This window comes from Prosopis cineraria, unplaced genomic scaffold (assembly GCF_029017545.1).
Source record: "Prosopis cineraria cultivar Desert tree isolate PC_DT_omini unplaced genomic scaffold, ASM2901754v1 PC1, whole genome shotgun sequence".
NCBI classification, from domain to species: domain Eukaryota; kingdom Viridiplantae; phylum Streptophyta; class Magnoliopsida; order Fabales; family Fabaceae; genus Prosopis; species Prosopis cineraria.
Window position 1 is genome coordinate 51,408,011 of NW_026555332.1, and position 72,089 is coordinate 51,480,099.

The following is a 72,089-nucleotide window of genomic DNA, read 5'->3' on the forward strand; positions in this document are numbered from 1 at the left end:
CGTACTTTACATCTCTTTATACGCACACACACTCCTCTAGTCTGTTAATAACACATCCTTCAACATTTTTTTTTCTGCATTTGGGGAAGGGGGATTCAAATGCATTAACCCTCTTTGCAGCATAATAAAGTTTTTAAGTTTACCCATATTAAATGTGCCGTGAAAAACCAATGAGACATCTTAGAAAACATGTCAAACAAATACCCCATCTGTTTATTGTTATAAGACATTTTTTTAAAATATTATGTTAGAAAATATATAGCACTTTAAATACAATATACCCTCAATTAGGAGGTGATAATTAATAAATTTAATTCTAACACTTGTTAAATAAAAGTAGATATGAAAAGAATGTGTGATTTTGAATGTTATTAACTAACTTATTAAAAATATAGATTAATTACCAATGCTTTATAATTTTAAATGGAAAGAGTATATTAATAAACAGTCTATTCTATGCTTTATAAAAACTATCAAAAATTCTCCCTTAAGTAGTTTGTATATACTCTCCTAATTTTAATGAATTTATTTATAAGTCATTTTTAGTATCTTCATCAGAATTAAGAAAAATCTTAAATTTTTTAATGCAGTCTAAATAGTTAATAAATTTTTAATTTTATTCATATTAAATATACATGTTTTAAAAATGAAAAAACTTTAACATTTAATAACTTTTTCAATAATATTTGATAAGGATAAAAGGGAGAAAATAAACAGATGCCCTTGTCCCTACCCTATCAAGAGGACTATAACGGAAATAAGATCAAAGGAAGGGTACATACCCAGTGTCAGCAGCAGCACCACAACTCCAAATGGCACCGATTGCTTCTTCATCTTTGTTCCTCCCTCTCACAATCACTGAATCGCCCCTTTGATCTCCTCGCTTCCTTTTTCTCAACCTCCAGTCTCCTATTTATAGTTGCACTATTTTGCCCTCATCGAAGGAAAAGCAATACTTCCTCCATTTTTATATGTAAAAAATCTTTCAAAATTTTTTTAATCTTTAAATATAAAAAGTTGTTGGTATTTTTTAAATAAACAGATCATTACATCCTTATTAAATTAGAAAGACAAAAAAAATAAGTACTCTTATTAATTTATTTAAAAAAAAAGATTCATTTTTTATTTATAATAAGTAGAGATAAAATTAAAATGTTGTTGTACTTTTAATTAGATAACAAACTTTTATTGACTTTCGTAATTTGATTAAAAAAATCTTATATATAAGGATGGAGAAAGTATTTACATTTAAGAGCAATAAATGCTAATAAATACTCTATTTAGTAAGATCCATGAAACTGTTCCACTCATTAATTCATTAACCATGTGCTACTCCTTCCACTTAATCCTCGAGCGAAGCAATCGATTGCTTTTAAAACTATGAACTTTTGATATGTTTGTTCGTATTTAATAAGGAATTTCAATTAAAAAAATTATTAATTATACCCCTATTCAAGGGTATTTTTGATAAAATTTTATTAATTCTACCTTGAAAAACTTGAAATATTTGATACTTTTGAACATTTTATTTTTAAAAAGTCTTATATATTTTTAAACGGAGAAATTATCAGTTATGCAGCTCTTTATTATCCATTAAATTATTAGTTCACCTTTCATTCACTGATTTACGTTTCAACGATGCGTGTCCAATTCTATAGGCCCCGCTTAATTTGCAAACCCAACCTTCACAAGAAGAAAAATCTTTAAACGCAAACATGTGTGTGTTTTGGAGGTTGCAAATATGATCATACTTATTAAATATATATAAATTACATGAATACGAATACGAATACAAATGATCGAGTTTAAAAAAAATAGAAAAAAGGATTTGTTCTTGTCCTAATTTTCAAATACCAGTATTGTTTTTTTGGGCTATAAAATGACCGCTTAGATCCTAAACATTATTCAAATCCCACTCCCTCACCATTTGACTTAATTCCAAGTGGCTGGAGTTCTATTCATTTTAAAACGATCATATTTCATTTAATGAATTAAACTTACAATTTAAAAATATGATAAAAATACTCTTATAAATTTTTGGCTCAAATAAAATGTTTACTATCAAGTAGAAATAACCATAAAGATTTTGTAATTTAGATTCATAAGTGACAACAATTGATTTTGTTCAATACTGAACTTGCAGAAATTTTTTTATAGTTTAAAAAATTTTTAGTTCTCCATTTTAATTATTTAAGCCATGGATTCGCTGAGGGGGGGGGGGGAAGAGAGAGAGAGTGAGATCAGCTAAAATTAGCTTGAGTGGCACTATCATTTAAATAAGTGGTTCTCCCAATTTAGTTTGTAGATTTATTCTCACCATTCTCAGTACCCCAGGTAAGATATTCTTCACTGTCAAGGAAACCTGCCCTTTATTCTTTTTTTTTTTGGAAAAAAAAGAGAGGGAGCCAGGGACAGAGGCACAGAGCCCTATTTTGAGTAAAAAGAGGCCAGATGCCACATGTAATTCGACGAAAGCCCAAGATCAACCTTTGAATGGGCCCACTAAATCTTTAACTTCTGCCCTGTCATTCATGTCTCTCGACTCTCGAACCGAACTGACATTGACTCAAATGTATTTAGCCTATATCGAGATTCCTCCAAAAAAAGAAAGAAAGAAAGAAAAAAAGAAAAAGGAAAAAAGCATCCATGATGATCTCCCGTCTGTCTGCGGAAAGACAAGGACTCAGGAGAATGAATCTTCTATTCCATTCTCTTTTTTTTTAGATACTTTATCAAAAAAAAATAATAAAAAATGACAATTTTATGTTTGATCTTATTTCATTAATAAGTGTTCATTTCTTTTAAATTAAATAAATTATTTTTATTCAGGATTTATGGGAACAAAAAAGGCTCGGGTGGATTAGTACCTAGCAGGGCTGAAATTTTTTTTATTCCTTATTCTATAATCTGTAAATAGAATATAGAATATTATTCTATTATAATTTTAATAATAATAATAATACTTAATAATATTCTATTATAATAAAAATTATAATTAGAATTAATTATATTAAATGTATGAGCGAGCGATTGATTAATCAGTGATCCACTGGAGCGATAGCCCAATTATTTCGACTAAGGCCCAACATCAAGCCTTTAAATGGGCCCACTCACTTACGTGCGGCTTCTGCTCCAGCCGAGGCTTCATTGACTCAATTTCGTCATTGTTTCTTTTAATTTAACTTATCCGCCTCATGATCTCATCCCCGCCCCCCTCAGCTCCCGCACTCCGTCACCTTCCTATCTCATCTATCCTTTCTAAATTTTATACTCCTGCCTCGTGTGATCCGAATTTCTGGTTTTGTTTCAAGGATCAAAACCCCCATTGTTTGCTGGCTTGTGGCTTTTCCTTGTGTTCCAGTTAGGTCCTTCTTTATTGTCATCAAGGACTTGCTGAATTTCATTTATTTCTTCTAGCCGGAGTTGGTTGGTTTTCAATTTATATAAGTTCAGCGGCTAACTCGAAATTTCTTGAAGTGATCCAATGTTCGCAAACATGCGTATGCATAAGATTTTGCAAAGGGGACTGTTCTTTAATCGCCTCCAGCTTTGGACGATGCCGAGCTTGGACGATTCTCCTCGTTTAATGACTCCGGTCTCAAGAGCTGGCATTAACAAAATCTGGAATCATACCGCTTGTGCTAGTGTTATTGGAGTCAATGGACTGGAGGCTGTCAGTTTTTGGAACAGCGGCAAGTAAGCCATTTCTTTTCCAGGTCATATCAGAAAGTTATCAATATTGTTACTTTGACTGAACGATCAATTTCGAGGTTTTGTGCCCATCTCCTTTTGTTATATTGCCAGTTGCTTGACCTATGAGACTAGATGTTTATCACTTTTAGCTAGTTATTAAATATTTCATTGCATCATTTCTTAATTCTGTTCCTCTTCTTCCCCTGCGAGGTCACATTAATGTTGCAAATTTTGTTTTATATTTATATCTATGGAAGTATTCTTATAATGTTCATTGTCCCTGCTGCAGGGGAATTCGTCATTCCTCGTCTGATAGCAATGGTCGATGTACTGCAAAGGAGTTCTCTAGTAAAGTACGTCTGGTTTATGTACAGAGTTTTCCTTTTGGTATTCCGATGTATATTAACTTGAAATTTGCAGCTAAGCAAGGAATATATCCCGAGTGACCTGGTAGATAATCATGGTATCCATTTTAAACAATCTTTCACATATAAATAATGACAGCGAGTCTTTTTCTATATTGAATTTTATATTTTGAACGTTTAATACCAAAGTAGAACAGTGTTCTGATAAATTTGTCGAAATGACTATTTCTTCTCTGCATTAACTCATTTATTATTGTTGTTGAATTTCTTACTTATCACTAATACTCCGTGGTACATGCACTGGTTCAGTTACTTAAGAGTATTCCAGACCATGTGAAGATAGTGGAGGTTGGTCCAAGGGATGGATTGCAGAATGAGAAGAATATAGTTCCTACTGCCGTGAAAGTTGAATTGATAAACCTGCTAGTTTCTTCTGGGTTGCCTGTTGTCGAGGCTACAAGTTTTGTGTCACCAAAATGGGTACCACAGGTAAGAGTGGAGTTGATTCTGAAAGACAATCAACAGTTTTGCAATTCTGCCCCTGGTATTATATTGTTTGCTATGATTTTTTTCAACATTTCACTTAGTTCTTGATCAAGTGATATAAAGATTGTTGTTTATCAATTAAGTATAAACTGGAGTTCTCTTTATTGCCATTCTCTTTTTCCCTTCTCATTTTTCATGCTTATTTGGAATGGAATTATGAAAGTGTTCTGTTTGTTTGTCCATCAGTTTACCAGCCTTATTTTTTGTTTGAATCGATCTCTAACTTGATGTATGTTACTTGAAGCTATAGGACTGATTTAAATATGGAAGCCTATATGCATCAGTAACTTTATCAACTTATCCAGAAACAATAAGTAATCCATTAGGTCTGTTGCATAGCTCAATCTGTAGCTTATGCCAGATAAGAGAGAAATGTTATTGAGCAGTAGGCAGACAGTGGATGTTTTTCAATGAGTGAACTTGTTATTCCTGTGCATAAATTTCTGGAGTGATGGTTACTGACTGAATTTTACATGCTTGATTGGATCTTAAAAATGCATCTCCTCTCACATTGGTAATTTCTCAAAATCTCAGTTATTTTCCCCTATGGTATGAGCTATAAACTAGCTGATCATGGACTAGGGAAATGTACTTATTTTTCAATATTTGATGTGGGATTTTGCAAAAACTTAATTCAGTGTAGAAACAAAAGCTTGGTAGGTATGAGGTTTGTTGTTGATCTATACTAGCCACTATGCTTGTTTATGCGCATGGTTGAGTAATTGCAGACTTTTCCATTAAGAATCAAAGAGGAATTATTATTAACAATATAATAGTTGACCGTGAATTTCATCGGAGTTTTTAGTTAATTTGTACAATTGTCTGACCAGGGAAAATGCATAATTTAAGTTTTGTTTTAATTGGACTCTTTTATTTTTCCAATGTAAACTACAAATTCCTCTTTCTAGTATTTGTTTTATTGCACGTGTAAAAAAATATTCAATATATATCTCATGCATCGTGTTTTGTGTGATGGATGATAAAACATTCCCTCATTTGTGTTTTAATCTAATTCAAAATCTTTATGGCTGAATTTCAGCTGGCAGATGCAAAGGATGTAATGGCAGCAATTCAGAATGTCGAAGGTGCTAGATTTCCAGTCTTAACTCCAAATCTTAAAGTAAGAATTATTTATGGTAACAACAACAATAACAACAGCAAGTCTTATCTCATTAGGTGAGGTCAACTATATAGATTGCACGATGCTATTATGCTTTATCATCAACTAAGTTTTTAAGAATATTGTTAATTAAAAGGTTCTGTTCAACAACTTCTGTAAGTGTTTTCTTTAGTCTTCCTCTACCTCTCTTTACAGGGTGCAAAATTATCCATTCCTCTCTTCTCACTAGTACCTTCCACGGCTTTCTCTGTACATATCCAAATCATCTCGAACAATTCTCTACCAATGTCCCCTCAATATCACACCCACTTTTCCTCATATATGTTCATTTCAGATTTTTTCTTTTCGTGTATGCTTACACATTCATTTCAACGTTTTCATTTCTAATACTTTAACTTTATGCTTTTGCTCTCCCTTTAAAATTCAACATTTACTATCATATAACATAATTAGTTTTATAGCAGTTCGATAAAACTTCTCTTTAAGTTTATTAGGCACCTTTTGATCACAAATAAATCCTTTAGCCTTTCTCCAATTAAATCCCTCACCTTGTATCTTATGTGCAACATCCCCATTAATTTCCCTGTCATGTTGAATTATTTATTGCCCATGGATAAAAATATATTATATGATTGAGTCAAAATTTATGTATGGGATTAATAGTGATCATTTATTTTAGGGTTTTGAGGCAGCTGTTGCTGCTGGTGCAAAGGAAGTGGCTGTGTTTCCTGCAGCTTCAGAATCATTCTCTAAAGCAAATCTAAACTGTAGCATTGAGGATAATCTTGCTCGATGCCGTGACATTGCTTCAGCTGCTAGCAAGCTCTCAATCCCTGTTCGTGGGTATTTGACTATACTTTTTACTGGATGAGATGAAGGATAAATTATGGAAGTACATCCTGATGTTGCTTACTAATTGAAAAGAATGCTTGACTTGTATACATTGATTGCTATTTTTTGTGAGATGTAGTACTTTTTAACAGAGACTTGGAGCTTATCTAATGAGTAACAAGTAATAACCTTGGAAGATAATTTAAATTATAAATCTGACCTGCATTATCTCTTGTAATGATTGAACTGCTGCCTGTTGTGCTTGGGCATGGCTTGAAAGATAGTTTGAATTGTAGGATTGGTTTGCTGGTTGATATTTGCATTTTAGACTTCGATTTGTCTCTATCACAATCTGCTGTTTTTTCCTTCTGAATTTTGAACAAGCTTAAAACAGCAGCCTGTTTCTCATCTCTTGACTTTAGATTTCAGGTTTGTCATTAGCATTTTATATGATTTTTCGTGTAACAAAATTCCCTTTGCTTCAGATATATATCTTGTGTTGCGGGATGTCCTCTTGAAGGATTTGTTGCTCCAGCTAAAGTAGCCTACGTGGCAAAAGCACTCTATGATATGGGTTGCTCAGAGATTTCACTAGGCGATACCATTGGTGTTGGCACACCTGGTATTTGTTTAAAGCTGCCTTCCTTGTTATGCGAGTTGCTTTAATTGCAGTTTTTCTGTATCCATCTTCCAACTTACTGGATTTTGATATGGGCTATGGATTTTATCTATGTTGGCCTGACTTCTTTAGGTGATCGTATTTTGCTTGGTTGCGGTTGATCTTGAAGTCAAAAGACTATTAAGTAAATTGTCTTTACTGTTTGCATGATGAATGATGGTCCCTTTCTTTCGCCTTAATAAGGAGTTTAATGTTTTGGTGCCATGTTATCCGGAGCATATGATGAGATAGTTGAGGTTTGGGATGTGTCAACTGAAGAACAGGGCATATTACTGTCTGATATAGCCATAATGTTCTTTAAATGTTTCCTATCAGCTCATTACTTGCGTAAACATTTTCTAAAACTGCCTGATGTCAAGTTGTATTCAATGAGCTATATGATCTAATATAAGCATTTTATTTCACTTTTATGGTTATCCTGGCTGTTTTGATTTATCACGAGGCCTGCTTTGACTTGTCCTGCCTGATGTCTAAACCTCGACATCTGATATACTGTCAAGTTGTATTCAATGAGCTCTGATATAATATAAGCATTTTATCTAACTTTTATGTTTATCCTGGCTGTTTTGATTTATCATGAGGCCTGCTTTGACTTATTCTTCCTCTTCTTTCCAGGTACTGTCATTCCAATGCTTGAAGCTGTTCTTGATGTTGTCCCTGTTGACAAGCTTGCTGTTCATTTTCATGATACTTATGGGCAGGCTCTTTCAAATACTCTTGTCTCACTTCAGGTAAAATCATCATCATCATCATCATTTTGGAAAAATGATTTGGGTGCTGATTTTGATTAAACGTGTGCTATTTTTTAGCCAAAAGTAAAAAGATTAAACGTGCCCTATTTGTGTCGAAATTTAATTTTTTTATCTTGGACTTAATATTTTAACAACCACCACCTGTGGAAGGTTTTCTACATCTGCTCTTACACACGTGTCCACGTAAATACGTATAACTTAGAGATATCATATATATTTATGTATAAACTCATAGAATTCTACTGTTTGAAGAATGAAATGTGTGATTTCATATGTTTAAACAGTTTCTAATTAATTGGTAATGTGATGAATTGTTGATAGATGGGGATCAGCACGGTGGATTCGTCGGTGTCTGGTCTTGGGGGTTGCCCATATGCGAAGGGTGCAACGGGGAATGTTGCCACAGAGGATGTTGTGTACTTGTTGAATGGACTGGGAGTGAAAACCAACGTTGACCTCAGAAAGCTTATGGCGGCTGGGGAGTACATCTGCAAGCATTTAGGACGTGTTTCTGGTTCTAAAGCTGCAACTGCCTTGACTAAACTTACAGCTAATGCCTCCAAACTGTGAGTTATCCACTTCACAACTTGTATCCTTATGTTGTCACGATTCATTCATACAGACTATGTGCCATTGGCTTAGCTAGCTAACCCATAATGAAACGGGGATGACCTGCTGGGGTACGGATTATCAACAGCATCTGGTGTATACAATTTAATTTATTTAATTTAATTTTCAATAACAGCATGCTGCTATATCGAGAGGGACTAGTGCCTCAACCCTTGATACAGTTTTACGGAGTGAGCGCATCAGTAACGCGTTTTTGTCATGACTAATGCTGTTTATTTCGCGAAAGAAGAGTGCGCAGGGTGGTTCTTTGACTGGGAACATAGGATCAATAATGGCCAACCACCCCTTAAGAGAGAGGCAGATGGAGGATGGTAGGCTTTGGCCGAGCAATTAATTACTACTATAGACTATGATAGCGCTGTGGGTTGTTGTCTGATAAATCTCATGTATATCGTCCTCTTGGCTCTTGCTTTTAAATAATTCTGACGCAATAACAGCCTTTACGAAAGTAAATTTGTACCTCCGGTCACATGACAAATTAACAATTCTTTTTGTAAATTCGTTTTGTAGTATTTTATGGGTTGGGTAGAATTATAAAATATTTTTAAACATTTATAAAAGTAAATTAAAAAAAATCGAGATAATATTAATTAATTCAACAGCCTCTCTTTAATTTTAGCGAGATAATTAAAAATAATTTATTTATAAAACGAGTGCATTTCATATTATATTCGTCTTTCCTTGATTTGCTTCAAAAGAGAGCGTACGTCTTCGTCATTACTATGTTGAGAGACTAAGCTGTAAAGTAATAGTATTAGTAGCAGTAGTAATGAGTACGAATGAAGCGAGGGGAAAATGAAAGGAAACTTCAAAAAAGTGTCACACACTCACTACTGGTATAAGAGGCTTAAAATATACTCTTTCAAGTCTTATTATAGTAATATTTTTAACCATTTCATACATAATAAAAAAATTAGTTTTTTTATACCATGAAAAATGATATGTATTTTTATTTTTATCCTTAATTTTAAATAACAATATAATTATATTAAATATATTTACACTAATCAAAAAAGGAGAAATTGAGAAATTGTTTAATTATTATAAGGTATTTTATATTTTAAATAAAAAATTATTTATAGAAGATGCACCAGAGGGAGTAAACATTATCTTAATAATAACTAATAAATATTTCAATAATATTTAATGAATACAAAATATTTTTTAAATCTCAACATAATAAATTTTAATAAATAACAAGTAAACAAAAATTACAAAGTATCATCGACCCCCTATAAAGGGAGTCAACGTTGGCCCCAATCAATGTCTTAAAAGACCTTTAAAAAATAAAATATACAATTTATTTAAAGAAGGATGAGCAAAATAGTGATGCTATAAATCAAGATATGAGGATGTGAAAGCAGCACACCATTTAGAAGGAGTGACTTAAAAGGAGATGCATAAAGGTGAGCTCAAACACGTGGCCAACTTTACGCCTAGTCTTGATGATTTACAGTTTAAGAATCTATCACAATACAATCATATTTATTAAAGAGTAAGTCACAACTCATATCAACAAGTTTTTTAACAGAGATAAAGTTAAAACTAATAAAAGGGATAAAATATTTTTTGTGGATGGATAAAGAATGAAAAAAGACAGTACCAACATGACTAACCAGCATTTGAAAAGTTATTAGTAGTATGGGTGCGATGAGCATTTATATTAGGTGTCATAAAAGAAAAGAAATTTTCTTGGTCAATCATGTGATTGCAACACGCAAAGTAGAAAAAATAAAGATGTATCTAATGAAGTGGCTTATGCAACAAGTGAACTGGAAGATGTACTTCATAGAGCGGCTAATGCAACAAGTGGGTTAAAGTACAAAAATGAGTTTGTAGAGTAAAGCCTTAAGGTTAATGGTAAAGGATCTCGAAGTAGAGGCAATAACAACAATTGCTTTATCAGTGGTAGATAATGCAGACTAAGCAACATCTAACTCCTCCATACTAGGGAAAGAGAAGCAGAGAAATGAGAAGAAAGTATACGACGGGCGACTTAGGCAAGACGTAGATTTGAGACAAAGTGGAGGGATGGGTGAAGGAGAAAAGACTAGCTACGAGGATGGCACAAAAAATATTTTTAACTTGTAGACAAGAACCAGAGTTATGATACCATGAAAGAAGTCATAAAGAAATGGGGTTGAAAAAAGTATCATACTATATTCATATCAATAAAAATAAAAAAGAGCCATTAAAAAATTACTCAACTCCCCCTTGTTTTTTTTGAAAATTCTTGCTATTTTGGTTGTAACATCATATTGGATTGCCTCTGTGCTTATTTTAATATTCTATTATACCACTCACCTCTCATGCTTCTGGTCATAACAACATGAAACTAATTAATATAAGTTAAATTTCTTGAGAAGAAAGACTTAATGAATATACAATGAGAACCCATACAATTAAATTAGTCAGTCATATTTCAAAGTTTTACAACATGCTAGTTTATTTCACATTTTGAAATACCATTTTATTTTTTCTTTTCCCCTCATAACTTCTACCTAGATAGTAGCCTAAACCTCGGCTTCTCCGAATAAGATGGGTTCACCTATTATCTTTACTGATAATAATCATACTTTATTAGTCTAATTTTGCTTTTTTTTATTCTCCTCTGTTAAGGATGCAACTTACCTTAAAAGGTGTATAATATAATCCATATAATAAAAGAAAACAAATAATTAATGGGAGCTAGAAAGGAACAGGAAGGAGGTACATGTTGCATAATACACTTATATGAATGCACAATTATGTAAGCTCCGATACCAAAATGAAACAATCCCCACTTAATGTTTACACTTAACCTATCTACCATGATATAAAGGATTTACTTATCATGGTAGAAAAGAGACAACATAATTATCATGATAGAAAAAGAACTATCCTTAAACCTTTTGATGGATTCACTTATTATTTTTTGTCATGTTTAAAAGTAGTTGTCAAAAATAAAGTTTGTTGGTGAATTTTTTTGTCATCAATAAAAATCATTGTCAAAAGTCATTTTTTTATAATAAAAGAATAATATGAGGCTTGAAAAAGTGTCACATAAATTGTTGATATAAAAGGCTTATAATATATAGACCTCCTAATAATAATTAATGAATATTCTAATAATGTTTAAAGAATCTGAAATATTTATTAAAGATTAACACAATAAATTTTCATAGATAATATATCTCAAAACTACATATACTCCCTTTGGATCACAATATAGAGCATTGATAACAATTTATAGTTCTCAAAAAACTTGTTGAAACCTTCATTAAATATTCTATATAAATGCATTGATAGTGATAATTAAAATTTCAATTAAGGCTTCATCTTTTTTAAAAAAGTAATAAATGAAGTAGGAGCATAGTTAGAAAATCAATTATAATTAAAAGTTATTTAATGCCCTATAGTTTGGACAAAGTAAAACTTTTGAAAAGTGTCCTATATTGTAACTTAGATGGAGTAAGTCCTATTGTAGGAAAAATTGATAATCTATAATTAAGCCACTTTGCATAAAAAATGTGAACTATTAATTATTTTATTATGATGTGTACTGTTAAAAAGAACAAATTAAAAAAATTCTTTTCAAACAATATCAATAAATTATTATTATTTATTTTGAGAGAGGATGAGATAGTAAAAATTGCTCATTCCATTTTCAAACATAAGAGATATTATATACCCTGTGTCTCTTTATTTTTATTTATAAGTAAAATTAATAATTTCAAGAAATATTTATTATTTTTTTTAAATTGTCTCTTGTACAATCATTGTTTATTTTTACTAGACAAATTTATTTCATTAATTATAAGAATGATTTAGTCCAAATTTTTTAATTTAAAATATAATTATTGTAGTTAACATTTTCTTAAATTATATGAATTGACTTTTTTTTTCTCTATATTTAAAAATGGAGGGATTATACTGCTACTCTTTTTAAAGGGTTGTTAAATGTACCGAGGGAAGTACCGTGCATCTACGCCTACTTGAATTAGGGCATTCAAACCTGCTGTCAATGCTCCGGGCTTGCTTTTGTTCCTTTCTTTGATCACTAATCATCTTTCCTCATGTCGGGGGAAAAAAAAATCTTCTCGCGAAAGAAAAATAATTTCAAATTTTATAAGCTTTTGTAACACGCAAATGCTGCACCTTGTCTGCAACTGACCTAAATCGCCCGGGCAATTTAATTTGAAGTCACTGTTGATTTTATTTGAATTATACCTTAAAATACTACTGTAATATCTTCAAGTGCAGTCAGTCGTGAGAATTGCTGTTCGGTTTTATGAGAGCAGTGATATTCGAAGAACATGAACTCGAATCCGAGGATATATGTTTTGGTGTTTGCGGATATTGGATTTTTTACTGTTACAAAATGACTTTACAAAAGTTCTTACATTTAACCTAACATTTTATAAAGCAATTTTGTAGGAATAACCTACAAGAACGTTTTTATAAAATGCTCTAGTAGAGATAGACATAAAGTGCTATCGTAAAAGTGATAATACAAGCATATGGGAGCGTTTAAGAAAAGAGTGCTCCCATATCTATTGAGTGCTACTGCATGTCCTTATTTACAAGAGTTGAGCACTCTTGTAGGTATTTTTTTATTTAAATTTTTTAAAAACTTCATCCTGTATCTCTTAAAAATGACCAATCCTAATATTAAAAATTAATTTAAAAATAATATTATTGAATATAAAAATTTGTATATAGCAAAAGAACTTGAACATAAAACAACTATTTCAATTTCATGACTAGTCTAATAGCTAGCTAATCTAACAATAAAATTATTGATATTTTTTTAATATTAAAATCAAGTTACCTATAACAAATAATTAATTATATAATATGCTCACACTTTAATTATATCTTCTATTTATTTCATAGTAAAATGAGATGATCTTACTTCCACAAAATACTACATGAGAAATATAAATAATTAACATTATATTAATTTAATTTTGAGTATCGGTTGAGATGGTTTGGGCATGTACAAAGAAGATCAAGGGAGGCACCAGTGAGAAGAGTGAATATATAACTTTGAGTCCGATTAAGAGAGGTAGAGGAAGGCCTAAGAGAACACTTTTGAAAGTTATTGAACGCGATCTGTTAATTAATAATATTCCTAAAAGCTTGATAAACGATAGAGCACAATAGCGTCTTGTAATTCATGTAGCCGATCCCACCTAGTGGGATAAAGGCTTGTTGTTGTTGTTGTTTTGTTATTGTTGTAACTTTTTAAAAAATATTTTTTATTTTTAAATAAAGGGATGCATTTTATCACGTTGAATTTGATTATCCCATCCGTCATCCATGGATCTGACGACCTTCACGTCATTGGAAGCTTTTGGCACCGCTATGAATAATAAAAAATGTCTTATCACGTTAAATGAGATTGGCTGCAAGGTTAACGCAATATCATCGTAGAATATCAATAATCATGTCAAGAATCATGAAGTTGATGTCGGACATTCTTTTTCATAAAAAATGAAAAATTAAAGAAATAGTCGTATGGCTTCTGGTGCTATTAATATCTGTATGAGTAAGTACTCCCTACCCTGCACCAAAGAAAGAAAGAGATTATTTTCCACCCTGGAACACAAAATCCAACAGACATGTGCCCGATGAAGAAACATCTTTCATCGTATTCGTATGGGATCCTGCTTTCTTAGTTTGCTTTTGATGAAATATAGTCAAGCCTTTCACCAATATAGTTCTACTCGAGGCCCAGAATTTGCCACCTCGTTAGTCTCCGTTCTCTTCAATTTCGTATCGGACTGTCATGACTCTTCTCGAGCTAGGAAGGCACAGGAGAAAAACTTTTAAAGCACACTGAAAGCGCCGTTAAAGCTTTGCCTCGTTAAAGATACAGAAATATGTGGCTCTCTGAAATCTGCGCGACATACTTTAAATGCCAATCTTGTCGTGCACATTTATGCTTGCTCGTTGCTATGACATTCTGTTGTCAGAAAATGACTTGACGTGCTCTTAGGTTGGAGCTACTCCTTTCGGATCCTAATGTTCTTGTTTTTTTATACCTTCACACTCCCCCCCCCCCACCACGCGGTAGGTAGTGTCTCTATGCCCTTCCACATACAAATATTCCAAACTTTAATTTCGCCATGAACTCAGTAGATAAAGCTTGTAACATGCTCAGTTAAGCAAGTCGCAGCGACGTGAGGTTGAGATCTGAAGATGTTGTTGAAGAATTAGAAGAGAGAGAAGATAATCGGAGGAGGGCGTGGGTGTGATCTGCAGAGTGTACTTAAAAAAAGAGGGGAACAGCGAAAAATCTGTTTGTTTTTTTTTTTTAATCTCAATAATGCGCTGGAGAAATGGAAAAGTAATTAATGTGCATTGAATGTCCAATCTGGCTGTTAGTTGGAGGCTCCATAACGTAGTCCTTCCTGAAAATTTTGCAGCCACACGGAATTGTTCACGCTGCCCAAGGAAAAACAACAGTTTAAATGATGATAGAGAAATATCCATCCCCTCCAAAACAATTATAGGAGTATATTTTTCAAATCTTATTGTTTCGGCCAAGTGTCTTCCAAACCCAAACCAACTGAATTGCCCGTATTGAACGTGAACCCATGAGGAAGGCAAAAGCACCACGGTTCCTCGATCAGTATTAATTTGGCTCTCCAAATTCATGCACTGTACTGTACGTACCTTGTAGTGTTACAAATACGTGATGAAGGAAAATTGTGAGATTATAGCGAAAGGCAAAGCATTGGGTTGTGTAGATTAATGAAAGGTTCATTGAACTAAATTGATTTGTTTATGTTAATTTTGGATTAAATTGCACAAAACTTCCTTAAATTTTGAAGCATAATGAACTCACTCATATTTAAACATTTAAAATTAACTCCTAATATTTAATTTTATTTTTCAAAGCCCTCATTGTTAATTAACTCTGAATGTTATTAATGGAGTTTTCGATGCCATATTAATGCAAAACACATGACGCATCATATAAAAAAAAGTATTGTTTTATTATTTTTTAACATGATTTAAGGAGACGCAAAATTATAAAATTCAATAAGAAGATAAGCTATATGCTAGATTGAACTATGATTTGTGGACATTTCCTAAGTAATATACCTGCTATGTCATTTCCTAAAAATCACATTTTTATCACATTTCAATTAAAGAAGCTTCTATTAAGATTAAGAATGCCAAAAAAATAATAATAACAACACGTGATTTAATGCTTCCACTTACATTATGTTAATTTTTTTCATTATCTTTCGAGTTGTGCCTTTATGGTAATAGGTTCTAGGTTCAATCCTGTACCTCTTTAGAGGCTACGCCTGCCCTTATATTTTTTTCTTTGTTTACATATAAAACACTGTTTTAATTTATAAAGAATAATAAAAGTGTGGGTTTTCTCTTAAATTCTGTTAACAATGAACAATGAGAATATTGTGGCTCGAAAAAAAAATGAGAGCATCTTCACATGTATTAAAAGTAAAAATTACAATTCCCACTCTTTAAATTGTTTTAAAAAATGAAAAAAAATTATTTTTTCATATCACATGCTATTTGTATTGCATTAATCTGACGTGGCAAGCTCTATTAATAACATAACAAAATTAATTAACAGTGGGAGATTTAAAAACAAATCAAAAATTATGAGGTTTAATTTTAAAAATTTAAAATGAGGGGTCATTTGCAACCACTTTAACGTTCAAAGAGTTTTATGCAATTTTTATTCAACCTTAATTTTATGCACATAATATAAAAGTGTTTGAACTGAACCATGACATAATTTGTATGCATAAATTGCATTCATATACTCCCCTCTATACCACAATATAAATTATTATTAATTAATTTATATTTCTCAAAAAAATTGTTTAAAATATTGATTTTGTAATTTTTTTACATCTTTTAATCTTAACATCGAGTGCAAGAAATATAATGTTTAATTTATTTAAAATATACTCATTAATTATTCATTACAGTAACTGTATATTTAAAAAATATATAATTTTTATTCAATATTTAATATTTTGAATCAGATAAAACATTTAAAAAACCTGCTCCCCCTTTTCCTATTAAGCCTTTATGCAGTATCAAAAAAGAAGAAGAAGAAGTTTGCAGTGGTGGGGTCCGCCTCATAATGACGACAAAGAAATTTAGACAGATATCGACATTTAAATTTGATTCTTGCTTCACTCAGCTTCATGATTAAAGGTTTTGATGAGGTTGAAAAATTTCATGTACATCCACGGATCAAATTCTATCTTACACCACACTATAGTAGCATACATGACACAACCCCTATACCCACGTTACGTACAATAAAATTAAAATCTCTAAAAGACAAGTGTACATCACCCTTCTTTATATGGAGATCAACTTTTACTGCGATATGTAAGGCTGTTCATGTGCAATGATATAGACAGGTTGAGCCAGCCTTGCATGACTCCGATAGAGTGAACCGAACAATTTAGACTGGATTAAATTTTTTAGCACAGTAAACAAATTATACATACTATATTCTATAATATAAAATATCTTATAAAAATTTGGTCTCATCCAAAATAAAAAATACTCCCTTCATCTTAAATTATAAAATATTTTTAAGTAAAATCTCACATATTAATAAATTTTATTAAATACACCTAACAATTCTATCTTTTCAAAATAAACATTTAAACTTTTAAAAATATTCATCATTTAATATATTGAAAAGAGAAGTGATGAAAATTAATTATAAAGAGAGAAAAGATAATATTAAAATTGGAGTATTTAATAAAATTTTAATCTACTCAAAGTATTTTAAATTTTGAGATGGAAATTTTTTTTTTAAAGTGTCCTATAATTTAAGATGGAGAGAGTATTAAATAATTTTTATATTTATTTTTTTAATTATACTCCTACTTTATTTATTATTTTTTAAAAAATTATGTATTAAAATTTTAATTATTATTATAAAGACTTTTATATAAAGTATTTAATAAAGGTATAATGAAAAGATGTGAATATTTTAAAAAAATTGTCATTTTTAACTAATATTATTTTTAAATCATGAATTAATTAATATATGACTTATATTTTCATTTGGAGAGAGTGGATATGAATTAATTAATGTACTTGTTTATTTTACCAAAATCTTTCGTTGCAATATATAGGCACGCACAACGCAGTACAGACACCAAAAGTTAGACTGATTATTACCGGATAAGTTTTTACCAGTTACATCTGTAAGCCTTGGAGGGTGGATTTATTCATATGCAACCCAATTATGACATGCGCGTGATTTTGATTTCTGGGAAGAAATTAATCAAAAGCGAAGAGGACAAGAGGACGCGCATGCATACGAAGACAGATCAGAATCTGAAAGCAAAAGCAGACAACAGTAATTAATTAATCGCACCAACAAACAACGCGCATTAATAGCTTGATAGACAGCACAAGTTGATAGTCTTCAGAATATAACGGTTGACAAGAATTATCTGAATTTCCTCATACTATATTCTTTTCAATATTAGTTCATAAATATTTTCTTCTCAACAATATAATCTCAACTCTAAGTCTTACACGTATATACATCTGCAAAACTTAATTACGGGCAGATCAAGAATAAGATGGTAAAAACGAAAGAAGAAGGAGGGATTTTGAGAGGAGGAATTAAAGCTAGAATTCGACCAAGAGGTTAATTGGTATCTCTGGTAATGAACTTATCTGTTGTGTAAAGGATTAGGACCAGTGTAGACTTTCCTCTTGTCGGCTCCAAAAATGTCTTGCTCATCATCTTTATCGTTTGTATTTGCTCTGAAGGCGGGTGGGGAGTCAAAAGGTTTGAGCTGAGAAGCAGAGGAGGCAGAGGTAGGTTTGAAACTGTGAAATCTGGATTTTCCAGCAAGGCATGGAGCGGTGAATTGTGAAAGAGTAAGGAGGGCCAGAAACAGTACAACCATCAGCCCCATCTGCTTCTTGCTCCTTGCACAGACCATCGCATGGGATTGAGATCGATGTCCGCAGGACGACTCAGGCAGGATCGCTCGAGATTTGACACTGAAGGCGAAGGTGAGGGAGACTGTGAGATATATATATGGCTATTAATTATACAAGCAAGGAGTTAATGGAGCGTTTATGGGCAGGAGTTCTAACAGAGAGGAAAAGTCAAATGAAATGGGGAGAGTCAAGATGCATGGAACTTGGTGCCACACTTTCTTGATAGTATGCTGAAAAATACTTAAAAGAAAATGCAGATTTCAGAGCCGGGTTTTGTCTCACTCAACCCCGAGACAAACACAAGCAGCAAGGAAGGAAAGTAGCAGAAAAGGAAGAAATGGGAGAAGGAAAAGGTGAGAGTGGGAAAGGGAGAGACAAAAATGAGGGTTTTGAAAGGCTTAAAGTGAAATGAAAGCTTCCCAATGCACTTTCTAAAGTTCTACTCATGACTAGCCCGCCAGATATAATTGATACACATATATGTGAATCTTCTTGTCAAAGTTTTACCACTGTTGTTGTTCTCTTCTTTATCGCCTCCCTGGCTTTCCCTATTTGCAGTGTCTCTTCAGCCATTCTTTATCAGCACCATGCCATATCATCTAAATCTAAGTTGAAATGTTTTGATGATGGGATATTTCACACTACTCCATCAAAATGGAATGTCATCAGTAAATCTTTTTCTTAGTATTTTCTAATATTAATGTAAATCGCCGCGCTTTCACTTTCACGTGTGTAATATTATACTACGAAGAGAAGAATATCGTCGAATTTATGATTATTAATTCTTGCAATATCAGGGTTTCAGGTCGATGGCCTTCAATGTAATTATTGATCCCATTATCAAGTTGTTTGTATAAAATAAATAAGGAGACCATAGATAAATGGAAAGATGATTTAAAAAAAAAGATTATAATTTTAATTACTTCTTTTAATTATGAAATGTCAGGACGAGTATGTTGTTAAATTTTATATAATTTGACGGTCCAGAAAACAGTTGAATTGTTGCACTGTTGGCATCATATGAGGGCAGACCCATTATTGATATTGACCAGCGCACGGACTCCTGCAGATATTTTTAACAAGAAAAACAATGATTTTTATATATTCATGAAAACTGCAGTTAAAGCTTTTAGCTACCGAATCAATTATATTACAATAAATGCACCGTAAAATAAGCAACATGTTGCGCGCATTTATTTTTAAGTAACTTTCCTGCCCCATCCTTTTCCATTGTAAAATAATGTCGCGTCTTAATTGATTGCAACCGTATCACCATTCAAATTTCAAACAGTGCAACTAAATTAAATTAAAACGAAAAAACAAAAAGAAGAAAACAATGCTGACTGCAGCCCCGTACATGCATGTGGCTAACGAAATGCTCAAAACAAATTTCATATATAGTGGGAATAAATAATTCAAAACTGATTGATTTTTCACATGGAATATCTCCAGCTAGATTGATTATTTTTTTGTCAAATGCATTAGATCAATCCATCAGTCCCTTATGTTTGTCATTCTGTGTCCACATATGACATCATTAATTTGATGAATATACCTTCTTTTCTTACAGAGGACCGGACAAAATTACGGTTACGTCTTTGACCGTGAAACTTCCCAAACACCAACGTGGGAAGGGGCATAGAAATTTAAACATCCATGGCAATGGGATTTCAACAAAGTTAATTAAGGAAGTTGATTTCTTTGACAAATAACGTGCTTCGCTTGAAACAAACTAATCTGTGATTAGACTCTCCATCAGATTTTGTAATGGAGTGCGGTAGCTCACTTAATCGCATAATTATGCCTTATTAATTCACATCAAGTGGCAACTACCAAATTGACGGATTCATATGACTCACCAATTTAAAAAGTTTATCATATGTATGATAATTAATTATTTTTATGCCATGGAAAAATAAGAGCAAAACTTAAAAATGAAAGTATATTTTTATGTTATGTATTTATAAAACTGAATAAAAATATATTGTCATTTCGGCCCCCGATAAAAATTTATGTCTCTGCCCTTGCATATGATATATATACCTTTTTCAAGCTTTGCTTGCCTTGTAATTCCTATACCAGGTCACAGTCCCCAGTGATTCTTAGATGATTATTAAGTCAAAAAACAAGGAGGGAACATGTTCATTTACTTTAAATAACTAGTCAAGTAGTTATGGAAAAGTTTAATATTATTATGATATCACCAAGGCACAGAAATTTTACATTATCTGCCAACAGCCATGTATATATTTGCGGAATGAATCCCACCAGTTTGGAATAGCAGGGTCGATCGAGATGATACATATAACAGATGAAGATAAGAAATATACAAAGTATATAAATAAATTATTAAGGGAAACTGCTGGAGCTGGTGATGTGCCTGTGGGCCACGAGTGAAAGAGGTGGGAGAGAAATTCGGAAAACACGTATATCTTACTTTCTTACTAGAAATGATTGTGTGTTGTTGCTCACTTTAATTTTTGGATCGAGGACTAGCTAGGGCATGAAAGCCATGGAAAGTTGTCCTCTAATTTTCACAACTTAAAGATAATGTAATAATTAAGGCCACATGAAGAACAACGGTGCTGTGCTGAAAAAGCATATATACATATGCGTCATGCATGATCTTATTCGGCATCTTCCTGAAAGACGAATATATATCTGATCGATTTTCACCACCAAGTTAAATTTCCACCTAATCTGATCCCCGTTTCGTGGACCGTAAACTGATATATAATAGCATCATTAGCCAAAAATCAGGCTTTACTGTGTCAGGGCTTTGTTTCTGTACGTTTGGCTATACTAATAGCTTGCTAGCTGGAGAGAATGTGAGGTGGAAAGGATGAGAAATTCGATGGAGCAGCCTCTGCTTTGGATTGCGGATATGAGCTGATAGAAACGAAAGGACGAAATGCAGAAGGGGGCATGTATATATGGAACTTCGTTATCATTTAGTATATCATTTTGGTTCTCGTTTGAATACAGACAGCGAAGCGAACTTGGCGAGAGCTTTTCCAAAAATGCATGAGCATAGGCTTCTTTGGGAGTAAAACACATGATTGAGGCTCGTGGATATGTAAATCGGACAATATCATCACGTAAGACACGATGCCGTCCGTTAATTTTTTTTTTTTTTAACTTTTGTCCGATAACACAACTACTGTTTTTACAAGAGAAATTAACATTTATGCTCTTATTTTTTATGAGTAAAACTATAAAATTTAAGAACATTCAATACATTTTTCATAAATTACCCTTCATAATATTAAAGTTTATTTTCACAATATAAATCTGTTTTATTAATACAAGGGCAGCATAGTTCAAAATTTTTAATTGCAAACATAACATTAAATTTTTAAATTGGATGAATTTATTAAAGTTTATTTACATTTAACAACGGAAGGAATAACTTCTAATCCATGCTCCTCCCCATGTCAAATTGAATACGTGAAATGAGATCATCAAAATTGGTATATATATGTGTGTGTGTGTGGCCAGACTCCTGGAAATCCTTTACTTGCATTACTATGAGTTAAGTGGTTATGAATCAAACTCTTTATTTAAGTTAGATTGAACAAGAGAACTAATATTATCTGGATCACTTAGTTCAATTCGGTTCTATAAATTTATTTAATACAATTATAATTAATTTATTAATTATTATTACAATAAGTTAATTTATAATAATAATTAACAATTTTTTGCATTTTATACTGTAAAGTTATAAATATTGAGCAAAATTTTAGCATTAACTAACCTTAATTTTCTTTTTTACTGGTAAAATTTGTTGTTAACTTGATGTAATGGACTTTAGACATGTTGAATGTTGTTTAATATTGTTAAAGGTTATTTTATTTGAGTCATTTATTTTGTAACTGAAATGCTTTTTTCATTGTTAAACATTATTGTGGATTTATAGTTGTTGTTGTTGTAATAAACTTTATGACTATAAATAATTTTATTATATCAATTAAGTTTATTATATTAAAATAAATTGCTATCTTTCATAGATTAAAAAGAAAAAATAAAGTGAGATACTAAATAATATTTAAACTAATCTCTTAATTTTATTGGATCAATCTGATCCTATTTAACTTCAAGTTATATTAAAATCAGACTAAATAATGAGTTGTTTGACTTAATTATTTTTATAAAAGGGATCAAACTTTAAACTATACCGAAGTACTGTTAGGCCGGTACTTTGTACAACTCTACCTACAAGTTTAAGTAGCTAGGCTGGCCGCCTGGGGATTGAAAAACTACCCTGATTTGAAGACAGGATTATTTGGACGTTGACCCCCTTAAATGGCAATAGTGAGTACAATGAATCGACATAGCAACAGGTGAGATCGTCTTTAAGGTGGCTAAACTGAGATATTAATTCATGATTGAAAGACTAACCATCAGAAATGATGGAATGAGATTAATTAGTTAAATGACCCATCATTGTTGCGCACGCTTTTTGAAAGTTGGAAAATTATACGAGACGTTCATCTAAACTAAATTCTCGCGTTAATTTGTTAACACCAAGTCCCCAGTTCTCTTTAGTTAGGGGAAAATCCACTAAAATCATCTGAAGGGTTTCCAGCACCCAAAAATAAAAGAAATTTACTTATTTCATGCTGATAAGAATAGGGATATTTCATTTATCACACTTTCATCACCAGACAAGATTGCAACAAAATGTAAGACGTCTTTTGCTCAAATAATAGAATATGAAGAAATAAAAAGTAATGTTGGTGACGAAAATCATTGTTTTCATTTTATGTAAATAAATATAAAAAATTCAATTTAGTTTTAAAATGATATTTTCAAGATTAAAATTAATATTTCATATCTTTTTTACAGGGGGGATGTTTTAGATTTTTGTGAAAAAAATAGTTTTTTACCCCGAAAGCCGTGAAATAATTGCTCCGAGCTAAGCCTTGTTCCGAGGCAGTCGGCCTGGAAACCCAGACTTTCATATGGTCTCAACTAGCTGGAAGAACTCGAAGCCCACGCGTCTGTCTTCTCGTTCTCGGTATCTCAATACCTCCCAAAGTCTTCAACCTCTTCCACATCGACGACGATGGCCAGTATCTGTCACAGAGACGACTTACATATATTTTCCTAAAACAATAAATGAGTTATATTTGAGTAAAACGTCACATTGAATATGTTCACAGTAACCTAAATAAATCTAACAAGTATTAGCGTAAGTCAAATAATCCCATAGTTACCTCAAACTACTGATTTTAATTGTGTCCTTCATTCAAGAGCCCCGAAAGATTTGTCGTGCCATAGTACTTTATCCGTAAAAGCACACCTCAACCAGAGAAGCAGGGGCTCAGAAGCAGGGTCTACTTCTGCTTCTGCAAAGTAGGAAAACAGAGCTCTCTGCTACTGGAACTTTACTAGGGGGCTGCACTGGCAAGCTACTTATCTTATCACCCTCTCAAACTGAAATCACATACAAAAATATTTGTGCAACAAGAAGTAATACTGTTGCAGCCATAAAACACGAGCGTGGTCACATGTTGAAGCGATTGGCTTTTCTTTTTGGCCTATTTATTGGCGGTGGAGATGAAGCTATAAGATATGTTTGAATTTGGAATACATAGATTAACGCCCAGGAGAATATTTTTGCATCAGCACCACAGTCCAAGGGGGACGCATGCTTGTCTTGTCGTTTGCTTTATTCATTTATTTCTTCATCCATGTCTTCAGATAAATTAAATGGAGAAAATTAGTTGGTGCATTGGATTCTTTTCGATTCGGTTAACTTGGGACTAACTTACACAGTTACGTGTAAGCTTCGAACGCGTGCCACTATGTGCCTATGAGAAAAAATGTGTGTGTGTGCATATATATATATTTTTTTACTGAGGCTTACTTCTGTTAAGATTTGAAATGTCTATATATAAAAAGGGGTAGAGAAAAAAAAATATAAATTAAGAGAGTTTAGCAATAACAAGTTCAGACAGGGTTTATCGAAATTGTGTTTGCGTTACTGAATATAGCGAATAGAGGTATTTGTGATACGTATTCATGAAGAAGGGAATTCAGGAAGTGGTTTGCCTTCCAAAAATGATTTAAATAGCACGAGTGATCTCTCTGGCTGTGAAAATGGAGCTTCATGAGCTGCCCCTCTTATTGTGGCGAATGATAAAATGCCACCATACACTTGTGTCCATCCCGCAACCTTCAAGATAGAAAAGCCAAGAATTAATTTATATATGTCAATGGCGAAAAAGAATAAAATAAAACTAAAAGATTAGTTCTTTTTTGGCGCGATTAGAATGTCAACCTGTCTGCCTTCAAACCACGCTCTGTAGGGCACGGTCGTATTGAATCTAATTTCCTTGGCTAGCGCATTTACTAGAGCTCGCGACCCGGTTAGTGGAAGCACCGAATCTTGATCTCCGCTGTGCATGAATTGTTTCTAAAAATGAAATCTTGTTTTGACGAATCTTAGTAGATTTCAAGCAACAAAAACAGGACTCAATTACCTATATACCATAACTCGAATGCCTGACTCAACAAGTTTCCCGAGGATAGGAATTGTTGGTGTCTCTAGATTCTGCAAGTCATATTTGACAACTCTGCAATAGTATGGAATTAGTTAAAAATGAGAACTCTCTTTACTCACTCAAGATTTTGGTGTTTTATTACTGGGTGGTTTGCTGTATTGTAAGCTGTAAAGAACATAACTTACTCGCTACAAACAGACCATGTGGTGAGTCCTACAAGCTTAGCATGGAGAGCTTCTTGTACATCTTTCCTGTTTAGGTAATCATTTGTTTCATCGCCTGCACAAACGTCAACCTTTTGGGTCTCTTGCTGTGCAAAAAATTAATGAAGGAAGAATAACGGTTTAATAACTTCACGAAACGGGAAAGATGTATCTCAAGGACTAGAAAAGAAAAGAAGTAGTAGCTTACCAATTGGTTTAACACAAAAGATTGTTGATTTATTGTTGACAAGCAGACATCAAGAGTGACGTCATAAGTATCAACATATTTACCAATTTCCCTCGACATTAGTTTATTAACTCCCGCACAGACTGGAGTGAGAGCTCCGCTTTGAACTTGCCTCCTGATTTGGGAATAGTTACATACTGTGTTCAACCTCTCGAAAGTTGAATCTGATATTAGTCCATGAGACCAAAAATATTCTGCCCTTGAGTTGAAATCTGTGTTAAACTCTAACAGAGGATTCCCTATCTGCACAAATCAACATATTAATCAGCCGGTTATCTTTATCATACTCAATTCACACTCTACGTTACCTGACTCATGCTCAATAATTACTACTCCCTCTGGTGCCTTTTACAAGGACCTTCATCATGATTCTTATTAATATAAGATTTTTCTTTTTTGTCTAAAACATTAATTTTTTTCTCATAAATAATCCTTTGCCAATATTTCCTGACTAACTAAATAACCTCTTCTTATTTATGAATTTTATTGATGTTTAAGCTCTAAAATGGTTAACTAATTTTAACAAAATTTGATAAACCATGTAGAACTTGCCAGTAGAATCTTGTAATAAAAATATGGGGGGAGTGTTTCTCGTTCCTTTTATACTCACTGCGATTCCCTTGAGATTGAACGGAGTCTTGGTTTGAACAATGAGTTGTGCAAGCTGAGGAACATAATGGCCTGAAAATTAAAAAATGTGTTAGTTTTTGCAGTTTTAATATATATTCATTGATCTCAAAGGTACCGCTCTGATCATTACCTGCATAGCTTTCGCCAGTGATAAAGAAATCAGCATTCTTGTACTGTGGAAACTTATCAAACCAACGCTGAAGGAAAGCAAGATTATCCCTTGCTGTGAAAGAAAACAGGCCGCCATTTCATGAATACGCGAGTAAGAATAGAAAGAGAAAGGTTACTCGTACTTTCAAGTTTCGACACTAGACTCAGACAAAATCTAAGACGCTATTTGCCCCTCAAATAAATAATAGAATAGAACGAAGTAAAAAGTAATTTTGCTGTCATTTTTGCAGATGAAAATAAATTTTTTCATCACCTTGAAATGAAATAATAATAATATATATATATAATTTTTATAATGATGATTATGAGAACGAGATTATAATAAATATTATATATATATATATATATTTTTCCTTGGAGAAGGAAAGTGTTTCATGTGTTAATGAAAAATATTCGTAAAGCAGTGAAACGAATCAAGTTGAGCCATCTTCTGTCTCAGTGGGCCTAGAAGCCCATATACTCTGGACGAGATGGAGGAACTCGAAGCCCATATCTCGGTCTTCCTCAGTACCCTGTGCCACAGTATGCCATGGTGGAGGAGCCTCTCTCCTCACAAGAGCCGTCAGCCGCTTTGACGGCAATGGGGAGGGCCAGAATCCGTCTCCGAGACCGAGAGGATGGCCAGAGCCTCAACGCAACAGCCGTGGAGTCGGTGATGTCGTCAACCTCTACGATTAGAACAAGAATGGCCACATTCCGCCGTTCGCGATGATTCCTTCCATTTTCGGATGAATTCGCCTCTCCAGCAAATGATGACATTTAAGGGCTTCTATAAACTAAACACCAAGGTTGAGGTAATGCCTATTCTTTTTTCCTGTCTAAAGTCCAATTTTAGTAACCAAACGGGTCCTTAGATATCAAGGAAACTAGGGCCCCTTGAATTCTACCTATTGATCCCTATCCCTGAATTTTTAGTGCCAGTTAGATTCAAGCATGTTCAGACCCACAAAAAGAAAAAAGATTCTGGCACGCATAAAATTAATTGAGTGAAAGAACCTGTTATTTCATCGTTGACAAAGCCGTAGAAAGATTTGTTGGCAGAGTAAGAGAAACCAACTCCAGCTGGTGATTCCAGGTATAGCATATTTGCCTCTGAAACGGGGAGAAGATCACTCAGCAATTTGGATTCCAGTTTCAGAATTTACAGTTCTGGCTGGTGTCTTGGACTAACCTTTGTTCCAGCTACAATTATTCTTAACCAGACCATTTTCGGTCGGTTTGAAAGGTCCATGCTCAACAAAAGCTCCAGCTCCGAGAGACGAACACCCAGGCCCTTCAAAAACAAAAGAACAAGAAACCCAGAAACCATGTTAATTGCATCTTTCATTGAAGAGACCCCAAAGATTTCTGTATTGCGATGCCGGTTTATCCTTAAAATCATACCTCCATTCAACCAGAGAACCAGAGGCTTGGAAGCAGGGTCTACTTCTGCTTCTGCAAAGTAGTAAAACAAAGCTCTCTGCTGCTTGTCGTTGACGGTAATGTAACCGGCATATTGCTGGAACTTCACCGTGGGCTGCCCCGGCAAGCTGCTGATCTTATCACCCTCTGAGATTGAAATCACAGTCACAAATATTTGTGCAACAACAAATAGTATTGTTGCAACCGTAGATAATGGTCGTGATAACATGGTAAGCTCGGAAGAGATTGGGTTTGATTTCGGCCTTCTCTGTGCCTGTATTATTGGGTGACGGAGATGAAGCTTTGAGAGGAGGAATGTGACTGTACCTAAGATGTGTTTGAATTTGGAACATTTAAATTAACGCCTAGAAGAATATTTTTGCATTGATCCCATAGTCCAAGGAGGACGCGTGCTTGTCTTGCCTTCTCGCATGATCATTGTTTGTTCCATTAATTTGAGAAAATTATCACTTCAATTTTCTTTTTGGTTCTTTTTGTCCCATCCTTGTAGTGTTGTAGAGTTTGCTTGGCAGATTCAGAGTTATTTATGCTGTTAATTACAGTGCAAGTGCTTTCGTTTTTTCTTGTGGATTGGGTTTATACGCTGGTCACACAAGAATACTGTACAATAGCAATCATGGGCCATTAGAATACATCCAAGCATTATGCATACAAGTGGGTCCATTTATATGCTTTTTTCTTTATTTGAATTGAGATGGGGGAGCTATCATGTGGTGTCCATTAAATCTAATTTCCATTCATCTTCCCGGAAACTTCTGTGGGGGGAAAAAGTTATGGGTACGGGGTGCGTGCGTTGTCTGGGTTCTATGATAAGTGCATTTTAAATTATAGGAAAAGAGTAGGAATAGTCTGTCTCTTTTTTCTTGCGGGATCTCCTTTTTGAAAGATATCGTTGGATGGATAGTTGGATCAACATTTGACTGCTACCTAACATTAAGATGTGTGGTTTATTCGGTAAGAAAGTGAGTGTGGATGATAAAAATGAGTAGTAAAAACTAAAAATTGCATCCAGATTCAAATTGTAATTAAATATTCGTGGTTATTTTGCAGGGGGATTGGGAAAATGATAAAAATCGATTACATGTGGGTCAGAGAGAGGCAAAGCTGACGGAGCAAGCAGTGTGACCGCAATTGAGGCGAGAGTCACGGGCGCAAAGTAAATGATAGCGATTATTAGTACGTATAAGACAAATTTCAGCCCGGAGATTTTGAAATTCATGCTTGAACGAGGAGTATATGTCCTCTGCCATGACTTCAGATTTAAACTTAATTAAATTTATGTGTGAATTACTGGTAAAGGAGTTAGTTAGATCATCCTTAATAAATTAATGGTGGCGTTATGCGTATATGTGTTAATATATTGAAATATTGATGAAATCGATTTCTCTCGGGGGACCGTGGAGAAAGGCGATGTGAAAGCTGGTGGACCCAAGCACACCGTGATTTCCACATACGGTGAAGTCAGAAGTGCGGACAAATTAAAAAAAAATGGAATGGAAAGTGGGTGTTAGAGTTTATGAAAGTATGGCCTACAAATTGTTGTGATCTTTAACTTTAAGCAAATGAATAGATATTAAAATCCAGAACCCGCTTCACCTTAATTAGCTGTTCATTGGGAATTTCAGCCTGTGATAAATCATATAAGATAGACATCAGTCCACACGGATCAATGGATTATTATCACTACACAACAAACTGATATGAAATTTCATCCCAAAAAACAAAAGAAAGAAAGTGATATGAAATGAGGGAGCAGCCAGAATATCAGATTATGATTCTGAAATGTTGGGTCATAGTGGCTTCCCAGACACTCACTACTTGCATCCACTCTCTTAATCTGCGCCATTTTCGGAAGATGAGGATTAGGGACAGCCATAAAGCATGATCATTGACCATCCCAATTATTTGGATATCATTGTCTCCACTTTCATCGTGCAAACACTAGGGGGGGGGGGGAATAAAAAGAGTATGATGGCATTGGTGTAGATAATATCCAAATAAATCATATATCGTTTGCCGTGTCGGTGACGATAAATAAAGCATGATAAATCAGCAAACCCAGGAGAAGACACGCACTGTAGAATGATCGGTCCTTAGATACCTTGCACATGAAGATGCACAGAATACAAATATTAATGCCTGTGAAGCAGGTAAAATAAGGAGAGAAGAGAAGGGGCAAAGGAAAAAAGGCGGGGAAGGGAATGCATGGCAGGAAGCACGAGCAAGGGGCGCACCTAACCAAGAAGGAATCAAAACAGGAGAAGCACTAAAGCAGCCAGTTTGTTCGAAAATTGAAGAGTGAAGCCTCAATCACATAGTATGTCAAGTTCAAATTGACTAGATGAAAAGACAGATTATCCCTTTTTTCTTTTTGGAAGGAAAATAAACCATCATTTCGTGGATATGTGAGCAAGCTTAGGAACCTAATTCAAAATTTAAAATGCCGTTTTTTTGAATAGAATGAAATAAAAAGTTTCTCTGTAGATGAAAAATCATTTTTCCTTGTCCGAAAAAGAAATAATAACGATTAAGGTTATTTTTAAATCATGATTATAAAATCATAATAAGTATTTCTTATTTTTTTCCTGAGAATTTCGCATCTTGATGAAAAATGTTTTGCCCCCCTTATGGCCATCAAAGGATTCCTGAGTTCCGCGCCCTTCTCTCAGAGTGGGCCATGAAGCCCATGTATCCTTCTTAGAACAATATGGAGGAATTCAAAGCCCAAATCCACATGGAGGAGTCTGTTCCTCGACAGCCCTCAGCCGCTTCGACCATTCGACGTCGAGGGGGATGGCCAGAATCAGTCTCTGACACGACGGTCAGAACAACAACCTCAATAGCCTCGGAGTCAAAGACGCCTTCAGCCTCAACAATCAGAACAAGAATGACCACCTCACCTGACGGCTTGTGATTAATTTCCCCATCATCGAGCCGCCCCCGGTTTTTTCTGTCACGCTCCGGTGACAGAGGCGACGATTCCTTCCATTTTCGGATGCATTTGCCTCTCGAGCAAATAATGACATGGGTGGGAATGGATCGTCTCCACACCAAAATTGAGGTAATGCTCTTCCCCCCCCCCCCCCCCCCTCTTTCTTTTCCTTTCCCAAGCCAGAAGATGTAGTACAGTCATAGAGAGTGGTATTGTGCTAGCTTGCTGAAAAAACAAGATGCGGGCGAACGTGATCTGTTTGCATTCACTCAAAAGTCAAGAGTTTTCGTTCTCCGTGATTACTTCAGGTTTAAATTAAATTTATGAGTGAATTAATGGCAAGCAAACCATTTAAATAAATATAAAAAAATCTAAAAATTCTATCATCTAGTTTTAAATACCAAAAGACAAAAAAACTATTTACACCTTTAACATTGAATGTGTGTGTATTACCTATTCATGTGCATTTTTCTATCAGTGATAACTTTATCTGAGATACTGTGATACTTTTTATGAAGATATTAATAAGTGCATATTTTATAATTAAATAAATATAAATTTTAATTTAAATTTAATTATATTTATTAAAATTTCATATATATTTAATTAATATTTATATATTTCTTTCACATCACTTAATTATAACATAAAAAAAATTTTAATACAAAATCTATTCATATCTTTTTATATTTTATAAAAAAATAAATAAATCAAATAAAAAAACGCGCGCGTGCATGTGTGTATGTGATTTTCAAACAATAAAAAAGAGATACATAAAAATATATATATTAAAATCTCACTTAATTATAAATACTTTTCATTATCAAAAGCGAATGAATTCAATCATTTATTTGACTATTTCAATAATTTTTTTTAAGATATTTAAAACTCGTAAAAACAGTCTGAAGGTTAGAAGTGAGATCTTTGAAGGGTTCTACAATTCATAATTATTTTTTTCTACTCCTTAATTTTTTTCTATGATCATTTTTCATGATTGAGGATTTTAGAATGATTTTATTTAATTTTATTATGTATTTTTAAATTACTTAGTTGGGGCAGGGATGTAGTCCAACTGGAGAGCTAATTTTTTTTTGACTCTTTACATTTATATTTATGAATATTTTTATCTTTTTTAATTTTATTTATTTTTTTTAATTTTTCATATTGATTTAATAACTGACCATCATTTAATCAAATCTATTAATAATTTTGATAAACTGGGAGGCGAAGAGAGAATCTAAATCTAAAAAAAATAGACATAAATAACTAACCCAAGGATAATTCTAAAAATTTATTGTAATTTAAACTATAACTTTACGGTTTAATTAATTACTTGAGTGTCGTGAAAATGAATTTAACATTAATTAAAAAAGGATTAATAATTTAGGAGAATATTAGGACACTCTAAAAATAATTGTCACTATAATTAATCAGAGTCAATTCAAATGGTAGAAACTAACAACTTATAGAGTGAATACTAAACCCCAACACTTTAAGTGATTGTATTTTTATCATCATTATTTTCTTAATTTATTTTTATTATTTATTTTTCATCAAAATTATTCATCTTATCTATTTTCTTGAATTATTAATTATTTAAATTAATAAAAATATAACTTTTCTGTGGGTTTGACACCTGAAATATTCCAAATAATTTATTAATGTGATCTCGTATACTTGTAAAAGCAATAAGATATTTGAACTTTATTTGTCATTATAAAAAAACTAGCTCTTTTCTGGCTGGCTGTTGATGACATCTGATAATATATCAAAATATTATTGATTGTTAATTAGCTATACAAGGCTCTATGCTCTTTCCTTTTTTCCCCAATGCACAGATAGAAAACAAGTTTAAGGGACTGTTTGAAATTGTTTTTGTTTTATTGTTTTGAGAATTTATGTTTTGTAAAATATATTCTGAAAATAAAAAATTATAAAAATAGGTGTTTTTTTCATTCTTTCTTGTTCTCCAGAATACCTAAAAGTTATTTTTATTTTTCTGTTCTTCAGAATAATATTTTTTTTATTTTTCAAAAAACTTTTTAAAAATATATTACCAAATAAATTTTTTTATTTTCTTATTACTGTTCTCCAAAATAAGTTTTTAAAGAGGCCCTAAATCTTTGGAAAGACAATAAAACAGAAACGGATAGGGAGATCATACTTGGTTATAGCCGGACGTGGATGATCATACATCACATGGATGGTTGACGGGTGGCGCAAAACCCTTTCACGGCTTTTCTGATTCTGCAAACAAGCTTAGAGTCTCTCAAAAATCGAACTATAAAAGGCGGGGAGATGGGAACAACAATCGAGAAGCCATTAAAAGCAAAGCTCAGGGAGCTGTTGGGTGAGACGGCGACCATGGAGATACAGTAAGTGACTATCATTCCGAGCGTGGCGAAGGTGAGCTCCAACCGGAGAGGGAAGCCGCGGGTGAGGAAGTAGATCATGTAGATAGAGAAATAAAAGCCCAGGGTGTTCCCAAACATGAGCCATGCAAAAGTAACAGTACTTTTGGTACCCATGATGGATACCCCAGCAAGCTGTTTGGGATTCACATTCAGATTGTCGTCCTGTCAAACGCCGCCGCCGGGGGCCTGATAGGTGGCCGTCGCCATTAGAACCGCCACGGTGAGGAGGGAAGTCCGTACATCGCTGGCTTTATCTCTCTCTTTATCGTATCTGAAATATTCTTCCATTTGTCTCGTTCGGCCCTCCCGGCGGGGCTGAGCTGCCACGTCGGCTTCATCATCAGCTGGCTGTTCTGTGGCTGCGTCATCGGAGGGTGACGAAGGATTTTCCGTTCTGGTTCAGAGTAAGAGGAATTTCTGAGGATTGGTTTTGATCAGAAGTGGGCATTATTGCCAAGGATGTTGTTGAACAATGTTCCTGCCTCACCGTGCCAGCCAATTATTAAACGCCTAACCTCATTCGCGGTACAAGAGTCTAGTTAATTAAAACCGATAAATGGGAGTTCGTTGACTTCGGAAAACAATTACATAGTGAAAGATTAGCTTAATTGTATTCATCGTATTTTATACAAATGTTTCTTTTAAACGGAGGATCAAATTTTTATGAATTCGTTCCAATGAATATGTCAAATATACGATACTTATGTTAAGATATTTGCGTCTGGAAGTGGCCACGTGCGCTGATATTCAAAGCATGATCAAACCATGCGGTGTGATTTTTGCACTTTTAAATTGGTATGATAGCGAATTTTGCAAATACTGGAAGACGTAAATAAATAAGAATTCTTCGATTCTGACATTAAAAAAAAAAAATGATGTTTAACTAACATCAGGATCGATCGACTGATTCATTTTATAACCACCACGGATCGCTGATTTTATAATTTCCTTTGTGCCCTTGAAGACTTTTAAAAGAATGCATTCCTGCCTGGTCCTTGTTGCGAGAAATCGAGTGACGTCTTCTTTAATGGAAGAAACCAAACCCCCCCCCCCCCCAAAATAAAAGAAAAAAAGCTCATTAATAAGCATTCTACGTGTCGTGATTTCACACGATACCTTAAAACTTACTTCAACATAAATTCTGATTTTAAAAAATGGCTTCATAAGAATTTCACGTATTATTATTTTACCTCATCCAACCAGAATTTCTTAAAAACAGAGGCTTAAAAATTGGCATAAGTTAACCCTAAGCCGTGTTTGTGAATTTTAACAAATTAAATATCCCTGGAAGTACAAATAAAAATTAATCTAATTGATAAAAATTTTATTTATAATTTACAAGATTCACCATCGATGGAAGAATTTTATCAGTGAGTGATTTATAAATATCTTTATAAATGTTGTTTAAATTTAAATATATATTTTAATCTTGATGAACTCTCAAAAATCAATTTAACTTGACTTTTGTGCATAGGAAAAAAAAAAATCCTTAACAGCAACAGTAAATATCCCCAAGATAACATCGTTATGGGGTCCTTTTGCTTGTTGCCAATAAACAAACAGCAGGTGTTTGGCGACTGGCAAGCATTGTGGTCTTGTGGAGTTGATCACGATGACATAGCGGCTGAGTTGTTCTTTTATTCTTCTATTAAAATTATTTCTATTTAAAGCACGGTATATTAAAAGAAATATAATATAATTATTATTTAAATTAATGTAATCACGATATTTATAATACTTAAACTTTAATGAATAAAATATTAACACAAGAAAAATTATAATTGACTATTACATTTTAGTCATTTCTAAAAGCAAAAAAGCTATAACTTAAATTAAAATTATCACTGATATTTACTTTTTTATTTTAAAATGAGGCATTTTAATTATTTTACCAAAAATTTGTAATGTCATAAAGATCTCTAGAGATCTGAAAATAATTATGATATTTTAAAAGATCCCTTTATCATTTACATATTTCAAGATTTTTTTTTTTAAAAATTATGTATAGGTTTCATGGAGTAAATTTGTCTGCAAATAAGTCAAGTGAAATCTAAAAACTACGCCCAAATTTCTTGAAACATGAGTATAATTTAAAATTATAATTAAAAGATAATAATACCTCTGTTAAAAATACATTACATCAATTAAATAATTTACAGCTACTTTATCAGTAACTTACAATTATCACTTAAATTTTTTTACAATAATAACCTTGCATATCTAATATTTAAACTAATTATGTATTATTAAAAAGCTTAACACTAATTGTTAATAACTACTTTATTAGTAATTTATAATTATTACTTTAGTTTTTTTTAACTATAATTTGACATATTCAATAGTTAAAAAAGTTTAAATATTTGATATAAAAAGTTAAAATAATAGTTATAAATTATTGATAAACTGATTGAAAATTATTTAATTTATGTAATATATTTTTAAAAGAGATATTATTATCTCTACAATTTAATGTTAAATTATATTCAGATCCTGAATAATTTGATTGTAATTTTTAAATTTTATGAGATTTATTTATAAATAAATTCACATAATCTATATATAATTTTTTTCAGAAATAATTTCATGGGCATAGCTACAAGGGAGAGACAAATAGCTTAGCGAACGCATCAGAAACAACACCCCACTTGAGGGCCCATTTGATTTTTTTATTTTTTACATTTAAAAAGTAAAATTTTATTCTTAAAAGTTTGAAGTTATTTGAATAAAATATTTTATAAAAAATATATTCTGAAAGTATATTTAAACAATAGCTGAAAGTGAATTTTTAAAATGTAACTATTTAATTTAAAACTTTTGAAAAGTATGATGTTATTTGATTATATTACTCTAAGTTTAATCTCTTATTCTTTTATTTTAAAAATAGTTAATTTATTAAAAATAAAATTATTATTTCAATAATAATAATTAGGTATTAATTTTTTAGCATTATAAATTGAATAATTAATCATGTTAATTTTTAGTATCAATGTATAATAAAAATTACAAATCTTTATCACATTTTATAAAATTATAAATTAAAAAAATACAAATAACTAGAGATCAAATTTTTAGCATTATAGATCAAAATTTATGTTATTTAAAATCTATATCATATTTTTTAAATATTTTAAATATATTATATTTGTATAATAAAAATTGTAAATCATCATAAATCAATATCTTTTTTGATACTTTTATATTTAAAAATACATTTTACAATCATAAACCAAACAACTTTTAATGTACTAAATTGACTTTTAAAAAAATATATCCAAATACAAATTTCATTATAACAAATAACTTTTACTAAATTAACTTTTATTAAAATGAACTTTTGGGAAATTAAGTTTGAAACCATTTATGATGGCTGTGATTTGAGAAAGAGAGAGACAACCACTGGGGTCCAAGCTTTATAAATATCATATGCAACAAGCGCATAAGCATAATATTATTATAAATCAATACCACTATATTGCCATGGCCTATGGGACCTTATTAAATGGGACAATCGATATAGCTCATCTATATTAACTATGCCACGGTTAATTATCTCATTTAATGATTTACGTGATGGTGTGTGTGTGTGTAGCAAGTGGATTCAGCTTCAACCTAAATTCTTAAAATGATAAGCATATGGATCCTTTTGTTTATATCTGATATAAAACTTCCATCATCAAATCAAATATTTTTTTACTTGATATTCTAATAAAATGAGAAGATATTTATTTATTCCGGATTTTTTAATTTTACAAATCTATTAAAATAATTTTAAACTTGGAACGTTCTAGTATAAACGTCGAGTTCCAATGAATGGAACTGGGATAACAAGTTCGGTGGGCTGCCAGTAAATTAAGGCCCAAGCAATACAAGCAAAATGAAATTTGGCTAGCCCATCCCCGCTCTGATCCTCAATTTCCTGCTGCCAGGTTGGCCGGATCAACTTCTCCGATTCAAAGTGCTTTACCTTCGTCCATTCCTTCTTCCCAGAGTTCATCTTCAACCCTCGCCAAGATTCCTTTTGATGCGCCATACAGATGAAACAGATTATAAAGAGAAGGGACGAACAGAAAGAGAGAATAGAGAAGAGAATCTGAGAGAGAAAATCAGAGGGCAAAGACACAGAATATTCGTTCACTTTCTGGATAACCGAATTCAGGTACGTTCTCGCCTTCGAACTCACGTGCCATAATGGCAGAAACAGAAATGCAAAATAACAAAAATAACAAAATAAAAACGTGAAACACAAAACGCTCCGTATGACCTTTCTCATGCCAGCCGGAACGGCGGGGCCTGCTGCGATCTGTCATAGGCTTCCAGCCCTTTAACCCTTCTCCTCCAACCAAGTCTCTGAATATTCCGCTCAGTAATTTCATCTTCCTCGGCTGTTCTCCCTCTCTAGCCGGTGTTGGGCTGGGTGCTCTCGGTAGTAGCTTTGCCAGATCCACACATTACAGGTATGTTATTCCCACATTTTCCTTTTCCTTTTCTTGCTTTTTCTATATTCACTCCTCACCAGCCTTCCTATTGGCATTTGGTACGGCCGTTTTAGAGATGATCTAGGTCTTGGCTTATCTTTATTCGCCTTTCATCTGAACCGCTGGATCTGAAATTTTGTCTTTTTCCGTTTCTTTTTTCTCAATCTTTCTTCCCGGGTTCGTTTGTCAAGCACCAGGAGCTGTTATCAAAATTAGCTTGTGAAGCATGAACATATGCCATGCTCATGAGAAAAACAGACAAACTACTCAAATTCGAATTTCTTTGTTCAGTACTTCTATTTACAATTTATCAATGTCACTGTTCTCAAATGAAAAATGTCAGGTTTGAAGTATGGATCCAGAAGAAGCGCGAACTGCACGAGAATCCCTAGACCTGGCATTCCATATGTCAAACATACTTGACACAGGTCTGGACCGTCACACACTCTCTGTTTTGATTGCTCTGTGTGACCTTGGTGTCAATCCTGAGGCACTTGCTGCTGTTGTCAAGGAACTGAGAAGAGAGAAGGTTTCTCAACCATCATCCTCCTTTCCTTCACAACCATCATCTCTGTCCTGAATGGGGTTTAGTATTCGCTTTCTCATTTTGCCTATGCATATTCGAATTCGTGTGCTCCAGGATCCATGTGTGAACTTGATTATTAGTTTGTCGTTTGAATGTACAAAAACCAGCCAACTTTTTGTAACATCAACATCACCTGAAAATTTGTACTATCATGTAATCTTGGGTAATGTTCGCCAAAACAAAAAAGGGCAGTTGCGATTACAAGGAAATTGCTGGATAGGAAGTAATATTTTTATTCCAGCGGTGAAATACAATGTAATACACTGTGCTCTCTTATTTTATTTTTGGGTTTCATCAGCAGAGCACATCAATCGTGGGGAATGGGAAGTACTTCTCCTCGAAGGAAAGCATCGAACAACATAAATGCCCTCTTCGGTTGAGTAGCCGGGGCTTCATGGGAAGCCCCCCTTATCACTGCATAAGATAACCCTTTGCCGTAAACTTCTGTCCATCCTCCAATCTGCAGTTCGTTTCAAACTTAATCATTCACGGTTCAACTTCGTCGATTGCTTTTGAACAGAAAAAAGTTAGCTCACCTGCAGCTTTTCATCCACAAACCAGGGTGTGTACTCCACAGTCACTTTCAGTTTCAATTCCTCAGCCAGTTCCCTCACCAAACGTCGAGTTCCAATGAATGGAACGTTGGCGTCTTGGTCTCCACTGTCAGACCACCATGCTCTTCTTGTTAATCATGTTCCTATTTATATATATCCAACCTAAGACATCCAATTAATACCTGTAAACCACCACCCGTATGCCCGACTTCACCAGCCAGCCTACTACCTTAATCGTTGGAATTTCCCTGCTTGCGACTGAATATTTTGTATTCATGAATCTGCATAGCATAATGGCGTCTACGCTATTAACAAATCCTATATAACCATATCACTTTTTATTGCCAAGTAGGGATCGGGAATTAGTATGTGTATCTTACACGTTGCAATAATCCCATGTGCTTACTCCAACAAGCCGCGCATGCAAAGCTGTCTGCACATCATTCCTATTTAAATACTTGGATGATAGCGTCAGTCCGCAAGCACCATCATCTCCCTACAAAAAGACATCAAATTGATTGCTTTTCAATGCATATTGTTCGGATGTTGACTAATGACTTCACCTGGCGACTGCTTGTGTACGGCAGCAAAAGCTGAGACATTGTTAAGGTTGGTGGGTGAGAGAGAGTGGCTGCCGTGGATAAATTTAATGATTCGCAGGTTTGGCCCAGAATGTTATCTTGGTTTATTGACAGCACGAACTGAGCTTGTACAGTGCCATGGAGTTTCCTGCAAGTCTCTGACACCTCACCCCTAATCAACTGTCTCCCAAACTCGGAACCGTTACACAGCCTATTCATAGTCTTGTAAGTGGAATCCGAGATTAACCCGTGCGACCAATAATAATCAACCCTCGAATCAAAGTCATTCCCAAACTCCAGCAAAGGATTTCCTATCTGCAACCCAACAAACAATTAAACAAGTTAACATGTGTAACGATCGACGTTTTTTCATATATGGAAATCAAGGACAAGGCCATTGTCAATTTGTAATCCTTCTTACCGCTATGCCCTTCAGGTTGGGGATGGCCTTGGTCTGAATAATAAGCTGTGCAAGCTGCGGCACGTAGTGTCCTGACCGTGACAAAAAAACCGCAGACTAACAGATTGAGGTCCAATGAAAAATTTAGTGTTTAGAGCCAAGTAATTGATATATAGTAGGCTATACGTGCTGAATGATTGCACGTATTTCGTGGATACCTCCGTAACTCTCGCCTGTTATGAACAAGTCTCTGTTTTTGTATTCTGGAAACTTGACAAACCAACGCTGCAGGATTGCCAAATTGTCTCGTGCTAAGGAAAAAGGGATAAAAGTCAGTTACTGTTTCAAACAAATGATTAATCAGAAGGATTCAAATAAAGAATCTGTGAGCGATGCTTTAAAACTTAATATGGCGAGAAAGGAACCTGTGATATCGTCGTTGTAAGAAGCATAGATGGACTTGTTTACTGAATAAGAGAATCCAACACCTGCTGGTGATTCCAAGTATAACATGTTCGCCGCTGCAGTAAACTCACTACACAATGTGAGCTATAGGGTGTTTATGATGAAGAATGAAACACGTGCTTGATGCACTTCACATACAGTTGCGAATTTAAAACACAAAGCCGGCGCAATAAACAAGTTATTCTTCTTTAAAGATAGAGCTCATTTGGCACTGAAGTGCTAAATTAGGAAATAGTGCTTCTCAGTTTGGACATTTTTCCAGATGAGATTAGTTTAGCTCTAGAAAGATATACCTGTGTTCCAACTATATTTTTCACAATACCCTTAGCGCCAGCTATAAATGGTCCGTGTTCGAAGAAGGATCCAATGAGAGAAGAGCAGCCCGGACCTGAAAATGAAATGGAACAAATTATACTAGTTTGCCCAAAAAATTTAAAAACAGGAACCGTGAAGCGGAAAGGGAAAGGAACCTCCGTTGAGCCAGAGAACAAGAGGCTTGGAAGCAGGGTTTGTTTCTGCTTCAACAAAGTAGTAGAACATGGATCTCTGGTTCTTGTCATCGATGGTTAAGTAGCCAGCATATTGGTGAAAGCTAACTGGGGGCTGGCCAGGCAACCTTTGAATCTTGTCCTCTAATGGATAACATTCCACCGTGGAGCATGCGAGCACAAAAATGGCACACATTGCGACCATCCAGTTCCATGGCGGAGGAAACATGGTTGACGGAGAAAGAGAGAGCTCCGGCGCGAGAATAATTGATGGGAAGATAGAATTATATGAGGTGAGATTACTTGAAGAAAATGGTGGGCGCTGCTCGTAAGACAATCAATGACAGCTCGAGGGACATATCTGTTTTTGGATCAGCAAACATGATCTTCATGATTGTCTCCACTTTCCACGGTGATCGCCCCAGTTACAACCCAGCCTATTAACTTCAGTAATTCACTTGTCACTTCTGTAATGCATGATTGCAAGTATATCGAAGCATCATGTTGTTTCATATTTTCAACTGCTAGTCTGCAATTCCATGCCAATCAAAATTGCAGGATCCCCCCCCCCCCAACCTTTCTTTGGAGGAGAGGAAACTGCAGGATCCTGCTCCCCGGTTCCGTGATATTAGTTTTTTTTTTTTTTTTCAATTTTTACATCCTTATTTATGAATAATGTGAAAATGTTTTAATGTATCAAAGCAAGGACGAATTTGGTAACGTAGCTAACGTTTTAATGTATTAATTGCTTCATCTTTTTTAGCCAAAGCAATAAAACCATACTATAAAAATCCGCATTAACTCACTTAGTTAAACCGGTAATGATCAATCTAATAAAATGCTTTGATTTTATCAGTCTCATCATAGTTCAACTATAGTTTTGATAAATAAACACATTTGGTTCTTTTCTACTGACGGCATTTATTCTGTAAAATCTGGTTATTTGTTTCTTTGTGCAGCTATGGAAGAGGAGAGTGTACTGTTATGGCTAAAAATTTGGTGTTGGTAGATTCCTGAGAAGATGAGAACTCTTATCTTGCTGATGACACATGACCGGGTGCACACAATGGCTCTCCGTGCCAAAAGAGGTTTACACATCTCTAACCCCTGTCCCTTCGGTTGTCCTAAAATAGAGGATACCCTTCTTTTATTTAGAGATTGTGTTCATGCCAAGAGTTGGTGGGAGGGTTTTGCAAGGACTAATCATTTGCAAAAATTCTTTAGTTTAAATAGGTGGGATTGGTTGGATTGGAATATAAATGCTTCTCTAGGAAATAACTTAACTAGAAATGTTTCTTAGAGTGCTATTTTTGCTTATGTCTATTAGAATATTTAGAGAAATAGATGTAACTGTTTGTTTCAAGAATGTCATATTTGGGAAGTTGATGATCCAAACTGATTCATCTTAAAATTACCGCAAATTTGAAACTTCAAAACAATTGGATAATACAATACTACGAGGTTTCCAAAGTGATCATCCTAGGAGATATGATGACTTCATCAAACTAGAGACAGATGGGTCACTTTAGCTAACAGACAAAGTGCTTGTGGGGAAATGATAAGAGATGCTCATGGAAATTGGATTCAAGGTTTCAGCCACAAATTGGGGCAAATCCCTTCTACGATTGTAAAAATTCATGACATCATGAGAGAACTCAAATTGTGCTGGCAAAAAAGTTACCGGATTGTGAAGGTTTTTTAAAATAGTGTGTATGTAATTTTAATTATCATAAGAGACAACCACGATTATCATCTTTTTCAAAGAATTATTGATCTAATAAATTTTTTTTACATAGGAATTAAGTTGTTAACTTCAATTTTGTGTATAGGGAAGATAATAGAATAGCATATCAACTTGCCAAACTGGGTCATACTCTGAACTCTGATTTCAATTTCTTTGTTTTACCATCCTTTACTTAGGTTGTGGTGGTTTTTCTTTTTGGCCTTCATGTTTCCTTTGCTTTGTAGCTTGGTTGTAATTTGCTGTGTTTTTGATTGACATCCTCCCTTGATTCAAAAAAACACTTGCACCAATTATTTGAATGCGTCAATGAGCAATCCGATTTTCATCATTTTACTAAAACTTTAAAACAGCTATTTGTGACACTATACTTCATAGAGCCATTATATTTGAATACCATTCTTTGCGTTTAATGACTTAGAGGAGGGCCGTCTGCAAGAAATTTTATAAACAGGTCATGTGTAGCAAAAAAAATATTTCTCCATGAATCCCAGACACTTCAAATTGCCTCAAAGAGAGATAATTTAAACCAATGTAAATTTTTTAATTTAAATGCAAATTTTCTGAATTACTCCTTAGCATAATAGAAGAAAATTTTTTTGAAACCTTATTGGATCCAAAATATAGAACATCAAGTAGTTTTTATAATTTTTTTAACTATATTATCAAATCATTTATTACTCTTTTAAAAGCAGTATATTAAAATTTTAATTATCATTGTTAAGATATTTATATAAAATATTTGATAAGAATATAATTAAAAAGATAAAGGATAATTTTTAAAAAATTAAAGTTTCAACTAATTTTTTTTTAAATAGTAAAGCATTCATGAGCACCTTATAGTTTTGACTGTAGGAGCATAAAGTTAAAGAAATTATATTTTAAAAGAAGTTGTTTAAATGATAAGTATGATAAATAAAAGTTGTACTTATTTTTTTATATTTGTATATTAAAGAACTCATAAACTTCAGCCGTTAAAGAAATTGAACTTCATTTGCACCAAAAAAGAAAAGAATTTCAACTTCACTGCAATGCCTGAATGCTTACCGATATCGTCGGGGCCACTGTTATTTTGGGGACTTGATCAATAATGCATGAATGGGCAAAACTCGAGAACACAAGCATGACCACCCCACACGTGAATATAATCGGCCTCTTTTGCATAAAAAGAATTCAATACAGAAAATGAGTATTTGGGACCAAAGCACAAACTAGAAAGGTGACAAAGGATGGTCTGGGGCCAAGTTTGAAGCACGACCCTGTAATATTACAAATGGAGACATAATAATTTCATGGCGATGCTGATTGACACTCCCATTTTTGTCCCGACATTAAATTCGAAACAACATTCACGGGTCCGGACGTGGATTCAGGGGGCAAATGTTGAATACAAACAAAATTCACCAGGGGCCGAATTTTAAATGTGACAACCAGCTAGACGTCATCACAAATCAGTTACAGTTGTTATGGCACTTGACTGATTTATAATTCATACGTGATAGGGCTCACCCGATTAAATAATATGGGAGTGTGCCCTGCGATTTTAGCCCACCTATCTTGATGAGGCCCAATACCCATCACTCTCCGTATTTGCAAACCACAAACATTATTAGGCTGTTGTTTCAAATGGGCCATGCCCATATATGCTGAAAGCCAGCCCAGTCAAATTGGCTCTTACTTAGTTTCCTGCCTGCCGGGCTGCCCAGTTCAACATCTCCATCTTCGAGTTCATTGGAAAATAATAACAACAACAGCGGAACAAAGAAGAACTTTAAGATTGTTTTTCTGTGTCTTCATGATGACTGGGTCCAGTCATCCACCGTTGACCAAATGTTGCATCAAGCTGCACCTTTCTCTCTTATGCCTCGGTGACCAGATGCTTGATTCTTTCTTTCCATTCCTTCTATAGAGTTATACCTTCCTTACTTTGCAATAAATATCAGACGGCTTGATCATGATAAAATACCCGTGTCAACAAAGTTATCTGCGAAACCATCCAATTATGGAGAGAATGAGTATGGATTTCAACTTCTCCGTTGGTAATGAAGGACCACTGAAAGCGAAAAAAAATCCTCCAACCCCAGTGGAAGAGTCCATATTCCATATATTGCTTTGCGAAATCGAGGAAAAATTGGGTGATAACTGATAAGGATTCCATAAATCGGTGGGAGAATAAATCTTCAATCACACTTTTTCATGGAAGATTCTGCAGAAGTCATCCCGGTAATTTTCAGCCAATCATCACCGCCTACATCCTGGTTCTCTTCTAGAAATCCCGATTTACAATTCAACCCTCAAGTCTTGATTCACCCTCCCACAACGAACCTGTAATTTGGTGTGGCTATCAAAACTGTTGTGTTTATTCTCAAATGTCACACAAGATATTCTGATTAAAATATTCAGTTATTTACCAGGAAGATAAAAATCAGGATGTAGATTCCTTGAACAACTCGCTTTCAATGGTAAATTAAGAATTCCCGTAATTAACCTCTAACTAAACCAAAATAGAAGTCGTTCTACTCCCTGGCACCTCCCAATACTGTGCATTAGTTTTTGGGAAATTCTGAAAACACTAGTCTAAAGCCTACTTGCTAGATATTAGCAGCATATATAGGTATATATAGAGTAGGGTCAATCTATATCAACTTGCCAGCTAAAGCCACATTGTGGTATCTCACTACACCGGCCTCTAAATTAGACTATTCTGAATTCTGATGCTTTGATGGAATGCAGCCTTATCCCATGTTCCACATAGAAACTCAGCTACACTCTCCCTGGTATTCCGTCATTTTCTTCATTTATAGTCACCATAGTTTATTTATGGTTTAGGTAACCCAAGAATCGGATGAAGCATATACTTTTGAAGCTCTGAATTTTTCAAAAGGAAAAAAAAAAAAAAGAGCACTAATTCTCCAGATCAACAGTAAGAATTTGCAGCAAAAAAGGGTAAGTAAATATATGTTTTCATGGCTGGTCTAAAGAAGAAAAAGTATCCTGAATTATTGCCCATTATACACTATACAGTGACTTAAGCAGCTGAATTGAGTGTCAAGGATGTTCCAAGATCATATGAAATACTCTAGTTTCCGGTGATCCATCATCCTATTATTCCTGTAATCTCTAATGTTACAAAGCTTTCAAGTGATCATTGATTCATTAAACAGAAAAAAGGTCAGTAGTAATCAAGTGCTACTCTGAAGCCCTTCAGAGGACAAAACTATGGTCATCATCCGTAAAATGCATACTTTTGGCTGCTTTTGGTAAGAGGGCCAACAAAATTTTAGCCTTTTCTATTTTCATTCTCCATGATGAATGGGGTACCAGTTATAATATCATCGTGGAAGCTCCGTATTCACAGGTACAAAATCCAGATAATTGAATGAACCAGCAAGACCCCAACCATGAGTGGCTAAACTGAGCAGCGGAAGATATTTTTATCCAGACTATTGTGGGGAAACCTAAAGTCTATATTTTCTGCTCCAGGTCAGGCCACTGGCCAAGTCAATAGCAAAAGACAACAATTAATGACCAAAAGAAAAGGATCATTGATGATGATGTTCCTCGTGCATATATAGCGGTACTGTATTTGTTGGTAGCTGGTGCATTCTCCAAATAGTGTTCGTAACATCAGAACAACAATAAGCGTTATTATTCTTTCTATCCTTATCAAAGTGCTTATTTACCAACTAATTAATGCAGCCTCCCATAAATATTCTGGTCGCTTTAAGCAAGTGTTCTTTTGCCCACCATACAAGGTGTTCCTATTAGTTACCCCATTAAGATGTCAATGCTGCCAGGTTTGGACTTTCTTTGAACCTTTGACGTTCAGCCTAAGCATTCAACAGAAAACACGAACGATATCTGGAACCTAAGGGGTCTCAGAAGCTACAAGAGTAGCAGGTGACTATGTTGACCTTTCATTGGGGTTAAGAACAAATTATCATCATTGTACGGACACAACAGGCCAGCCAGAGTGTTGGACGGTCGTTCAAGACTAGCACCCTTCAAAGATCACCTGTCATGATGATTATCACAAATGAGATTTGTTTGTTATCAAACTCTTGGAACAAGAGTACACAGATGTTTGATACACACCTGGTTTGAGCTTGTTCCCACTGAAAAACTCGTGCAAGAGGAAAAATACAGAGGCTTATTAGCTAATAGCCTAATATAGTGAATGGCAGGCTTAAATCCACAAGCTAGAAGCTCAACAACACGTAAAGAATTAGCTACAGCCTACAGGCTTAATCCACGAACTTGAAATTTCCACGGAGAAATTTGACTTTGATATGATTTAGTGAATCAAGAATAAGGGAAGAGGAGTAGTTATGACGAAACAGCAAGTGCTTTTAAGGAAAATGATAACTCCTATCGTTGTAGTCGTGAGTCACTTGTTTTACAGTTTCAAGATACTGATTCTCCCATGTTGCTGCTCATCTTCTTGGTCCTGCTCTATTCTGTGGCTCCTAAGGATACATATCACTAAATTCTACTCCATATTTAAGCAGAGATATCAATGCCAATTGCCAACTGTCACTACCCCACCTTTACACCCTCCCACTTCTGCTTATAAAAGGAGAAGCCATTGCCACGTCTCTCTGCACATACCAGCTCTGATCTTTCTCAAGCCTTACGCTATAGACTGTTCTCATCCTAGCCCCTGTTATCTATTGCCAGGACTTACCCTCTAGAGAAATGGCATCGAGCTCGATGTCGTCCTCCGGGTCATGGAGTGCCAAGGAGAACAAAGCCTTTGAGAGGGCTCTTGCAGTTTATGACAAGGACACTCCTGATCGTTGGTACAATGTTGCCAGGGCTGTTGGTGGGAAGACACCGGAGGAGGTGAAGAGGCACTATGAAATGCTTGTGAGGGACATTCAGCATATAGAATCTGGGAGAGTGCCCTTCCCCAACTACAAGAAAATTGGAAGCTTTGATGACCAAAAAAGGTACTCTTTCTAATATTCTGACAGTCTCCATCCCAAATAAGACTCCCTGACTGCTCACTTGCTCTGAATCTATATTTGTAATTCTTGCATTGCCCCGTGTGTGTGTGTGTGTGTGTGTGTGTGTGTGTCTAACTGTGCATTTGACCCTTTTATTTGCAGGCTGAAAAACCTGCAGCTCCAGTGAAACGTCAGTGACAAAAAAGATGTTCATCGTCTCCAAGCTGGCATATAATAGCACACGGTGTCATGTGGCATAAGTCTGTCCGTCATAACTAAGAATCATATATAGCTTATGATCTATTTGTACTTTGATTTCGTTGAAGTTGCCACGAAGAATCAACGGCTATGTTTTTTATGTTTCTGTTTGGCATCATTAATAAAGCTGCCAGTTTATGTTAATTACTTCCTCCACTTCAATTCTTGTGTAGTTTAAGGTTTTTCACATGGGCTATTTACTAATAGACTAATATACGATCTGATTTAAAAATGTAGTGTAGAGAGAGATTGCAATGTAGTTGCACGTAGTTGAATAACACTAAAAGTGGAAAAAAACAATAAAGCAAGCATATTGAAACTCTTATTTGATATAAAATACACTTTAAACTTGTATATTCTCGATTTTTCTAACCATCAGATATGGAATTTTTGATGTCGTTTGGTAAACCTTTTATATTTTGAGGAGTTGGTCGAGTTTACGCACAATTATATACGAAATATGAGGTTTGTTTTTACTAGATATCCTCTTGAGATATGAAAATAAGTTTTTGCTTTAATATTATAAGGAAATGAAAAGACCGAAAAAGAAGCAAAACCATGTAGGATAAGTTTTGATACATAGAAGCAAAATCGGCAAACCCCTGCATTATGCTTGGTTTGGGATTCAATGCTGGCTTAGATGTTCATCAAGTTGAATCATGCATGTGAGCTAGAGAATTTGAATTCGACTAGTGATTTAAGTTCACTCACTCAATAAATATCTCAATTATAACTATTGAATTTTATTAATATGTAAAAATTATTAAAATATATTATCTTCTAAAAATTCAAAACAATTTTCATATTTGAATTCAATAATCGACTTAAATCCACTTACTTAATGAATATTTCAATTATAGCCGTTAGATTTTATCAATATTAGCTTGAAAATTATTAAAATATATTTTTCTCTGAAAATTCAAAACAATCCATATAATAAAGAGACTCTTCACATATGTTATCCACTTCAAAAATTTTAAACTTAATACTTTCTAAATATTACATGAGATAATCTTACATAGCTCAAAGATGAAAAGGGGCGGGAAATTTTGCTTTGAATTAATGTCCATAAGAAAAGAGTATTGAATTGGAGACCTGCAATGAAACGTTGTCACGAGGAAACAAAACCATGTGTTGTTTTCGTTTTCCTTTTTTCTTTTCTCCCGTCTTTGAAAACCATGGTTTAAATTTGGACTTTCAACGGTTAATAACCCTTCACTTTGCTCTCTTTTACAAGGAAGGACAAAAGATGACTGAACTTTCTCTCCTTTCGAAATGTATACTTATAATAAATGGAAAAATAATAGAGAAAACTTTTTTTGGACTTTTTATAAAAGAACAAAATTTTGAATATTCCAATAGAAAAAATTTTATATTAGATAATTTGAAAGAGGGTTGGCATGCATGGATTTCCAATTTTTCATGTTAGTACATAAGATAGTTTTTTTTTTAACCATTTTATACCATTTCAGAAAATTCATAGCAACATTTTATGATAACACATGTTCCTGGATTATGATAATTGTTATCTAGAATATTCGTCAAATATTTTATCATTATTGTATATATATCTCAGTCATTATTAGAAGATATAATTTGATATTATTATGTAATTATTAATCATTATTAGGTTGTCTTTTTCTTTATGTATATATTGTACCCTTCAGCTTAATAATAGACAAAATATTTTTTCATATTTCTCTTGCTTCTTTCATGGTACCAAAGTCGGATTTTTTTTTCGCTCCTTCTTCCAATATTGCATCTCCATCATCTGCTTGTTTCATCCTTGACACTGTCCTTAGTTGTTCTTTTTTTTATCTGCTCATTTTATCTATTTTGTCTTCTTCCTCATTGAATTTTTGGAACTTCTCTCTCTGATTAAGCCAATTCGTGTGGACTCTTTTATTTTGAGATTTTTATTTCACTGTGAAATTTTTGTTTAATCACTGTCTCCTCTTGGTCTTTTTGATTTATTTATTTTTTTACCCCTTATTCTTTAATGAAAAAATTTGAGGTTGCTCAACCTATTTCTGTTTTGTTAAACTGGTTCTAACTATCACTTATGGATGAAAAGTATGGGTGGTTTTTTGAAAGGCAGGAAACTTTGGCGATATATTACTGGAGTTGTCTCATTTCCTGTTAGATCCTAAAATAGAAAATGGCAGAAATGAAAGCTAATGAAGTTGCTGCATTGAAGCCTTAGAAACATCCATTCATGCCTTAGAAACGTTCCCCATTTAAAAGTATTCAAAACCTATTTGTAACTTGTGAAACCCCCGTTTTAATTCTTCTGTTTCGTTTGGCCATAACTCTAGTATAAATAGGCCACGGACCCAATGTAACAAGCAGTGAAGTTTGAAAATAAACAAGAGTGCATTTTTTTTCATTTTGTCTCTATGCCATTTTGGTATCAGAGCAGGTTCAGCGAGCGAAAGAGCGAGGCAGAGTTAAGAAACTACGTCAGACAGGAGAGTAGCTTAGAGGAAGAGTCCTTGACCTATTCCAATCCCACATTCCAGACGTTTTCTTAGGAAACTAATGTCACCATTGTGCTCAGAAGGTCTGAAAATGTGGAACAAGAGGTTTCCCATCGATGAAAAGGTCTGCACGCGCTGTCGCCTGAAGCCTATACACCGCACATGCTAATCCAAGGTAGACAACGATGACGTCATCTGCCACGTCATCTATCTAACAGGCCAAACAATAGGTCAACTAATCATTCGCTACCACGTGTCACTGTCACTGCGTCACTATACCCAGTCAGCCATATTTTCAAACTTTACATTTTTGCCCTAAATATTTCCATAATTTCATAGTGATCCCTTAAGTTTATGAAATTTCATATTGACCCCAAAATTTTTTAAAATTCCATTTTAACTCCTAACCTTTCCTAAAATTACAGTTTTGTCCTTTATTTTACCTAAATTCCATTTTTACCTCTATACTTTTCATAAATTATAGTTTGACCCCATTCTTCTAGAATCTCCATTTTACCCCTATATTGTCCAAAAATTTCCATTTTGCCCTTATCCTTTCTAAAATCCCATCCTATATGCTTTCAACATTTCCATCTGCACCCAATCTTTTCAATATCCCTAGTCTTGACACCTATCCAAAATGCCTCTAAGACGCAGGCATATGCACGAGGTTGAGGTGGAAGAGATGAGACGTAGAATATGAGAGTTAGAAGCTACTGTGAAATTACAGCAAAATCTATTAAACAATAACAGAGAAAACTTAGAGGGAGATTCGGGAAGCAGCAGTTTGTCATCCACTGACAATCATCGCCGTCCACGACAACAACAATTCTGCCCTAATGACACCAAGGTAGACATTCTTAAATTCAGGGAAAGACTCCAGCTAGACGAGTTTGTAGATTGGCTGCAAATTGTTGAATAAGTATTTAAATACAAGGAGATTTCAAATGCACAGAAAGTCAAAATTGTCGCCCTCAAGCTCAAGAAACATGCTTTTATTTGGTAGGAAAACCTCAGATGGAAGAGAGAATGTGAGGGAAAGCGCAAGATTGAAATATAGGAGAAAATAAAATGCCAGCTCACTAGGAAATTTCTGCCAGATCATTACCACCAGGATAATTTTATCCAATTATAAAATCTTTAATAGAGATCTTTATCTGTAAAAGAATATACTAGAGAATTTGAGCAACTCATGATAAAGTGTGACATTCAAGAGAAGGAGGAGCAAACAAAAGCCCGGTACCTTACAGGCTTAAACAAATATATCAGTCATTCAGTCCAGCTTCAGCAATATTAGACCTTGGATGATGTCATCCGTCTAGCCATACATGTTGAGAAGTAGACGCCCAAGAGATTCACTTTCCAGCCTTCATCCTCTAGGAGTTATCCAGAAGGTCGTAAGGCAGAATTTTAGCAGACCAACTCCTCAAGCAAGCCACAATCTACCGCTATGTGCAAACTCTTTGCCGTGATAATACCTTGGAATACCGTGATTCTAAATTGCTTAAATTTCTTGATGCTCAGGATACAATCTCCTAATACTCATGTCCTTACACCTCTCAGCAAAATGGCCGAGCTGAACGAAAATACATCAAATTCTTGACTCAGTTAGAGCCCTCCTCATTTCTTCTTCCTGTCCTAAATGCTACTGGGGAAAAGCTACTTTAATCATTGTCTATTGTATAAATAAAGTTCCTACCCTAGTTCTTGGTAATATTTCTCATTTCAAGCACCTTCATGGTATTCTTCTTGATTATAGTCTTTTGAAAGTATTTGCCTGTGTCTATTTTATTCTTCTCCCTCTATATGAAACTACCAAATTGCAAGCCCGTGCTCGGGTTTGTTGTTTTCTTAGTTATGACCCTGAGCATAAGGGTTATCATTGCTGGGATCCTATATCTCTTCACATTCAAATCTCTCATTATATTATTTTTTTGGGAACATATGATGTTTTTATCCTTAATTAATTTCTCCTCCTTCACCTTCTATTTTCACAGATCTTTTACTTGATCTTTTTCCAAGTGACTTTAATGCAGATTCCCCTATAGAGCTCACTCCAATGTTATGCCTACTGTCATGCCTCAAGATGTTTCCACACAAGCCACATCTATTAAGCCGGTATTGTTCGATGATACTCGGCCCCATCGTATAAGAGACTTGCCCTCTTACCTTACCGATTACCATTATTTTTCAACTGCTCTCCGTTACAAGAACCCAAAACCTTTAAGGAAGCTTCTTGTGATCCCTTATAGCAGCAAGCTATAAATGAAGAATTGCAAGCTTTGGAGAAAATGCACACTTGAGATCTTATTGATCTTCCTTCTGGTAAAACTCTTGTTGGTTGTCGATGGGTGTACAAAAACAAGACTCATTCTGATGGCTCTTTAAAGCAATGTAAGGCTTGCTTAGTGGCCCAAGGGTTTAGGGTTGATTATGAGGAGACTTTTACACTTGTTGCATGCATAACTTCTATTCATAGTCTTATAGCCATTGTTGCTGTTAAGCACTAGTCCCTTCATCAAATAGATGTTAAAAATGCTTTTTTAAATGGAGATCTAAGGGAAGAAGTGTGTATGAAGCCTCTACCCGAGTATTAGCATTCGGAAGATAAGGTTTGTCATCTTCGTCAAACTTTATATGGGCTCAAGCAGGCTCCTCACGTATGGTTTGCTAAGTTTAGTAATACTATGAGTCAGTTAGGCTTCACTTGTAGTCCTCATGACTCAGCTCTTTTTGTTCGATCTACTGCTCATGGTATTATTTTATTGTTGTATGTTGATGACATGATTATCACAGGCAGTGATGATACAGGAGTCCACGAGCTCAATATATACTTAGGGCAGCAATTTGAAATTAAGGATCTTGGTAACTTGAACTATTTTCCTAGACTTGAGGTCCATCATAGGAGAGATGGTATCTCTCTCTCTCAAGTCAAGTATGCTATTGATTTGATATCTCAAGCTCATCTTTCTGATAAGGAGGTTAAAAATACTCCTATTAAGCTAAATGTTCACTATACTTCCACTGATGGCACCTTATTGGATAATCTCACCTGCTACCGCCAGTTGGTTAGGGGCCTCATCTATCTTAATATGACCTGCCCTGACATTGCTTATGCAGTCCACATTTTTAGCCAGTGTATATTAGAGCCTTGAACTACTCATTATGCAACAGTTCTTCGGATCATTCAGTACATCAGAGACACTCTATATTATGGGCTTTACTTATCTGCTAGCTCCTCTCTTACACTGCGAGCTTACTCCGACGCTGATTGGGGTGGTGATCGTGATGATCGACGATCTACGACTGGTTTTTATATCTTCCTCGGCCATTCCCTCATCTCTTGGAGAAGTAAGAAGCAGACGTTAGCCTCCCACTCCAGTGTTGAATCAGAATACCGTGCACTAGCAAACACAACCGCTAAAGTACTTTGGCTTCGTTGGTTACTTAACAAGCTAGGAGCATCTCAAAGCTCCTCCACAAACATCTATTGTGACAGTCAAGCTGCAATCAAGATTGCTCACAATGATATATTTCATGAACGAACCAAATATATCGTGATTAATTGTCACTTCACTCGACAGCATGTTGTTAGGGGCACCATCCAACTTGTTCCAATTCGAACTAAGCATTAACCGGCAAACTTGTTTGCAAAGTCTTTTAATCTAGGCCGCTTACATTTCTTGGTAGACAAACTCAAGTTGCTCTTGATTAAACCATTTTGAGTTTGAGAGAGGATGTTATCTAAAATATTCTCCAAATATTTTATCATTATTGTACATATATCTTAGTCATTATTAGGAGATATTATTTGATATTATTATGTAATTATTAATCATTATTAGGCTATCTTTTTCTTGATGTATATATTGTACTCTTCAGCTTAATAATAGACAAGATATTTCTCCATATTTCTTTTGCTTCTTTTAATGATAATTAAAAAGCATTGTTTAACTCAAAGTACATTGAACATCATCATCATTGTCCATATCTTGAATCATCTCACATGTTTATATTCATCAAATCATATCATGTTTAAAGTTAAGAGTTGTATTGAGGCAGAAATGCAAATAATAAACAAAAATTTAACAAGCAGGCTATTCCATTCTATCCACGTGAAAAAAGTTGATAAACATCTATCATCGCATATATGTTTATATTCAATCAAATCATTTCGAGTTCACAATTGCATTAAACTAGACATACAAATAAAAATATTAACGCGCAAGCTATTTTTATTCCATCCACGTAAAAAAAATTATAAACTTTATTATCAACGTCACACTCAAAAGGTCTCCCTACATTTTTTTTTAAATGAAAAGTATGATGATCTCTCTAATCTCTCAATATGTAATAAATATGTTATAAAAATGAATTCTCTGAATTAATTGAAATAATTTTTCAAATTTTTAATGGAATAATTTTGAATATTTTATATTTTATAGAAATTATTTGAATTTGTAATATTTATATGTAAATTATTAATGTTTTGGAAGAGTATAATGGAGAATTATATTTACGTTGTGTTTTATTTTCTAAGAGAAACTTAAAACCTTATAAGAACGGGCTTTAGGAGAGTCCAATAGAAGCCCAACTTCGCATGTTAAACATACAAGATGTATGCTGAGTTTGGACCCAGTATGGTCTCCTGAACTAACTATGGGCCACTTTTGGTCATTGGGAGACAAATGCAAATATGTTAACATCAGCTAGATGCCTGATTTGCGGATTGCATGGAATTCAACGAAGCGATTGTCGCATTGCTTGTGACTTAGTGGCTTGCAGATAATGTGGTTTATTACAAGTTTTATATTCTATATTGATTGATGATTGATGAGACTGATTTGTCGGATCGATCAGGTCGATGTAAATATAAATAAATAGATATGTTGCGAACTAAAAAATACAGATTGAGTTTTTTCCATGGCAGTTCAGCATTCGTTTTTTGAATTAAGGTTTTTGATAGGACTCGATCCATTGAAGTGGGCTTATTTAATTTAACCGTCTGGGTGTCATCCACAAGCCAGTAACTTTTTTCCTTGGTCAATAAAGACCTGCTACTTCATTGACGCTTCAATTCTTTCAGCTCTGTCTCGGTGTTGTAATATCTGAAATAATATTTCTGAATTTGCAGGAATGAATAAGCTTATAATAAATTAACCTTTATGATATTATGTGAATTATTATTGATAGACCATATAAGTAAATTCAATGCCTAACTTATAATTCTATAGTAATTAGTTATTTCCTATTCCTTAATTAATTGAGTCAAAAATAATGATAGGTTAATTTAATTAATTAATTATTACGGTAGTTATTGATGTGATATATATAATGTGATCGGTTTATAACCAATATTCACAATGCTCTTTTTATTTTTTTCACTATCTCTGCACTCTTTAAAAATTATGAAGTTTAGTATGTAATAATTCTGTCCAGACTCAAGATAATTAAGGAGTTATAAAATAATTATCCAGGCAGGCATGTTAATTTCTTATTTTATTTAAAGTATACCACCTCCATTTCAAATTATAAAGCACTTTTAAAGGAGTTTATCCGTCTTAAAATATAAAATATTTTGAGTAGATTAAGATTTTATTAAATGCACCAACTCTAATATTATCCTTCGCCTCTCAAAAATTAATTTTTGTCTCTTTTCTTTTCAATATATTAAGTTATGGATATTTTTAAAGTTTATATCTTTATTTTGGAAAGATAAGATTATTAATTATATTTAATAAATTTATTAATATGTAAAATTTTATCTAAAAGTATCATATAATTTGAGATAGAGGAAGTATATATTGATATACTAATTTCAGCACTGTATTTTTTGATGGTATTTAATTCCATTCTTTTTAATTTATATCAAACTGATCACTTTTTTAAGGATGGGTCCTGGCTTAATTCTTTTGGCACTTACGTAATCAACCTTCTTGATTTCGCAAGGGGTTGGATTGTGAAAGGCATTGTGCTTTTTCTTGTTTTTGCTTCCATCTTACTCTTGCAATATGATTTTGAAACTTTGTTGTTTTTATTATATATTTATTGAGATAAAAAATTTAATAATTATGTTGGATAACTAATCTAGTGGTTCAGATTTAAGGTGGATGATCCAACTTTAATATTAAATTAAAATGATTATATTAAATTTATATTGTTCAGATTGAACATGAGCAACCTTATTAAAAAAATTATAATTTTTATAAATTTTTATTTTTATAAATATAAAATAAAAAATTAAATTTAAATTATTTAAATTTAATTTGAACCATCTAAATTTTGGTTACGGTGTAACTATAGGGAAGGCTCAAATAGAAGACTGCAACCCCCGGATAAGTTACACGGTATAACGAAGATACCGTGGCGTGTGTCGAAATCGAAGATGGGTGGGTGCAAAGGACAGTGTTGTGCTGTTACGCATTGCGTCATGAGAAAAGCTGACCCGCGAAGAGAGTGAAAGACGTGGCGCTTGCTGGATGCCTGGATCCATGAAATGAAAAGCAGTGAAAGATATGGAAAGAACAATAATATAATCACGAGTTTTATATTAAAAAAACGTATTTTTTACAAAAAGCAATTATCTTTTTTATAAGTCATTTTTTATTAAAAATAATTTATTAATTTTATTTTTTATTTTTACTTTTTCTCAATTTCGACGAAAGACAAAAATATTTTAAAAAATGATGAGATTAATTGTTTGAAACAACATCAAAAATTTAACTTACGTTTTGATAAATGGGATGAAATAATTATAATTGACTTCCAAGAGGGAGTACATACACAACAGATATAAATGGAAACTTCCTTCAGAACTTGTTTTTGTTTGTTTGAATGGCACGAAGATTGTGCGGGAGAATCCGCCAGTAACAGCGAAATCGAATTCCGGAGCTTGAAGAGCAGCATTTATAAGGAGGAATGAATGATTTGACAATTGCCGGAGTTGTTATTGGGAGTCGTGAATGAGAATGAAGTTTTTAGTTGGTAGGTTGAAGGAGAGGTTGTGGGATGCAGTGCGAAGGGTCAATGCATTGAGGCGTGCTTTTATTGGATGATGGCCCTCGTCATCAAGGAGGACGGGTCACGTCGGCTTCACCGTCCTCATTCCACTGTTTGTTTTCGGCTCATTGATTGGACGCCCTAACAACCCAATCATCTGTCGTCTTCATCTTTCACATTTCACTCCCTTCTCTGCTCTTTCATTCTAAATTCAAGTCTATTACTTACTTCCTCCCTCCGTTTCCATTGATCTGTCCTTCGTTTTCCCTTTTTTTTTTTTTTTTACATTTCAAGATATGGAGCAATTTAATGATTTATTGTGTATTTTCAATAAAACACGCGCTAGATGGACACATTATATAAAATAAAATGGTGAATAGGATTTCAAATAACATTACAATAAAAAAGGCAAAAACTTGAAAGAAATAAAAACACATTCAATTATTTCCCATCTTATTTATAAATTACTTTTAACATATTTTATTAAAATTAAGAAAAATTTTGAAATTTGTTAAATGTATATTTAGTAAGGGTCAAAGGAAAATCTCATGAAAAATTAATGACACACCTTTTATTGAATAGGATTTAAAAAAATTATCTCTCTGCCTTCCAAATAGCATGGGAGAGGGGGAGCGCATAAATTCTACCTTCTTTTTAGTTTGTGTGTCCTTTCATTATAAAATTAAGTAAAGAGTGAAGGGAATATAAAAGTAGTGGATCAGGTTAAGCCAAGCATCACCCTTGCCTGATGCTTCTCTGATATCCAACTCAAGCTGGCCCAATGCTCGGGTGTTCGAGCTAGATTTTGCCTAGCGCGAAAAAAATCTTTAAAAAAATTAAAAAAATAATTATTTGATCCTTATAATTTTAATTTAATTGTAATTCAATATTTAAATTTTAACTTATTATAATTCAAAGTACATTAATCACTGAACTTTGACTCTTGCAATTCAGTCTTTAAATTTAACTTCTTAAATATTGATCCCTATATTTAAAAAAATAAAATTATAAAGATTAAAAATATTTTAAAATTTTAATATTTATAATATTTATAAATATTAAAAGATTTAATAATTTAAAATATTATAAATAATGTAATCATAAACAACTAAATTAGAAATAATCTAGGAGTTTGTGGCTACTTTAATCGTAGTCTAATGGTTTAATTAAAGGGTTAAATTTTTTGAAAGCTATCTCAACTTTAATTAAACACAACTTAATTTTTTAGAAGGTAATTGAGTTGCTTTTGTAATGGTTATCGTTTTAATTGAGCAAGAATAGTTTTGGCATGTGGGAATACAAAATCCTGAACCCGATCCCTAGCGCTTTGTTATTAAGTGAATCACCAATTAACTATTTTCTTCATCTTATTTTAATTATTTCAATTTATTGTTAAGTTTTCTTGATCAATTAATTTTTGAGTTCAAATAATAGAGATCATTTTTCTCTCTTGGGTTTAAATCAGAATACTCTAAATTTATTACTATATCGATTTTATACATTTGAGAATCCAATAAATGTCCATTGCGAACAAGTTTTAGGATATTTTACTATTTAACCTAAAAATAATATAGCGTAAGACATCTCTCAGTAAAAAACAATCCCATAAAATAATCATTTTCATAAAACATTTAAAAACAAAAAAGCATATGCTTGGACAAGGCAGCATTTGACTCCGCCTTGTGCCCAGCCTGAAGCTAATTAATATGTGGATTGAAGATAAAGTATCTCACTTTGAGATTTTGATACATTTTTAAGACAAGGAGACAAAAGAGTATGAAAGGGTCATAAAACAAGAAATTCAATTTAGAAAAATTTAACTAGAGGCAAATGAAACATGAAGGATTTCCACCAGCGGCGAACATGCATGACCAAAGGGTGCACGGAAAATCAAAACCACATGGAGAGCTCAGATTTAACCAAAATAAATGTGGAAAGTTGGATTTAACTAAACACACACGCGTACGCACGCACGCACACTAATGAGCCTTGATCCCGATACTTCACGTCTCTCTTTAAGTTAAGTTTGACTGCACACGTTTATTAGAAAAAAGCCTCTAAAAAATATTCCATCTTATATCAAAAAGTTACGAGACATATTACAAAATCTAGAGGGATCTCTTGAGCTTTGAGCTTTTTCTCTTCTACTTTATGTAGATTATTTTTATGTGTTTTATGTGGGATTATAATTTTGACTTTGAATTAATTCTAAACCCCTAATCAGTGTAGGGAGTAACTTAGTTGAGATGGATCTTATCCATCATTTTGTTTTAATTAATTTTCTCGTGGAACAATAATTTATGTTTATGAGAGTTCATATTTACTTTTATGTTTATCTTTCTTATTTTAATCACTTTTTATATACACAATCAGTATACAATCTATTTATGGATAGTTTGAGAAGTTAAAAACTTACCTAAAATTAGAGAAGTATAGACATATAATTAAATTAAAAATAATTTAAGGGTTTGTGATAACTTATATCGTAACCTTACGATTTGGTTAGAGAGTATAATTTAGTGGGCACAATTCACTAAAAGGCAACTAGAGCACCTTAAAATTGATTGTCACTGTAAAAATAAATCCTAATCCATGAGGTTCATTTGATCAGTTTGTTCATCATCTTGTCACATTTATCATTTTTTAAAATTGAGTTGTTTAATTATTTAATTTCATTTTTTTAAAAACCTTTATTTGTTTTCGTAAATAATAAGGGTTGCCTTTTTTTTTTTTGGATTCACCTCCTGAAAAATATTTTGAAAACTCAACCATGCAAGGAATGAAGAATGTATTTCATTAATTAAAAAATATGAAATATTTTTAATCGAGTTTCACCCTTAATATAACAGTATTTGTTTTTAAACTAACATTATATTTTCACATTTATCCCTATTTGGTATAGTATTTCACTTTAAAATAAATATAAAATAATTTATTTAATAGAGACATTTTAAAAAAGGATACTCCCTCTAATCTTATTTATAGGACAAAGAGAGAAATTTTTTTTGGTCGTATTTATAAGTTACATCATTAAATTTTCATCACAAAATTTCTCTTTTTTCCTCCATTGAATGGTGAAGAGAGAAAATATGTTATTGAAATATATATATTTAATAAGAGTAAAATTAAAAATTTATTAAATTTTAAGATAGAGTTAATGAATTTTAAATTTTTTTTAATATTGATAAAATATGTTAAAAGTAATTTATAAATAAAATTAAAAAAATAATGATTAATTTTAAAAGATTAAATTAGACATTTCAGGTCATATTTTGGAAGGGGGTAGGATATATTTAGATGATCTTCAGCAATCACACACAAAATGGAGGGCCCCACCATAGTTCCCTGTCTAATTAAAATGTTGAGGAGACAGGCCAAGGCACTAATTTGCCAAAATAGGCGAAGAAAACAGGAAGGTTTTCTTGGAAACTGGATTTGTCAGAGAGTCGGGTGCATAATTTTGGAGGAAAGCAGGATGTGACTGGCAGGGAAGGAAAACGCATCATGTCGCACACTCAACTGCGTCTTTTTCTTCTTGCCTGAAAACTTCTCCGCGTAGCTGGGTAAAAATAAAATAAAATAAAAAAAGATTATTCATCTATCTAATCCGCGTTGAAGGAAGCGGAAAATTGGTGCTTTTCCTCTGTTGATTATTTTACTTTTTTAAAGACGCTCCACACGACTATCATTAATGTTCAGTGTTGAGACTTAACTACTTAAAAATGTAAGTATTTAAAAATTTTAATACACAACAAATAACACATTAAAATTTTAAAAAATTATATTAAAGTCTCACATAAAAAATTAATTATTATAAAATTTATCATTAAACAATCTTAGTTCAATTATCAATAAATTTTATAATAATTAATTTTTTATTTAAGACTTAAATGTAATTCTCCTTTAAAATTTTGATCATGTTATCCAATTCATATTTAGTTTAATATATTAAAACATTTTCATATCACTTACTATAAGTAATCAATAAGGTGCCAATTAGATAAATATTAACAAATGCTGATCTAGATTTCTATAAAAATATACTCCTTCAGTTAAAAAATGTAAGATATTTTTTAAAGAGTTGAATGTTAAAAAATATAAGTTATTTTTAATTTTTTGAGATATAATCATTGCTTTTTTTAAAAGTGTCCTATTAATAATAACTTTATATTTATTATAGAATGTTTAAGGAGGATAAATATGAAAAGATAGGATTAATTTAAAAATAGTTAACTATTTTATTGGAGAATAAGATTTAATTAAAAGTGTTTTATATTTTTAAATAAAGGGAGTATAAAATAAGGAATCTAAAAATATTTATATTACGAAACAAAAGAATGTACACTAAATATTTTTAATGTCCTTTGTGAAAGCCGAAAGGCATTGTATTGAACAATATTAAAATAAAAGATGGGCATTACTTTAATATGCGCCTGCGCGCACGCATATACATCACTAAAGGGATTTAAAGTTAAATATTATTAAGTAATGTTTGTTACCTTATATTACTTGCACGTATATTTTCAATGGACTGATTAATCAATTCATTGCCTTGTGAATAGTGGTGAAAATTGGCAAATATGTTTTACTTTAACCCGGGCGTTTTGTTTCTTCATGCTAACTTTTTATTTTTTTGGTAAGAAATGTCATGCATTATTGATAGATCTTCAAGAGTCCCGGACAATATAGTCCATGGACGAAGCGCTATACATACCCAAAGAAAACACACACCCACAGACGCGACCCCAAAAAAAGGGAGAACTATCCTGCAAGCCCGCAAATAGACCTCCAGAACAAAGCAAACCATGATAGAACTGAAATAATTGCGATCATCCGCAATTTAATAATCAAGCATTGAGCTGAATTTCTCCAATCTCATGACTTTGCTTAGAAAAACACAGCTCCAATCCACACACGAAGCCAGCAGAGGCAAGGGATCAACCTAGGCATCACAACGAAGTCACCAAAACTCACAAATTCCTGGTTCAATAAATACACTACTAATATTTGTCCAAAGGCTTCTTCTGAACTCATCAAAAACCAATGATCTCCCCCACAAACTAGTAGTGTAACGAATAAAACCATCCCTCGCATCTAGGCTTTTTTTTTTTTCATTGGAATTTACTAACCCCCTTTCGCCATTCAGGTTTTAAAAAAAAAAAAATTCCGTCACATAAAGTTTTGCCGAAGTCTCCACTCGAAGGGTTGTATAGAGGTAAGATGGTGTTTTTGCAAAATTGATGAGAACGTGTTTTTAACATTATTCTATCTTAAATTATAAAATATTTTTAAAAGACATATTAAACTCAAAATATATAACGCTTTAACAAATATAATATTTCATTGATAGTTTTTTTTATACTATCCTTCTCATTATATTTTTTAATATTATTTTATAAATAGAGTATTAAATCAAAAATATTTTTAAAATTTTATATTATTATTTTTAAAAGTAAAATTATAAAATATATTTGAGCAATCTTTATCTGATTTTGCGTAGAAATCCATTTAAGACAGACGGGGTGATGTTTAAAATTAATTGACCCGAAAATAACGTTTACTAGAATAAGGTCATGAAATGGGTTCGCGTGAAGCGCTTTTTCAACACGTGTCCTTCTTTGCAGCATCGCCACAAGTGAGACCATAATGACGGCTTTTGGATTCGCATCCATCTTCAAAGACTGGGAGTATACGGCAGGACACGCGGCGAAGGATAAGGCTCCATCTGCGTCTTGGTGATTGCCACGTCAGCCCATTAGTGCCGAATAGCCTTATCTGTTACTTCCTAAAATATTTTTAATTAAATCTCACTTTTTAATAAAATAATTACTTATTTTTAAATAAATTATATTTTTATATTTATTTTTATAAAATACTTACAATAAATATAAAATTATTATGAATAAAAATACTTTAAAAAAATAATGATTATATTTTAAAAAATTTAAAATCTTTTACATTTTTTAACATTCAATTCTTTAAATATATTTTTTAATAAAAAAAATAAGTCCTAAAAATGGGAATAGGTCAGGCTGCTGACCAAAAATTATGAATGGTTTACTTTAAGTTCAACCTACCTTATTTATTAAATATGTTTAGATCAGATTTAAATTTTTAATTAAGTTTATTTAATTTAAAAATTTAGGCTTATTTTTTTAAGATTTAGCCTATAAGTCCAACAGACTGGCGCATTTTCATACACATATACAATAGTTTTACCATTTAATTTTTAATCAATTTATTTTCTTTATTTTTAATAATATTAAACTTATATATTAATTTTAAGTGTATTACTTTGTTATTATATTATATTATAGTTGATAAGTTCTTTTAATTATTATATATTAAAATTATAAATCATGTTATGTATATTATATACTATAATAGTTCTAAAACATATTTGAAACGTTTAAAACTAAAATGTAAGTCTTTTTTTAAAAAAGCTTACTTTTAAACATACTTTTAAATAAGCTTTAGGTTAGGCTAGATTTTAGGTAAAATCAAACTTGAGATGTGAAAAAGCTTTATGTAAACTTCAAGCCTCTAACTTATCATATAAGCTTACGTTTATTTAGTTAAAATCTAACTCAGCCTAATTTGTTTCTATCCCTTGTAGTTACTTCTTCCCTTCCTTTAGCCCCCATTCCCGCATTAACAAATAACAACTCATTGCGCCCACATACAAACCCACACACGGCTCTACCTCTGCTAGGCGTGTGTCCTAAATTACTTATTATACTCCTTTTTCTTCACCCCATTAATCCCTATAACTAATGGGAAAAAAGAACATTTATGGTGTACTTGGATGAAATGTTAAGGTACAAAAATGCTCTCAATGTTTCCCTCCAAGGGCACCCCATGTCCTAAACTTTTTTTTAGCTCAATTTTGCCCTAACGTATTTTTTTTAGTACAATGTCACCCTTTTATTAAGTGTTAACTGCTTTGATCGTTATCTTTCAGTTTTAATCGTGTGCTACCAGGTCATTGCCCACATAGGGCATTCAATTCTTCATTTAGCCACTTGAGGTTTGGAACATTAAATTGTTTAACTTAAAATGTTAAAGAATGAGACCAAGATGCACAACACGTCAATGCTAGTAATGAGAGGAAGATGTCGATTGATGACAATGGAGGGAGCGATGGCACGAGGAGGAATGATGAATCATTAATGGTGTCAACGGTGAGCTTTAGAAGGAGAGCTTTAGTGTTAAGGTAAGGTCGAGAAACGTAATACAAAGCTCCGGTAACGTACTGTCATTGTCACTTCTTAATCCTCGATGGACTTCATAAAGCCAGAACAACCTTATGTGTCTGAATTATGACCAAGTTGGTAGAGATTTAACTATTCTTCTTCTCTTCTATGATTTAGTCATTGTTTTTGAGCTTCTTCGTGTTCTAGGGAGGGTGTAGGTGCTTTATCGGGCATGATAGTGAAATTGAGCAGAGGTCAAAGGATGTCATAAATGAGTTGATTGAATATGTAGATAAATTTATTGATGAAATTGTGGCCTTGAGAAGATGAGTAGAGGGTGGGCAAAGCTTTTTGGGAGAGATTGACTTGATGTTAGAGGAAGTAAGGAAATTATAAGCATCCAAGCTAAGGCTTTATATGCAAAGAAAAAGATAAAGATGTTTAAAGTAGCTCTAATTATGTCTTGGTTGTTTTTGTTGTTATTTTTTTCTTGATTTTGTGAAGAATTTGGCTCGTTGAGGACAATTGCAACCTTTTGAACTATCTTATAAACCTCGAGGACTCATGTGGATGGGGGGAGCCAAGCTCTACAACCTTAAGTATCGTTGCTAAAAGGGAGAAGAGGATAAAGCAACTGAGGAAAAGGACAAGGAATTTTAGAACATAGGATAAGTTATACATTTATTATGTACAAGTTTGGATGTCATTTTTTGGATATAGAAATTTTAGTTTTTATTTTGGATGCTAAAATTTTGATATATATGCCATTATTCAAATTTAACACTAAATTTTGGTTGTTATTTTGAACTACTGTATTTGAGACTAAATATGTAATGAAACATGGATTTATGCAAGTATAAGACAATTTGTGCAAGCATGATATTTTAGTCAAATTGTGCTTAGTAAGGATAATTGATTTATATGCTTAATCTCTAACACGCTATTCTTTTTTGTCATCTTACCTAAAGCTTAAATTTGTTATTGAGATAAGTATTTGATTTATCCCAAATCCTTTCATGACTCTATCTTGAATTTTGAAAATGTTTTAGCTTGAATCTAATTATGCTATTAACGTCTATATTTTGAATCAAGAGTTGTGGAGATATTTGGTTTAGACCTTTATTCAGCATTTTTTTATATACCTCTTAATATACAAATTCATTTGATGTGAAACTTCTTTTATTTAAAAAGAGACTTGTAAGTCTTTCTAAAGAACTTAATTTTGTTCAAAATAGATTTTATATGAAAGAGATATGATTTTTCAAATTTGGCTGTTAAAGCTTCCAGTTTTTCAGAAAAACGCTACTGACCTTTTCTCACTTTTTTAATCATATCTATTTATATACTTTGTATTTTTGAGTGGATTTTATTTCGTTGGAAACTAGACAGTCATAGCTTTCCAACCATAGGTCATTTTCCTGATTCAGAGGTAAAATGAAAGAGTTATGACTTTTAGAAATTACTATGAACTCCATTCTGAAACTGTGTCCGTTATTCCGGAATAGCTCAGTTATTCCAAGATAAACTTATACCAGTATAAGCATCAATTTTTCATGCTCTATTCTTCATGGTTGATTTTGTACTCTTTGAAATTCATTCAATGTCAATTCCTTTCATTCTCCATGAGTTGTATTAACCTTATAACCTTTTTAAAATCATTTTAAATACAAGTTTGGCCAGGATTGAACTCTTGATGCTTTTTTGTCATCTCTTATTTCCAAATTGTCAAGAAACTCAAAAGCTTAATCTATGTTTGATTTAATTGAGTTTCTTTCTAGAGATTAAATATTTGACTTGATTTTAATCTCTCAAAGACTATTTTTAATGTCCAAGAAGTATTTCAGCTACTCTCAGAATCAAACAATCCTTAGTGTGATAGCTTCTGTGTGTTTTTCATTCCACATCTTATAAGTTTTGATTCTCTCTTGTTACTAAATCTTTTCATAATCTAAGTGTTGTGTTTGTTGGCACCAGTAGGAAAATCATAGTTTGAGTCGTGCCCAAGAACACTATCCTTAAGAGCTATTCTGCCATATTGAGTTGATTAGAGACAGCTCCCTGAGATTAAACAGACTCTTTCTACTGAAAGCAGGAACACATAAAAATAAAATTTCATAGAATGACCTTAGGTATATGCACAGTAAAGCAATGTGATAAAAGAGGAGAGAAAGGCTAAGAGCACAAAGGCTCCTCCAAAACATGTAACAAGTATCACCTTTTAGAGGTAAATCTCATAATGTTGGGCAATAAAATCATCTTAATCATAATTAAAAAAAGGTTTCAAATAATAATGATGTTTAAATTATATGTTACAAAATAATAAATAGACATGAATAATAGTTAATATTATTAATTTATAATAATTCCTTTTGAAATATTCAAAAATATTTTATAATATCCAATAGTGTTAATGTTCTTACAAATTTTAGAATTCTTTTTGACACAACTTTAGGTTACTTATCAATTCTTACAAATCTTTTTTACCCGTATAGTAACTTATAACTTCTTCACATATGAGTTATTGCTTATACCTTTGCAAATGGCTTATACTGGTGCAATTAAGAAGACTTATGCTATGTTTTTTATTCTCTTTTTGTGCAAATCAAAGCTCACTCGTTTTTCATCTCTTTTATAATCTAAGTGACGAACTCTCATATTCATGTGTCTAGAAGCCTTTCAAACACATTCTCAAGTTAGAATAAACTTTGTTTAATCCTTAATTTTTCTTTATACTTAAATATTATGCAATCAACAAATTTGGAATTCAACAACTATATTATGCATTGCTAGTAAATCATCACAATTCTTTACATAAGCTCTATTAACAAGAATGATAGTTAGAATTGTCTCGACGAGCTAGGTTCTTCACAAAATCAAGAAAAAAAATAACAACCAAGACATAATCAAAGCTACTTTAAACATCTTCAACTTCTTTTTTGCATATGCAGCCTTAGCTTAGATGCCCTGTAACTTCCTTACTTCCTCTAATATCAAGTTAATTTCTCCCAAAAAGCTTTACTCACCCTTTACTCATCTTCTCAAGGCCACATTCATCATTAAATTTATCTACATGTTCAATCAACTCATTTATGACATCTTTTGACCTCTGCTCAATTTCACTATCATGCCAGGTGAAATACCTATACCCTCCCTGGAACACGAAGAAGCTAAAAAACAATGACAAAGTCATAGAAGAAAAGAAGAACAATCGTCGAATCTTTACCAACTTGGTCATAATTCGGACACCCGGGGTTGTTATGGCTCCATGAAGTCCATTGAGGAGTAATAAATGACAATGACAGTACCTTGCCAGAGCTTCATATTGCATTTCTCAACCTTACTTTAACACCAAAGCTCTCCTTTTAAAGCTCGCCTTTGACACCATTAATGATTCATCATTCCTTCTCGTACCGTCGCTCCCTCAATTGTCATCAATCGACATCTTCCTCTCATCATTAGCATTGATGTGTTGTGCGTCTTAGTTTCATTCTTTAACATTTTAGGTTAAACAATTTAATGTTCCAAACCTCCGGTGGCTAAATAAAGAATTGAATGCCTTACGTAAATAATGACTTGTTAACATATATGGAATAACATGGTCAAAATCTAAAGGATGACAATTAAAATAGTCAACACTTAATAAGAGGGAGACATTATAGCCAAAAAAAATACATTAGGGCAAAATTACATCAAAAAAAGTTCAAGATATGAGGTACATTTGAAGGAAAACATTGATGGTATTTTTATACCTTAGCCCCTTGGATGAATATGAATGCGAGTTAGATTTAAATTTGCATCAAATCACTTATTCAGATACATCAAACATTATGGATTAATCCTTTTTTTATACTTTTAAATTCGTTTTGCATTCTTGGTTTTAAATTTTCAATCATTTCAAAACCATATGTTCTCTTTGTGTTTTTATCATCAATGTCTCTAAAATTTCCATGTCTTTTCTTGTACCTTGTTCTCACTTTTTATTGATAGAGAAATAAAAATAAGCTCACCATTTTTAATGTTTATTTTTTTTATTTCAAATTTTCACTGATATATTTTCTCTATTTGAAATATTTAACTATTTAAATAAAATAATTTTAAATATAAAATTTAAAATAAAAGACTTTAAATCTAAAATTTAAATATAACACTACCAATTTGAAAGCCATATATTATTTTTGATATAAAATGGAAAAGGCACAATGGAAAGGGCGTAAGCCCAAAAGACACGCAATATACAGATCCAAAAGTCAAAAATTAACGTATTATCATTTTCCCAATATTCTTGGCCTCGCAGCAATCTTTGTATAAAAGTTATTATACAAAACTTTCCTATGTTTTAAGATAGTTATATATAAGCACCTTAACTTCTAATTTTAATTAAGCTAAAGTACAAATCTATCCCGGACGTTTCTAAGGAAGCACAATTGGTATTCTTACCTTTTTAAAGGCGTAATGTTGTCCCAACATTTTTTTAAAATCACACAATGGGGCCCATTGTCAAGTAGAGGTATATGTTTTACCTTGATCTAACAGTTTGACTATATTGACAGTTAACTCTTAATTTTAACTATTAAATGTCTAATTGGCAAGTCAAGTGGAGGTCTATGTTTTACAATAGTGCCCATTTTTAATATTTTTTTATTCAATTCTTTTTTCCCCTACTTCCTTCATTCTTCTTTGATTTCAACAGCCATGAACAATCTTTAAATAATCTCACAAACCCATAACCCAATTCTCATAACCAAAAATGTTAAATCAAACTAACCCTCTTCAATTGTAAGATGCTTATTTCTAGTGGTTCAATAAAACTTCTTTGATTCGTAAGCAATTTCTGTTAAAGAACAAACTAAATAAAAAACATATAAAGTCTAAAAAGAGCACCCAACAAACAACGTATACAATAATTTCCAACAAATCAAGGAAAAATTTCAACAAGCATCCTATATTTTCAATGACAAATTTCAGCAAGTGATCCTCCGACCCTTTCATAATTCAATCAAAATCATTAAATTAAATAACAAGATCAATAAATACATACTCAGAGCCTAGAAACCCATAACTATCACTGCTCAATGTTGCTTGAGATCAAACCTAAAAGGCTCAGAATCGAAGGTTCCAAAACACATATGAGATTTAGTCATCATCTTCACATCGTCACCATCCTCATAAAGTTGTTTAAGATCTAACCCAAAAACTAAGGACAGTCGTGATTTTCTGTTCAGATTAAGTCAATCTAAAAATACTTTCAATTCGAAAGCACCTCATTGATTCCATTGATTTTGAGTTTAGATCAAGTCACGACTCACTAACCAACTCTTCTATAATGATAAGCTCATCCCTTTTCATCTCATCTCCCTTTCACCCACTTTACTAATCTCACAACCCTATAAGCCTCTTCATCCCCCTCGTCTTCACCTCGATGCAAGTCTAGTTGGGTTCACAGATGCATTTATGAAGCAGATGGAGCCTCGTTTCCAAGAGGCTTTGCGAGCAATGGAGGAACTGGAAAAGGCATTGATTGGGAATCCTGATGAAGGTCATCTGGTGAGTCATTATTGTTTGAGGGATCCTAAATGTGTGCTAAACTCTTTCCTCAAGGCTCAAATTATACTCTTTATAAATCTCACAAACCCAGTAGCCTCTTCATCCTCCTCAGCATTTCACTTTGTTTTTTAATTTTATTTTAAATTTTTGTAATAGCTACATCAAATGTGACAACTTTTGTGGCAAGGTATGTTGGTCAAATAACATGAGTTAATAGTCAATTTAGACCTTCTATCACAGTAGGGCAAAATTGTGTGATTTTAAAAAACATCATGGCAACATTACACCTTTAAAAGCATAAAGATATCAATTGCGCCTCCTTAAAAACATTCGTGTTAGATTTGTACTCTAGCACATTTTAATTTTCAAAGCGCTTATCACTAATTAACTATTATTTTATTAATATAGTTATTGTCATGTCATATTAATATAATACACGTGGCACATGACATGAAAAAGTATTTTTATCATTTTTAAGACAATTTAATAGAGAATAAAATTATAATTTGTACTTTTAACACACATGATGATTCTCTTTTTTTTCCTAAGTTGAGCGATATTGTTTTTATTATTTACAGGTAATACATTTTAAAATAAAAATTATAATTTTATTATTTTTTATCAATTAAAATAATATTTTATATTTGATTAATGAAAGGAAAAATATCTAAAAGGCAAAATTAAAAGAATCTTACATGAAAAATAACACTTGGAAGGTTCCATTAACACTTGTAACTGTTTCAGCAACAAATTAATCGTTACTCCCTTTATTTAAAAATATAAAATATTTTTAATCGAATCTCACTTTCAATAAAGTATTTACTTTTCTTTCAACTAAATCTATCTTTCTATATTTATCCCTCTTTAATATGTTATATAACCCTAAAATAAATATAAAGTGATTTATTCCATAGGGATACTTTTTTAAAAAAATACAATGATTACATATTAAAAGATTAAAAATATCTTATATATTTTAACATCAAATTCTTTAAAAAATATCTTATATTTTTAGCAAAGGGAGCATGTAGAGATATGAATCATTTAAATTAGATATATAAATTATCGTTTAGAATTGTTATTTCGGTAACAAAACTTAGACACATAAATTATTTGCACGGAAATGAATTTGATAATTTAAAATTTTACTTAAAAATTGATATATAAATTTAAATTTGTAAAATTAATTTTTTGTTAGTTAAATTAAAAAATATAATTTAAATTTAAAAAGAGGTTGAAATTGAGGGGTCATTTTTGCCCCTCAAATATTTGCTCAGCGACATATGATTTTATAGACTCTTATGTGATGTAATTTTACTTTTTAATATTTAAAAATGGTACACTGATGACCAAGTTGTTAAAAAAATTAATTTTAATGATTAGTTAACAGCAAATTATAAAAAAAACTAAAAAATATAAAAAGATACTTATAAGATTGCAAATAATTTCCATATGAGAAAATTAATACTCCCTCCATTTAAAAATATAAAGCATTTTTTGAAGAATTGAATGTTAAAAAATATAAGGTATTTTTAGTCTTTCAAGATGTAATCATTGTCTTTTTTTAAAAGTACTTCTATTAATAATGACTTCATATTTATTATAGGGTATTTAATAGAGGTAAATATGAAAATATATGGTTAGTTAAAAAATAGATAACTCCTTTATTGAGGAGTGAGATTCAATTAAAAATGTCTTATATTTTTAAACGAAAGAAGTGTATATATATAAAGTCTCTAAAATAATAGTTGGTTAAAATCATATTTTGGAAGCCTCCTATGCAGGTAAGAAATAATATTTGTATGATGCTATTTACAATATAATTTAAGATATTTAATTGATATTAATTTTTTATATGGCATTTATGTATAATTTTATAAGTCATTGTTTTATAATTCTGAGGTTATCTTTTTAAAATTTTAAATTAATTAATAATTAAAGTTAAATTTTATTAATGGAAAGGTGTTGAGTGCACTATTTTTATATCTTAAAAGGCAAAGTTGTATTATATAAAAATTTAAATACCAAACACTCGTGAATAAATATTTTAAAGAAAAAAATGTTATTCAACCTATAGTAAAACGTGGTAACTGTGAACAATATGATAATGGGGCGAAACCTCGAAGGGGCAGACGGCCAGACCGATTCATTCAAAGTTTAAGACAATTTCAACGAGGCAGGGGATGGGCCCCACAAGCGGAGGGCAGACAATCCTAAAAAGCACTCCACATTCATTGATTCCGTTGAAGGGCTCGGTCTTCTGTTTTCCTTCCATGACAACATT

General features: G+C 32.8%; 4 protein-coding genes, 2 long non-coding RNA genes and 1 pseudogene across 7 annotated transcripts; 5 read left to right on the plus strand and 2 right to left on the minus strand.

Annotated features, from left to right (window-relative positions):
- Positions 1-3,280: 3,280 nt before the first annotated feature.
- On the plus strand, positions 3,281-9,062 carry LOC129306720 (hydroxymethylglutaryl-CoA lyase, mitochondrial-like). The gene is made up of 10 exons (XM_054947444.1): positions 3,281-3,360; positions 3,478-3,696; positions 3,983-4,046; positions 4,368-4,547; positions 5,644-5,724; positions 6,404-6,567; positions 7,041-7,177; positions 7,850-7,965; positions 8,308-8,552; positions 8,732-9,062. The coding sequence occupies exons 2-10, from the start codon at positions 3,485-3,487 to the stop codon at positions 8,820-8,822; spliced, it is 1,290 nt and encodes a 429-aa protein (XP_054803419.1). The 5' UTR covers positions 3,281-3,360; positions 3,478-3,484; the 3' UTR covers positions 8,823-9,062.
- Positions 9,063-18,105: 9,043 nt separating this feature from the next.
- LOC129290230 (uncharacterized) lies at positions 18,106-19,070 on the plus strand. Its single transcript, XR_008588293.1, has 2 exons — positions 18,106-18,642; positions 18,717-19,070. It is a non-coding gene; the product is annotated as an uncharacterized LOC129290230 (long non-coding RNA).
- A 5,410-nt stretch (positions 19,071-24,480) lies between these two features.
- On the minus strand, positions 24,481-28,247 carry LOC129321994 (serine carboxypeptidase-like 45). The gene is made up of 10 exons (XM_054968025.1): positions 27,714-28,247; positions 27,502-27,603; positions 27,327-27,422; positions 26,290-26,382; positions 26,140-26,210; positions 25,491-25,772; positions 25,265-25,389; positions 25,059-25,151; positions 24,857-24,974; positions 24,481-24,751 (listed from the first exon to the last, which is right to left on the minus strand). The coding sequence occupies exons 1-10, from the start codon at positions 27,958-27,960 to the stop codon at positions 24,596-24,598; spliced, it is 1,383 nt and encodes a 460-aa protein (XP_054824000.1). The 5' UTR covers positions 27,961-28,247; the 3' UTR covers positions 24,481-24,595.
- Positions 26,830-29,050, plus strand: LOC129322001 (uncharacterized). Its single transcript, XR_008596166.1, has 2 exons — positions 26,830-27,124; positions 28,803-29,050. It is a non-coding gene; the product is annotated as an uncharacterized LOC129322001 (long non-coding RNA).
- Positions 29,051-36,961: 7,911 nt separating this feature from the next.
- Positions 36,962-38,440, plus strand: LOC129292642 (mitotic-spindle organizing protein 1B-like). 2 transcript variants are annotated; one of them, XM_054930242.1, is made up of 2 exons: positions 36,962-37,254; positions 37,917-38,440. In XM_054930242.1, exon 2 carries the CDS (start codon positions 37,926-37,928, stop codon positions 38,151-38,153), a length of 228 nt encoding a protein of 75 aa, XP_054786217.1. In that variant the 5' UTR covers positions 36,962-37,254; positions 37,917-37,925; the 3' UTR covers positions 38,154-38,440. The 2 variants fall into 2 exon arrangements, with proteins under 2 accessions (XP_054786217.1, XP_054786210.1); XM_054930235.1 differs by lacking the exon at positions 36,962-37,254 and adding an exon at positions 37,261-37,552.
- A 9-nt stretch (positions 38,441-38,449) lies between these two features.
- LOC129292634 (serine carboxypeptidase-like 45) lies at positions 38,450-41,217 on the minus strand (annotated as a pseudogene).
- A 5,766-nt stretch (positions 41,218-46,983) lies between these two features.
- Positions 46,984-47,736, plus strand: LOC129320073 (protein RADIALIS-like 3). The gene is made up of 2 exons (XM_054965264.1): positions 46,984-47,337; positions 47,497-47,736. The coding sequence occupies exons 1-2, from the start codon at positions 47,084-47,086 to the stop codon at positions 47,519-47,521; spliced, it is 279 nt and encodes a 92-aa protein (XP_054821239.1). The 5' UTR covers positions 46,984-47,083; the 3' UTR covers positions 47,522-47,736.
- Positions 47,737-72,089: the final 24,353 nt, after the last annotated feature.

Bases quoted from the DNA above. Each gene is read 5' to 3' on its own strand.
- LOC129306720 (XM_054947444.1), top strand. From the start codon at position 3,485: ATGTTCGCAAACATGCGTATGCATAAGATTTTGCAAAGGGGACTGTTC. The intron at 4,548-5,643 runs GTAAGAGTGGAG...GCTGAATTTCAG, and splicing joins CACCAAAATGGGTACCACAG to CTGGCAGATGCAAAGGATGT. The intron at 6,568-7,040 runs GTATTTGACTAT...CCTTTGCTTCAG, and splicing joins CTCTCAATCCCTGTTCGTGG to ATATATATCTTGTGTTGCGG.
- LOC129321994 (XM_054968025.1), bottom strand. From the start codon at position 27,960: ATGTTATCACGACCATTATCTACGGTTGCAACAATACTATTTGTTGTT. The intron at 25,152-25,264 runs GTAAGTTATGTT...ATACTATTGCAG, and splicing joins ACATGGTCTGTTTGTAGCGA to AGTTGTCAAATATGACTTGC. The intron at 24,752-24,856 runs GTTGACATTCTA...TCTATCTTGAAG, and splicing joins CGTGGTTTGAAGGCAGACAG to GTTGCGGGATGGACACAAGT.
- LOC129292642 (XM_054930242.1), top strand. From the start codon at position 37,926: ATGGATCCAGAAGAAGCGCGAACTGCACGAGAATCCCTAGACCTGGCA.
- LOC129320073 (XM_054965264.1), top strand. From the start codon at position 47,084: ATGGCATCGAGCTCGATGTCGTCCTCCGGGTCATGGAGTGCCAAGGAG. The intron at 47,338-47,496 runs GTACTCTTTCTA...TTTTATTTGCAG, and splicing joins AGCTTTGATGACCAAAAAAG to GCTGAAAAACCTGCAGCTCC.